The sequence below is a fragment of the Labrus mixtus genome, chromosome 21 (genome assembly GCF_963584025.1).
Source record: "Labrus mixtus chromosome 21, fLabMix1.1, whole genome shotgun sequence".
In the NCBI taxonomy this organism is placed as follows: Eukaryota; Metazoa; Chordata; class Actinopteri; order Labriformes; family Labridae; genus Labrus; species Labrus mixtus.
Window position 1 is genome coordinate 22,432,241 of NC_083632.1, and position 72,089 is coordinate 22,504,329.

At 40.9% G+C, this 72,089-nt stretch overlaps 3 protein-coding genes across 5 annotated transcripts in view; 1 reads left to right on the forward strand and 2 right to left on the reverse strand.

Moving 5' to 3' along the window:
• Nucleotides 1-38,317: 38,317 nt before the first annotated feature.
• On the reverse strand, nt 38,318-40,503 carry LOC132955668 (gap junction delta-3 protein-like). 2 transcript variants are annotated; one of them, XM_061028606.1, is made up of 2 exons: nt 40,194-40,503; nt 38,318-39,516 (listed from the first exon to the last, which is right to left on the reverse strand). In XM_061028606.1, the coding sequence occupies exon 2, from the start codon at nt 39,381-39,383 to the stop codon at nt 38,520-38,522; it is 864 nt and encodes a 287-aa protein (XP_060884589.1). In that variant the 5' UTR covers nt 39,384-39,516; nt 40,194-40,503; the 3' UTR covers nt 38,318-38,519. The 2 variants fall into 2 exon arrangements, with proteins under 2 accessions (XP_060884589.1, XP_060884590.1); XM_061028607.1 differs by having other exon boundaries at nt 40,108-40,503.
• A 346-nt stretch (nt 40,504-40,849) lies between these two features.
• Nucleotides 40,850-55,207, reverse strand: top2a (DNA topoisomerase II alpha). 2 transcript variants are annotated; one of them, XM_061027780.1, is made up of 35 exons: nt 55,041-55,207; nt 54,221-54,367; nt 53,890-53,983; nt 53,737-53,800; nt 53,447-53,592; nt 52,942-53,039; nt 52,632-52,844; nt 52,042-52,215; nt 51,584-51,685; nt 51,339-51,476; nt 51,105-51,243; nt 50,847-51,004; nt 50,555-50,680; nt 50,278-50,388; nt 49,834-49,939; nt 49,594-49,703; nt 48,883-48,975; nt 48,683-48,797; nt 48,467-48,588; nt 48,044-48,192; nt 47,675-47,906; nt 47,456-47,590; nt 47,130-47,330; nt 46,855-47,050; nt 46,533-46,624; nt 45,433-45,579; nt 45,230-45,313; nt 44,825-45,037; nt 44,578-44,707; nt 43,798-43,953; nt 43,320-43,497; nt 42,410-42,465; nt 42,195-42,308; nt 41,798-42,024; nt 40,850-41,375 (listed from the first exon to the last, which is right to left on the reverse strand). In XM_061027780.1, the coding sequence occupies exons 1-35, from the start codon at nt 55,056-55,058 to the stop codon at nt 41,229-41,231; spliced, it is 4,731 nt and encodes a 1,576-aa protein (XP_060883763.1). In that variant the 5' UTR covers nt 55,059-55,207; the 3' UTR covers nt 40,850-41,228. The 2 variants fall into 2 exon arrangements, with proteins under 2 accessions (XP_060883763.1, XP_060883762.1); XM_061027779.1 differs by having other exon boundaries at nt 43,798-43,956.
• An 11,361-nt stretch (nt 55,208-66,568) lies between these two features.
• lrrc3ca (leucine rich repeat containing 3Ca) overlaps nt 66,569-72,089 on the forward strand; it is a 6,109-nt gene continuing 588 nt past the window's right edge. The window contains exons 1-2 of the mRNA XM_061028669.1: nt 66,569-67,062; nt 70,426-72,089. The exon at nt 70,426-72,089 is cut by the window's right edge and continues 328 nt beyond it. Coding sequence (XP_060884652.1) covers nt 70,509-71,303 — 795 coding nt within the window. The 5' untranslated portion in view covers nt 66,569-67,062; nt 70,426-70,508 and the 3' untranslated portion in view covers nt 71,304-72,089. The remainder of the gene's footprint in view (nt 67,063-70,425) is intronic.

Consider the following 72,089-nt stretch of genomic DNA (forward strand, 5'->3'; position numbering starts at 1 on the left):
GTACATGTTACCTTCTCAGTTGCTTTTCATCTTTTCTTTCTCCTTGGAGCATTGACACTGTTACAGAGGGGAGTGCATCCTCCTTGTTTCCCCTGCTGCCTTCGAGGCTTTCTTAGACAAAAGCTATGAGTGGCACTAAGCAGTGTGAGTTGTCACACATCCCCACATGAGTGAGGAATGCAGTGCTGGGGGCATCTGTTGGTTGTGACATGGGACACACAGGCATGAGAGTAAGCATGGACTGAAAGAGTCATGTACTGGTGGTGGAAGAAGCTGCTGTCATAACAGAAATGGTCAAGACACGTAACTGCCTTATTTAACTGGAACCTGATAGTCAGCGTGTTTGTATGTAGACTGGATAGTCGCCCTCTTTTTCATGTGACAGGGTCATGTGTTAACACATAAAAATCACTTTTTTGGATGTGTGTGTGTGATGTGTAAAGTTTTAATTTGCAGTACATTTAGACCTTAATGTACATATGATTTTAGTCAATGGTTGATGCTTTGCCCATTGCCTTTATATATGACCCTAGAAAAATTAACATGGAGGTCCACAATAGGACTCACAATACTTTTTGTGAGTAAAAACAGTGGCCGACCATAAAGAGATGCTAGTGTCTCAGCGTCTTTCCTCTCAAACCAACACAAAGCAGAAGTCCACAAGTTACATTTACTCCACTGCAGAGTGAGGATTTGTATTGTGTTGCGTTGTGTTTCCTCTACATGTCTCTCAGTTGGATAGTGAGGCCTCTGGGGTGTCCTTAGCCCAGCTGCATCCTCCTTGTGTAGCCAGGTTTACACTGGGAGTTACTGGAGTTGAATCTTAATGGCATTCCGGCTCTGTTCTCCACTTATATGTGAATACAGACAGATTTTCAGCTTGTACTGTACAACCATGACTGTATGTCATGAATTAGTGAAAAGTCATGTGATGCCCATTCAATGTAATGCTTTACATAGCCTCCCTAGTATGTCAGACTTGACACAGTGACTTGTAAGTAACATGCATTAGTTGTGTGTGGCTACTAAACTGAGATCAAATCTGACACGCTACAAGGAACCAAGATTTCTAATTTCTTGCTAGACTGTAAAGAAGTGACAGGAAGTGACATAGACAAGCCTGACATTGACATAAAGGATTAAGTGCAATATACATACAGAATGTCTTTCAGTGCTCTTGTAAGTCTCGACTTACCACTAACCTAGATCTATACAGTGACTCTCAAGCTGTAAGGAGGAGTCCCCTAGTGCTAAGGACGCATGGAAATGAACATGCACAAAATTTGACTCTTTCTAGACCATCCCTTAATTTTATCTTTTTGTTGTAAAGTCAGATTATAGCTATAACCAATATAACCGTAAATATTAGAATGAGTGAGGCCAAAAAATCTAGTTGCTAGACATATGCAACCTTTATCAAAAGGGCAAAGATAGAAAAAAAGATGGTTACTGCTCACATTTCTCTAGAGCAAATATGAACCTACAACTAACAGCCTTTTAGCTTAGCTTATAACTCACAGCCTTTGCTTCCAGTTTTTAGCTTGACTTTAGATATATGTTAAGCATTAAGTTAAAGTCTGATTTTCTGCAATTGTAACAAATGGTGCAAAGGCTTACTATTTGATAAATATATGCACCCTTTATTGTGCTTGTTTCATCTAGAGAAAAAACGTATACTTTTGTTTTACAGGTGGTAACAACTTCCTGGATTCTCCATTGATGCTGCTAGCCAGAGCTCCACTAGTTTTTTTACCCTGTCATTCATTATAGTAGGATTCACTAGCTTGCTGCTTATGGAAGCTTTACAGTCTGGTAGAGACCAGGGAGCATCGTCTGTTGTTGTAAAATGCAGAAGTGCAAAAAACTGCAGTTCTTCAAGTGTCCACTTGAGGCTTGGTCCAAAAACTGAGGAATCCACAGTAAGCCCCAAGTTAAGAAGACAGGAGTAAACCTCTTTACAGCGTGGTACAAAAAATGTTTTCTGGTTATATAATACATCTATCTGTTTTGATACTATAGAGGCTAAATGTTTTGCATAATTAGGCATAAATAGGACCATGATTGATTTGACTGAATGGGCGCATTGAAGCTCCTTGCCATTAGTTAGCAGGAGTCAGCAGTTCATATGCAAACAAGTGACGCCCATCACTGAGACTACGCCCATGTTTATACAGTCTATAGTACAGAAATCTAAGTTTTGTCGAGTTAGAAAATAAAACCAATTGACAATACTTTTTGGTCCTTTAAGAGAAGAGGTCACCAAAAAAGGCCTGACAAACACTACATTTCTTAATAACCTAAACCCCAAATGTAAGGTGCTTAAAGAGGCACAATGGCCAATCCTATCCTATAATCCTATGGATCCCTTCTATGAAAACCGTAACATAATATAGTTCCTGTAGATGTTCACTGTGTTAGGACTGTGGTTACGTGTCTCTCTCATGTTTCATTGTACAAGGTGCCTGTGAGCCCTTTAGCAGGTGCTCAGTTTCCGCCTTTAAACGTCAGGTTTACTGTCCTGTTTGTAGTGCAGCGCTATTTCTAAAGTGTGGTAACATAAGCCAGCCTGATCAATGTTTTCACCCCCAGCGTGAGGCCACATACCATATGTATGGTCTGGTTCACAGAGAACAGGAGAGTGGCAGAGTAAAAGGGGTGTCCCTCCTCTTTAAGATGTCACCCACACCCAGGCGAAACATTTCCAACTCCCCAAATGTCAGTGGACAATTGCAGTGGGGCGCCTAATGCACAGGGGCAACATGAGAACCCAGGGTCCAGACATCAGAAGGCCAGCAGTCTAGCAGTTTCTAGGGTTTACATTCAAGTTGGAGATTTGAGCCCTGGTTTAAGAGAGAGAGAACCGTGAAGGTGCAGAGGCTTGGTGGTCAATCACCATGCACAGAGTCCCTTGACTTCTAATCCATCCAGCCTTTCTAAAACCCTATATTTTTTTGGAACTCCCAGCAGCTCAACCATTAATCACTCTGCGTCTCCCCTTTATTAGCTTGTCATCTGTAATGGTGTGTACTGGTGAAACCATCAAGCAGCCAGCATTTAATAGCATGGCTGAAAGCTGGACAACTGGGCTCAATACAATAACTCTTCTGGTTATATCATGATAAGATGAAGATATGAAATGCTCAAAAATACCCAGGTAGTAGCTGAGTGTGCCAGGCAGGTGTGCTTGAAAAGCTCCATAGCTTTACGAGTGGTCACTTCATGGTACAAGGTTGTGAAGAATGAAGATGAAAAAGTGAGCGAGGAGAGGAAAGAGAGAGCAGGAGAGATCTTATCAGCCGCATGGAAACAGTTAGCCGGGCCCTAAAGCCTCCTTTGAACTGCAGAAGGCTGTTAAGAAACAGCTTTCACTCCAGAGCACATTCGAATAACATGCCACCAACATGCAAGAGCTGCAGAAATACACTTTCACATCGCACACACTCACAGGGAGAACCCGCCCACCCACATCTCTACCTAATCTCACCTGCAAGAGAGAAAAGCCATTATACAGTTTAATTTTCTCTTGCTCTTTGCTCATTTTTTCCCCTCCTGGCAAAAAAAAAAAAAGAGATGATTTTTCAAACCTCTGACAGCCGAGCCTTTCGCAGGATTTAGTCCATCTGAAAACATGTGGTAAGCCTTGTGGAATGTTTCAAATGATTCCCAGATGTGGGCTGCAGACAGGTTTAACCCATTCTTTTCGCGCTCGGCAGCATGGGAGAAGGTAAAAGGAGAGGAGGCCTCGCCGGGAGACGAGAGTCTGCTCAGTATCAAAAAACTTTTATCCCTCTCTGTCGATTTTTTTCAAAGCATTAGGGCTCACTGAACTGTGGCTTAATGTAATTTGCCGTAAAGCTAAAAATGGAAGTCCTCTTATGCTGCATTACCCAAGAATAAAGAATGCGAGAGCGCTGCTTTTTCCAGATGACTCAGCAATCGCAGGGAACTTGGCAAAGTTAAGGAAAACACCTTTATTAGGGACATTTCATCCTCCCGACATGGTTAACTTCTCTTTGCATCGCTCAACAGATTGTTTTCTGGGCTGTTTTTTTTTTCTCCCGCAAGGCAACCTGCAGGAAAGCAAACCGTTTTTTGTGCATCAGCTCTGCAGAAAAAAACGCCTCTCAGGCATTAAATATAGTCTGCTGAGCTTTGCCAATGCCTTATGAAAGTAATGCAAGACTTAAGCTCACTTAATGCTTCACTTGAACTTCATCATCAAATGTTTACACGGTATGATTAAGGCAAGACTCGTAGCAAGGTTGCTGGATTGTCTTATGAAGGCCTCTGTTGTTGTACTTACACTCCCAAAGATGGCGGTTTTTGATGAGATAGGGAGGGAGGTAACAGGAGCCAAACTACTAAACGGGGTGGGGAGAGTGAGCCGCTCGATATCCTATGAGCAACAAACTCAAGTGACCCCATTCCTTGTTCTGCCTCTCTATCTTCAGCTCCGTCGTTCCCTCCCTCCGCCTCCTTTTCTCTCTCTCTCTTTCTCTCCTTCCCCCTCGCTCACAAGGCTAGCCAACTGTGAAGCAGTTGTCCAACACGCCCGTCAGCCTGCCAGCCAGCATGTTGGACCGAGTCCTATTATACACAATCATAACAGACAGAGAGGGTACATGCAGACAACTGATAGAATTGCGCTAAAAATTTGAGGGCGGAGAGTGGCAGGCAGTCACTCTGGCAACAAGTAAAGAAGAACAGAGGTGCAGTCAGAGACAAAAAGAGATACGAGGAATAGTCTTGTGCTGTGAGGCTCTTAGCAGGATACCATAGGCCATATGAGGCCAGAGCAGGCTGGGAAATATTGTTACTGCTTTAAGCTTCCACATGTGAATGCACCGCAAACCCCCTCTCCCCCTTTTTTTTCTGCCTCTCTCCCACAAGCCTCCCTAAGGAAAGACCAGTGTTTTAAAAGAAGCAACAACAACCGCCAACTCCAAATTTTGCTTTTTATTTCTGCAGGGGGATTCAGGCAAGCTATTGCTTCTTCAGCTGTGTTGCAAGCATGCAGTGTCACTAGAGTCAACCAATAAGAAGGAACCAGTTTTAAGGGATCAAATCTGAAGGCAACAAGGCTAAATGTGCAATCAGGTCATATTGTTGTACCCTTTAATCCCACCTTTTTACAATTACATCTTTTTCTGTTGCAATCATGCAAATAAGCTGAATTATCATGAGAAACATTCGCAGACAACAAGCACTGTGATTTATAGATCAGGAGTTATTTTAAAAGATAGTCTAACGTTTTAAAAATATGCTCAATTTGTGTCTTGCCTAATAATTCATAAGAATCAGACCACTTTCAAGTCTATGCATTATAAATACCTCAGCTTAGCAAAGCGTAGGACTGTTGGCAAGGAAGATAGCTTGCCTGACCAACGAATGTTTAAAAACATAAAAATCTCTCTAATCAATCATTTATGATCTTTCTCCTGATTGGTTTACTCTGTACACTTGACCTCAAGTGAGGTTACCAGGCAACCAGCAGAGACATCGGGAAGTCATTGCATCAAGCTACTGGTCATTGAATTCCAGTAGAAACACAAAATGCTGTTTTTATATGTGTATGATTAAATAAAACTATTAGCAGCCGATCGGGCCGCCTGTTTGGAGGACTATATCCTCCATACGGGCTATGCCATCAGCACCCCAAGACATCTAACTCACTGAGGTGAGGCTATCATTTTTAATTTACTTCTAGGCCTTCATGCTAAGATAGGCTGACTACATCTAGCCTCCAACTGCATATTAACTTTACAGTCATGAGCAACCAGGCAATCCTGCATATATCAATTCATTCAAAGTTGGCAGGGCTGTAATGAAAACAAATTCTTCAGAGTGTACAATCATTTTTTTTTTTAAATGTCGTTTCACACAACATGAGTAAGATATCTTTCCCAAACCAAACCACCTGGCAGCCCCTCTACACCCACACATATGGCTTTGTTACATCCACTCCCTCCTGCTATGTCTTCCATTTTGGATCATCAGGGTGCCAGTCGCCAACATGTTCCCTTTCCCAGCATCTCATCAGAGGAAACCCAGAGAGTATGTCCCTTTAATTAGACCGCCCGTGAAAATAATGGTGCATTAATGACATTTCTATGGGGGCCAATGAGCCGGAACAACAGAGGAAAGACTAAATCACAAATCAATTCCAACAAATGTAATTAAGGCTTAATTAGCCTCCAGGGTGTCACTGGAACGCCATGGAGGGGATGATGTGCAGGAAGAGAGAAAGAGAGAGGGGGAAGTGGAAATTTAGAGAAAGTGAGACCGTCATGGGTTGTGATGAACAACGTCTGCTCTTTAACCTACCTCATGTACAACAATCATAAATGACATGCAACATTTATTGTGTATCACACTGTTGTATCATGACTTCATGCTCATGATGTTTTGATTAAAGTCACAAGAAATGCTAGCTTCTGTATGCTAACTGTGGCTCTTGGCACGTGCCTGGGCGGTTTTAAAAGGCAGGGGGGTTGATTTAAAAGCAACACTTCCAGTGTGGAGCCACACAGCCAGCACTGGGTAGAGAAGTGCTAATTCTCTATAAAAACAGCAGCATGTACGGTTAAGCCCAGCAACATTCTGGTGTTAAAAGAAAAGAAGGGGGGGAAAGAAAAAAACAACAGAGATGGAGGGAGAAAAAAAAAAAAGAAAATGCAAAACCGCAGGGAGGCTTGGAGAGGACTGGCCTGCTGCGCTGGATGCCAGATCACACAAACACAGACTCTCGCGCCAATAAATGAGCTTCATAAACTGCAATTAAAACCCTGGGCACTAATTTAGTGGAAATGGCAGCCTGTAAAAAGGGAAGAGTGTTAGAGAAAGGTGGGGAGGAGGGAAAGAGGCAAAAAAAGGGGAGAAGTGGAATTTTCTGGACTGCAGCACTGGAGATTTTACTTGTCTTTCTCTTATGTTATTGCCTTTCATTAATGCAAAACATACCATGCTTGTACTTTTTCCTGGCCTGTGCCACACACATGCAAAACCAGACACAGGGAGGTATTGGCTGTAACGCAGGGAGGCGTAAACTTTACACACACTATAGGACACACATTGTTTGTGTATACTTATTCTAATCAGAGGTGAGGAGTAATTAAATGCAAATAGTTTGCTACTGAACAGAAGAAGAATATTTATTTATTTATTTTGGGAGAATCTCGGGAGAATTATCGATGATTTTAGTGCATCACTAATTTTATAGCATCCCTGCGCCGCCTTCCAAACCTCGATCAAGATCAAGAATGTTAGAGCAGATGTTTGAGTGGCAGAACACTGCCCATCCAACTGATTTGAAGTTTAGAACAAAGTTAACAATCACATTATCCAGCAGAATGTTTTTCATATAAAATATGAATGATTTAAGTTTGATAGTCTTCCAAAAGGAGCGTTAGTTACAACTTCTTTGCACAGAAACAGTCGGTAAAAATGTCCTACTGAGGGCTCCCCCTAACTTTTGAATCGAGTACATTTTCAGAGAAAGCTTTTGATTACGATTATGATACGATTATGAGAAAAAGAAACATCCTCTCTGTATTTTGCCTGCTCCACTTTTTAGAAAATGTGTGCTCAAACAGGCCGTTTGGAGGATTTACCTTCATGACATCACAAAGGGCGGTACCCCCACCCCCAACTGAGTTACACACAGCTAGGTGTTTGTTCTGCACCTCTGAGTGGGCATGGAGCAAGAAACCCAAGCCCTTGTAGAGGGGGCGTGGTCAGATACAGCTCATTTGCAATTAAAGCTACAGACACTGAAACAGCCTGTTCTGAGTAGGGCTGAAATAGAGGGTTGCATGCTACAATACAGACTGAGACTAACTTAAACTTGTTGAAAAGGAAGATAAAACTCTGCATTTGCTGCTACACTCAGAGAAGTTGACCAAATGATGCCAGAGGTTATATTTTTGTCCTACTGCCACATGCAAGACTTGGTTTTTATCATACAATACAAAATGCTCTCCCTTTCTCTCTCCGCCTTTACCACGCTTAAAAAACACACTCTTCACACACACCTCCACCCTCTGAGGCCATCCAGGAAAGCAGATCTGTCATTTGAAAGGTGTTGTTTGCAGACTGGACATGTTGATGGGAGACATCTGCCCCGGCTGCCTGTCAGTCAGGGTCAGAAGAATATAGAACGAGGTGTCAGAAACATGTGCACACTGCAGTTGTACAGACAAGATACACACAAGTCACTGGGATAAAAAGAAAACACTCCATAAGCATATCCCACCACCCGGCAGATAGCAGCGTCTTTAACTGTGGACTTGCTATGCGAGTCAGGTCTGTGTGTACATAACAGCGAGCGCGGCTGTAATTGGGGATGAGTGCTTGTGTCATGTAGGCCGACGCAGTGCAACTCTGTTAGATAATGTTGTACAGAGTGACAGTGGAGTAATAGAGGCTGGAAAAAAAGCACAGTGACTGCATGTGAATTCCTTTAAAATAAAAAAATAACAGCAGCAGCTAGTCCTCCACACAGGATGGGTGGTTTCAACATCTCTTCCTGGTTAAGATTACTGCCGGGTATCGTCTGACCTTGAGCTGGCTCGTCTTCCTTCTCCTTTATAAGGCCGATCGTATAAGCTGGGGCTTTGACTGTTATTCATGGAACTTGCATAGTCAACTTGTTTAAATGTCAGGAAAATACCACGGCAGAGTCAATAAAAAAAAAGCTCCCAAAGCATACCTGTAACCACAGATATAAAAAGCTAAAAGCAGATCAGCAAGCTTGATTAAATGTCATTTGAATGTCTGCAACACATCTAAACATACATGGAGCTAAAAGTATGCAATGCCTCATGCAGTTTTTGCCTTTTTTTGATTGCTTATTGATTACTATGTCAGGCTGTGACAAAAACAGGGGAAACAATGAAGGACAACCTGGAAGTGATGAGAGGTGAGGCGTGTGTTCAGGGCTGAGTGGGAGAGGGTGTCAGCAGGGGGGCTGAGCATGAAGTCTGCAGCAGAGTACGTAAAGAAGGATTTTATTTTGAACTGCACTGCCTCATAGGAAGGATTTTAGGTTTAATGAAAATAACTGGCATTGGGTTTTTTTTTAGTAAGAAACATAATAAAATGCAAAAAAAAAAAAATAGACAAAAATAGAGCAACTCAGATATATAGATTAATCTATGGTTACTCATCTAGGCATTAAGTACAATTTTCTTTGGAGAAAAAGCACAAGCTTGCTGACGGAAGTTTGAGGTTTTAGCTTTAGATTGCCACACAAATCCTCTGCTCTATCTCTTCTTCGGTTTCCTGTGTAAGTCACCCCTGAACTCATGTGCCCTCATTGACTCATTGACTCTTAGCATTCAAAGTCACACGCAGTTGACATTAAACATAACAGTGTCAGCTGACATTAAGGCAAAATTAAAAGATTTCCCAGGGTTATTAGGTGTATTGATAATATATTAAATAAGCAGCTCTCTCTGGTCTTTTCTTGTGATCACTTTTCAGATTAGTGTATTTGACATCAAAGGAGTTTCACAGCAGATCTTATCACATCACGTACTTCCAACGCCCTCTTTGAGAAATGACTTCTTCTAGTGGAAAACAACTCTCACTTTGAAGGCGTCAGACCACTGATATTAAAAAAATAGAGATCGGATTTAGTGCCAAAGTTATGAAGTGACTTTAACATGTGTAGTTCATTATATTAAAAGATAACTGTGCACTTTTAAGCGGATAGTTTTGGTCTCTATTTTGGAACTGTGTCTCACTCTCACTATGACTCATCGCATGCAGGCACGCTAGCAGATAATGATACCCAAATAAAATCATCAGTCGGGATCAGATGTTGCTCGTCTGTGACTCCTGCTACTTTTCCCAGCGTTGCAAGTGGCCGCACGGAGACTGACAGAAACAGGCCGCGAGGGCTGGCCATAATCTTCAATAAGTCTCGCTGTGATCCACCAGGAACCTGCTGCTGATCTGATCCAAATGAGGCGGAGAAGGCAAACCCTTTTTCTCTTGATGTTCAAGCAAGAGAAAAAAAACAAATAACAGATGGACAGTTAGAGAACAGCAGCAGTATGATGATAATCTCAAACAGCCATGGATCTGCGGTTAAAGGACACGGGTTGTGACATGATGAGATGAATAGATTTTCTCACAGGAGTCTTGACCCCAGGCTGGATATTGATACCGGACTCCTGTTCTGTAGGTTCGTCAAAACATGGGAAACATTGATAGAAGTAGCCAAAAAATTGTCAGCGTCAGACAACATTTGATTTAAGCACATGGATGTTTTAGTTCAGCAAATCTACTTCCTGTTTGAGAAATATTTATTACAACAAGCTGAAGGGTGTGACCACTATGTACATGTCCCCAAGCTAACCCCCGAGGACTCAGGGGAAGAGAAAGAACTACAGCTTACTTTCTAAAGTTACTATCGGTGTACTTTTTCAGTTAATTACAGGTACAGAATTCAAAATTTTAATACATGTTTTGGAAATGAAAACACACAGATATGCTGCATAAATACACATAAAGAAGGTTAATACAACAAAGAAAACAAAAATGATTATTCTGCAGCACAAAACTATCCATTTGAAATACTGAAACCAGGCAGCCGACCCTGAGGCTGTTCAGAAATCTAAATGATCTTCTGAATAAAACTTAAAGCTCCTATGACAAGTGTTCAGCTGGTTATGAAACAGAATGAATTTAATACTGATGTCTCTATATGACCTACAAAAGCAAACAACAGCATCAGTGAAAAGACTGACTATTCCTATGAAGTAAATGTTAATGTCTGCCTCTGCTGCCAGAAGAAGCCATTAATAGCACCCTGCCACAACAGCCTATGTTTCCATTTTCCACAGAGTGGTTTGTTTGAAAAAAAATATAACTTTTTTTTTTTGTTTAGCAAAGAGATTAGAGGTAACACTTTGTCGAAAGGTGTCACCAAACGCAACACAAAATAAAAGTTCCTTATTCACAAATACATGTATGTAAGTATTAAGAGGAAGATTTAGGTTTTCTTTCTATAGCTAATTGAAACATTTGGGGGTATTTTTACAGTGTCAAGAACACTATTTGATATCAAAGTTTGAAACAGATTCTTACATAAACACACACAGACACTGTATATGCTACATTCATTGTAAAAAAGTATTTACTTCAGGTCATGATGTCTCCTTATGCAGGACCGGTTCAACATATCACTGTGAAGTACTGAAAACTAGCAGCCATCACTTTAGAAAGTGGCTCTGCAAAAAGAAGACCAGGGGGTTAATTTAACACTAGTATACATTTTTTCTATAATATAACAAAAAGATGAAACAGATTCTGACTCTAACATTTATTTATACAGACACCGAGGGGAAATGGATGGCTTAAAGTTATGTTAGTGCTCGCAAGCTGAGAAAAAAAAGAGAAAAAAACAAGGTCGAACCAAAAGGTGAGATCAAACAAAGAGCAAGCGTATGAAAAAGGAACTTGCAAAGTCAAAGAGGAAGGAAAAGGACTGTATACAGTGAGGCAAATAAGGGATTGGTGAGACTAATCCGAGCAGGTGATCACAATAAGGGTGGAGCACAATTACAAAAGCAGGAACAAAGCAAGAAAGTAAAGAATCGCCCAGTTCACACCCAAACAGCCGAACTGTGGCATCATCTTGTCCTTTTTTCAACCAGAACTCTCCAGGAAGAAAAGACTTGTGGGTAAAAGGTGAAAGTATCACAGTCATGTTGGAACAGTGCCCTGAGTCCCTCATTATGCCCAAGCTTATTAGTGAGTGCTGTTTAATTAGGGCTAACCTATAGTATTGTTAAGGCTGTAAAAACACTCAGGGATTACCTCAGGACAGCAGCAGAGACGGCAGTGACAGATTCTTTTGGACATGGCCAGATGTACGAGGAGCTCAGCGGCAGGCAGGCAGATTAAGGTCGCACTGTCCTGGTTGGATTAGCGTCGGGCACTACACAATGCTAATGGTTTGGCAGTGCCAGGCAGGGTGAAGGCAAAGGTAGGTTGGCAGATGACGACACCAGGATTTTACGTTTGTACCCGGCCCTTCTGCAAGCCACTCAAACAGACTACCAATGATGTAATGGGCTTGGTGGCAGCTACTGGGCCAAAGGCTTTGGAGCTAACTGTGCAGAACATTTACCTAAATGTATCATCTGTTCTGTAAAAGTTCTCTCTCATTACCTCCATCAGTCACTGACACTTATTTGTCACATAACGTCGCCTGAAACTCAAAATAAAAGGTTTATCTTCAGACAAGATAAAAGACTGCTGGGTTAGTCTGTATTTTGTATATTCAAATATTTATTTTTTTAGTTATACATTATATTTCTTGGACTTGGGTGCTTTAAAAGGTGATTATGTCCGTCCTCTGCTATCTAAAGCACTGGGTATACTTGCTTTTAACTACGCATATGCAAAAGCATGACACCAGCCTTGTGCATCCTGCTGTGGTTTGGAGTGTTGGTTGTGTCAGTGAGATGCATATAACCGCTATAGGAGAAGTGTAGGGTTGTATGGTGACGAGACGTCAGAGGCACCGGAGAGCTGCTATATCAAATCCGCAACTATGCCATGTTTGTCTACATTACACCATGCAAATTTGGAATCTCTACTTCAGTGTTTTAAGGAGTCTGATTTATGTGGTGCTCCATCTAGAGGAATCCTCCAGTATCACGCATTGTACATAGGCATGAATGTGAACATTTGTCTTCAAATACATGGGATTCAAAAGCAATTTTTAGCCTCAATACAACCCAATGCAATGAAAGCTGGGCGATAAACACTTCGGTTTTGTTTTATAAAAGTTGTTCTAAAGAGTTACTATTGAATCTGTGAGATTGAGATTTTTAATGGGTTAGGTTTGGACACACTTTTTTTCTTAGGAATCATTTTTATGCCAGCTTTGGATATGGAGAGAGAGTCGGTCATGACATGCGAGAATGGAGCCGCAGGTCAGACTAGATCCAGGGGCCACCCGCCTGGAGTACCACAGCCTTCATACATGGGGCGCACAAACTAACCACTGGAACATTAGCACCCCCACACTGTGTATATGGAATATTTTCTGTCAGTCCCTGAGGAAAATGTGTGCAAGAAGGTGTAAAGGTATTAGCTACCTTGACTATTTCTCTACTAAAATTGTGCAATCTGTTGAAAACTGGACAATATTTATACATCAAACGTGCAATCTATACATGAACCGTGCAATATCTACGCTGTTGATCCAGCAGTGTATATTGATATTTGTAAATATTGTTTATATTCTCAATTACCTGTGCTTGAACATAGCTTATTACTTACTGTACTACTTGGTACTTGTTTATTATATTGTTATTACTATTTTTATTTTATTTTATATTGTGAAGTTATCTGTACTTCCTACTGATTTTTGGTGTTATGAGCAACTGTAGCAAACAAATTTCCCCCTGGGATTAATAAAGTATTTCTGATTATGATAATGTGTGAACACAGCAGGTAATCCCAACTGGGGTGATGACATTTATATCTTGCGCCCAGTGGGCGACCGGTGTGATCTTCTTGCATGTAATAAAGCTGCTTCATTGTCTTTCCTGCTTGCCAGTTTGGCTTTTCTATTCCCTCATCTATACCATGAATACATCCAGGCACATGAAGCATTGACAGAAAGGCAAAAACTGATATCGTAGTGCCGGAGAAAATCTTTTGCAGTAAGGGTCAAGTATGAAATTCTAACTCTGGAAGATTTCAGGGGCAGGCTGTCCTGATAATGTATACATGTGTGAAGAAGAGGGCTAATGTTTAGGGATAAATAATCTGTTTAAAAAACCCTTTCAGCTCTACATTGTATCAAATAACCAGAGGAGCAGGAAACCGATAACAGCAGAGGACAGTGAACGCAGCACAGCGGACAGTGAACTGGCCGAGTAGGCAGACTAGCTCCTCGGGGGGAAATGGTTGGAAACGGGAACATGAGTCCACATTTCTAGACAGTGACTGGCCTAGTTTCAGGAACACAGTCCATTCTCTCTGTCTCTCTTTCCTTCTCTCTTTCTCTTCTGTCTCCCTCTTCGGTTCCACCACAGCGGAGCAGCCAAACAAATCATGCAAAGTTAACATCAAAGTTTGCTCTCAAAGGTCACCGGATCTCTCGCAGAACAGCCGACCTCTCTGTCGCTGGAGTCGAGCCGATGAGGGCGGCGCTTTTTTGGAGGCTGGATGTCATTACTTTTTCTTTTTTTTCTGACCTACCATCCCTCCAACTACACATCTCATTATTTTTTTATATCCCCCTCTTTTCTCATCCCTCCCTCTTTGTCAGGCTTCCTCTCTCATCCCCTGTTCAAGGACCGCTTGTCGCTTGATATTATGGCCGACATTGTACCAGTGTAGTGACGCAAGGTGCAAAAGAAATCCCAGCCAAAACAGAAGAGACAACTGCATTAGCTTCTTTTTTTTCCCCCGCAGGACTAGAAAAAAAAAATACAAAAACGCTTATACCAAGATGGAGAAAAAGGAGGTGTGGAAGAGTGGTTAAGTGGAAATGGCGAGAGGATGGACAGAACGGGAGTGAAGGAGAGAGAGTCTGTGGAGTGGACTGTAATCCAATAACAGGTCTTGGGAAAAGTCATGCTGACCATAAAAACTCCACAGAGGTTATGTGGGGACTCAGCCGGATATATAGAGCACATCCGAAGAAGGGCAAAGACAGAATGTACAACAGGTTCGTTCATATTTTAATCCCCTAAAGCCCCCCTACCTTCGATATGTTCATCCAAATCTCTCGCTCCACTGAGAGCTCCCCCCCTCTACACAGTGATAAGATTTCCCTAGAGAGAGAGTCAGATGGTACCACTCCACCCCCACCTATCTCTACACCCTCCTTTTTTTGTCTGTTTTAACCTTCCTCCTTCCTCTCTTTGTCACTCTTCTCTTTCTTCACTTGCCATCATATCACTCATTCCCACGGCGCTGATGTGTGAAGAGCACCGGGGGAGAATCCTCCACCGAGTGGGCCTCTTAAGTATTCAAGGTCAACGCTCGACAAAGTGAACGCTGCGGCGCGTGGAGTGTTTCACAAGGCATGTGATGTTTGGTAATATTTGATGTGCTTCCCTGCAAAATCTGAAAGTGTGAGCCTGTGTGTGTGTGTTTGTCTGTGCCTGTGTGTGTGTTGGTACAGTTTGCGAAACAGGATGACCTGTGGACTTGGGTGTGTCCTGGCAATGAGAGTACACTATTACATTTTCTCTTACAGAATTGTGTGTCTTAGATGACATTCTGCTTGAGAAATGCAAAAGAAATTGTACTATATTTTGAAATAGTTTAATAAAAAAAAACACAGAAGATTCAAGAGTGTTTCTCCACTATAGAGGAGATACTGATTCTTTTTACTGTAGATACATCATGTGATGTCCTGCAAGGATTAGAAGGAACAATTTTCCTCCATAAGACTGGGAAGCTCATATGCTGTTGCAACATGTTAATGCTGTGTTCTACATTTTTCAAATCATGTAAGCGTATTGATTCTGACAGAACATTAAGATTTCCCATCATCCTGATTAATAAAAGCAACTGAAAAATTCACAAATATTAAAATCACACTTTGCCTTAAAGATCAAAACATCATTTTCATATCTCTGGCAAATTCACCTTGAGATGTTGCCTGATCTTCACAATTTATTTCCTTTCAGTAGCTCATCATCAAAAGCAGTCAAAAGAAACCAAATTATCAGATTCCCTATTTGTAAACCTTCAATTTAAGCCACGTTTGAGCTTCCCACACTCGGCAAAAAGTCAGAGAGAAATGGCAGTGGGTTGAACATGAAGAATGTCCCTGTTTGATTATATTTCATACTCATCACTCTCTCAGCCTCTATACCATCTGCAATCAGATAAACACCCTTAAAATATCTAAAAATGGAGTTACCACATGTAAAGCTCTCAAACCACCTACAATGAATTTAATCTACACTGCTTTAGGCTTAAGTTGTGTCTGAGTATAACGCAAGCCAAATATAAATGGATGCAATAAAAAACAACTGCTATCTATCAAACATGATGGAAGTGATAGAAGAGTCACTCGCGCTTATTTTCGACACACATTGTGAATGACAGTGATGAACGGTCTGCGGCCATCAGCCAAGCTAACATTGATCAGGACCGGCTGCCAGCTCACCACCAAATCAATCATGTCTATTGATCCTACAGCCAAGCAGGAATGTGTGTGTGTATATTGGGGAATACTTGTAGTTGAAGGCTATAAAGAAAGTTACATTACTGTGTTGAAATTGGGGGGAAATAGATGCAGATTGACAAGGAGTGCAGGAAAATAAATGCTGCATTTAGTTTACATTTTTCATTATTAGGGAAAATTACAAATATATTTAAGTCGTACGTTCTACACATGAAGTGTATACAGCGCTATCAGTTAATCATCAAGTCCCGCCTACAAAAGGTGCTGATAGCCAATCATAGTTTAGGATAATGGGGTGGCACCTGGGGTGGCCAGTGAGTTTACTGGGGGCCATATGAGTCTGCATTCTTCATCATAATATCAAAATAGTTTTACCCAAAAACTGTAAATCAAAGGCTCCTTTAAGGACCTGTAAAAGATCCAAATCATTTCTGCTCCTTCTCAGAAGAGGCGAGAGCAGAGGAGGAGTTACACATCCAAACGACAAACTCACAGCAAAGTTATGTGAAGAGTTTATAAGGGTTACTAGGGGAGGGGTTTGTGCGCCTTAGCTGATTTTGAATTCTAATGATCCCGCCTGGAAAACAGATCAGAGTGGATAAAGAGAGAGAGAGTGGGAAAGGCATGGCCCCACTTGCTGTGTGTGTTTAGACTCTGTACCTCAATATTTCTGTCTGTTTCGCCCCAGTCTGCCCGAGTAGATCGAAGCTCTTTAGCACAGACATGGTGATAAAAGACAGGCGACTAAAGAGAGAGAAATAAAGAGAAAGAAAAGAGTGAAGAAAATACAAATGATGGCAAGCTGCTGGAAAGAAACATCTCTTATCTATCATGGGAGGAGAGGAGACAAAAGACGAGGGAGCATCAGACTGGGACCAAAACATAAAAAATCAGATGCAGGGGAAGGGAAAAGGGGAAAGAGAAAAGGGAGGGAAGGAGGGGGCTTTATGGTTTAAGAACAATGTCTTGCATTCTTTTCTTAACCTCAAAACTGCACAGCACTTACCCTCCTGCATTCACACACACACACACACACGAAAAGGAATTTGCACACACCTCTTGCAATACTCATGTTCACACACACACACACACACACACACGTGTACAGACTTTCAAAAAAAAGAAAAGGCACATTACACATGAAAGGATGTTGAGGTGGGGGCGCGGGGCGGCTGTTCAGAGTGTGTGTCTTTTTATCAGGTGAAGGAGTGGCAGGGAGTGAGGGGTTGGTGGTGTAAGATTTATCTGCTGCCGTCGGAAAACTTTGACCCCGGCGTTGTAAATCTGTCAAAGCAGTCTAGCCAGCTCAACAGGAAACACCAAGAGGAAAAGGGGGGGGGGAGGTTGGAGGGGTGAGGATGTTTGGGGAGGGGGTCGTATAGCCACAAGCTCAACCGTTTCAAAAGAGGCACTTTTTCAGAGTAGGGAGGGGGTGTCCCCAACATGTTTACAATCCAATAACTGATACCTCACAGCTGGCGAATCTCTGCTCCAGCTCTAACCCCCCCACCCCCCCCACCCCCATCATCTGCCTGACATAAAGAAATAAAAAATAAAAAAAAGCCACAGCAGGAAATGACTGTTTTGATATATGAATGTTTCAAATATCTGTTAGTGCTTGTAGCAGATGTCATTTGAGAAGCAGCTTCCAGTGATTATGTCGAGCTCGTTCCACTTTGTAATGAAACGCTGGGAGAATACAGGGAGAGCTTCAGCAGTCCACAAATCCATGAAATACAAGTCGTGTCTTATTTCTCTCAGCTTGTGGCTTCTATCCAAAAAATCACAAAAGGAACATTGAAAAAAAGACTTTCAACGTTTTTTCATTGTAGTCTGCTCAGAGCTGTGGTTAATAGCTTTTTCGACCCATTTGAGTAATCCAGTTCTGGTGTTCTTCATTGTAGGGACACTTGTAAAAGTCGTGCTTTGAGTTCAATGCTAACAGTGACATGCTAACATGCTTACAGGGCTATCAAATGAAGACTACAGGAAGACGTTACTAACGCTAACCTGCAGTGTGGCTAAAGCCCCAATGTTCCCACATTTCTATCCATGAGCCATGACGCCTCCAGAGGGCTGGAAAGTGACTCCAAGCATCCCAGGAGCACCCCCTCTCTATGCCAACCCGACTTTCCAGAGGTATTGATGAACTGCAAACTCTGGTTTGTGTCCAGTAGCTGTGCTTCATTCAACTGATCTGACAGGAAGCTGGTCGATGTGAGGCCTCTGTGCTACTTAGTTTAGTTTGTTTAAAAGGACAATGTGCACTTACATTAAATGTTTGTAATAAACAAAGAGATGGGAGCACCAGATTTAGCTAAAAGCTACATTCCATCTGTAGTCCATTGCTACTGGATAATAGGTTGGTGTAATTGGCTACCAAATTGGGAGAAAGGGGGATAAAATCTGATACAAATTTATGAAAAAGGAAATGTGGGATGTGCCTAATTTTGAAAAAAATCTTAGAAATGTGGGAACATAAGCACGCTCCCCATTCATTGATTAAATCAGGTCACGAAAACCTGCTTACAAAGACAACAACTCAAAAGTTTAATTCATCATCATCTCTTGCTAGTTTTGTGAAGCAGTGCTATGGCGTTTTTTCTCCCCTTTTGGAAACAGAATTTCATGGCTATCCATCCATTAGGTGTCAAGAAATGATACTCAAAGATATAAATAGTTACCTCTTGGGGTCACAAGGGAAAAAATCAGGACCACCAAAAGTAACCTAACATGAACTCTTTGAACCAAAAAGCATTGTAAAAATTTGACAAGGACCAAAGGGCCAACTTTCACTTCCATATAGAGTTAGATGAAAAGATTAGCTCTAATTGTTTCTGTCGTTTCAGAAAGAGGAGGGACCTCTGGGGAAATATCTTTAACCTGCCAATGAAAGGTGTCTGATCCAACCTTCACAACAGGGTCCTAAGTCTCTGACTAGACTCTTCTCCTCTGTCGCCCCCCGGTGGTGGAATGAACTTCCAAACTCCATTTGATCTGCAGAGTCCCTCTGCACTTTAAGAAAAAGCTAAAGACCCAGCTCTTTCATGAATACCTACTAACTTAATGATGCTGGTCTCCATATTATTGATGATGATGATGGTAGTGACGATGGTTTTTGTTTGATAAGGACGACTTATAAGATGGTTTCTGTACTGATTAGAGCTCTCAAGAACTGCCCTCAATGTTGTGCTTTGCCTCTGGTCACTTCCTGTCAGCACCTGTGTGTCCAATCAGACTCAAAGCTGATCGTTTGCACTTCCTGACATTGTTTCCTTTTTTCTAGATCCTTGCTTGTGTTGTTCTTACTCTCTGATGTATGTCGCTTTGGATAAAAGCGTCTGCTAAGTGAATTGTAGAATTGAAGAACCTCTGATAGTCTGAGAGTAACTCTGTTGAGCATGCAAATAGCAATTTCACATTGTCACCACGTTGCATCAACAAATCTTTGCAACTAAAAGAAAACATTGGATTTATAGATGGTTAAAGTCAAACATACAAGTTTAAGTTTAGAGCTGAATATTAAGCAAACTGAAAACTAATGTACCTAGAGACACTTCCTTCATTGCAGGAAATGCAGACCTTGTAAACCATTGTTTCCTGAACTATATGACTTTATCAATCAAACAGCTGTATATATGTCATGAAAGGAGATCATACCTCTTACCATGTGGCAAACACAAAACTGACACCTTTTACATTCAAGCTCAGTATAATTACAGTCAAGCAAAGTGTTTTTCAACGATGGCCAGGGGTTTGAGTCCACATCCAGCTCATTTGACCAAACATCTCTCTGTTGTGTTTAGTGTGACCGGTCTGTCCTGTGTGTCCAATACTCTGTGCCCTCTCTTTGCCAGTGGGGCAGGGCGATTGGACACACTTAACGGAGACTCAAAATCATCTATTACTGAGCCCTGGGAAAGCCCGGCACCTTGGCACAGGGTGGCACGCTGTCACAGGCTGGCCTGGGAACAGCTCAATTAGCCACCTGGCCACTGCCGCGCCATCACAAGACCGAAGCTTTTCAGGCTGCAGGCAAGGGAGCAATGAATCAAGAGGATGGGAAGAGTTTTGGCAGCCAGCTGCTCACATGGGCTAGAGGCAACATCTTAGCATTTTATACTTTCCTGATTGTCCATAAACCACCTCTATGACAGGAGTTGCTTGGTAAATGAATGAGATCATCCAAGATCTGTTGTTCCCCATCAGCAGCCCACACCTTCACGTTGCGTCAGTTTGACCGAAAATCCCAAGAGAAAACTATGAAAGACAATGAAGGCTGAGCTATTGTGTCAAAGAGTTCATTCACAGATTACAAGAATATACTTTTGAGGCTACATTGTAAAATGTGTAGGTGCATATCTGTAAAGTCTGACTGAAAAGCAATATGCTTCAGAACTGTGTTAGCGCTTGTTCTTTTTTTGCATGCGAGTGCATTTACAGTGAAGGAAGTGTGCAAATCATAAAGAACCCAACTAGGGCATAGTCAGTCGGTGCCCCAGACAGACACACATGCCGTCACACACACACTTCTCACATTTCTGTGGGTGAGGGATTTTTTTTCATGCTTTCGTTGAGCGAAAGAGAGAAAGAGAGGTGTGAAGCCTCAGTCACGCAATGTCGCCCTGTTCGCCTCTGTGTGTGTGTGTGTGTGTGTGTGTGTGTGTGTGTGTGTGTGTGTGTGTGTGTGTGTGTGTGTGTGTGTGTGTGTGTGTGTGTGTGTGTGTGTGTGTGTGTTTTCGGGTGCTATGGCACCGATAGTATGCCATATAAGGTATGTATGTTGTGGTTAGTCAGGGAGTGCATCTTTCCATACAAAGGTGACAATCTGATGAACTCAGGAAGTCATTGTTTCTGACAACACCCTGAAATGCTCAAAAACACATTTTCACCTTCATAAATGATTCTTCAAGCTGCTGCTTGTTTGCTCGCAGGTTTGGAAATTTCATCACTTTACAGCGATGGACTCAAGGGATAATCTTTTGAATAACTAACACACTGACCTGCCTTAAACTTGGCGGCAGCAGTGTCTATATATACGTGTGAGCATGCCTGCGAGCACATGTGTGCATGTGCTGGCACGGGGGAGGAGAGGGCATTAGAGGCCACGTTTACGGAACTTGTTGTGGTATCAGATACATGTGTGGCTTCACAGAAGGGGAAGTGAAAGCTGAGGTTGGCAGCTGTTCATGTCTAGAAGGCCTTGTCTATGCTTACAATAAGAGAAGGAATTGAGGAGCAGAAATTGGCCGCGTGCCATGGTAATCTGAGTGTTACAACCTGCATGTGACGCGGACTGTGCGTATTATTGGCATCAGTATCATCAAGAGTCAAACTTCCGTTTTTCAGCCCTTTCCTCTTCCTTGGTTACCGTTGTTGAGATACACATCAAGATACACAAGCTGAAATGGAGAAATAGAGTAGAGCGGATATTCTTTATTCTACTGTAATTGACAGATTCTGACTATTTGATCCACACAAACAAGAAGAAAAGGTCAAGGTGACACCACACAGAAACTGGCCCTGAAACCTCCTATAGACTGTTTCCTCAATCAGACCATGTGTCATCTGTGCCCACAAAGCTCTTGGCTTCATAAGGTCATGCTGACTGGTAAAGTTTTTGAGGGCTTTAGTTTTCACAAAGATTTAATCAATGCATTGTATTCTTTTGGTTGCTCGTCCACTTGAAGTGAAACCACACAGTGTTTGACAAAAGAACTACTCACAATTTAAGAAATTGGCTTCCTTTACAACATCTAACATCTAGAAGGACCTAGCATGTAAGCAAGTGGGTATTTAACTTCAAACATGGAGCTATCAAGCTAAGTTACCTAGTGTAGTTTAAATTCATAACGTGGATATCTTGTTAACTTGATTAAGTTAACCATGAATCTCACTGGTTACTTTTACATTTTAGTCATTATTTATGACAGTGCTTCCCAAAGTGTGGGCCGTGCCCCCCTGGTGGGCCGTGTGGGTACTACAGGTGGGCCGCGAAAAGGCCTCCACCAGGTATAAAAATAAAAGAAATATCACAATATTTACCATGAGCCAACCCCTCAAACAGAGTGGTTAGTAAGGCTTGTCATGACTATTCATGGACATAATATCACATAATATTTTACTATCTGTTTAGTAAACTTTTGTGTCTCTCTTCGCATAAGATCATGTTGTCATGTCCAATATTTTACCCTAACTGAAAGTGGGAGCTGTAGTCATAACTTTTATTTTATAACGGGCCCCGGAGTAATTTTGTATTTCAATGTGGGCTGCGACAGTCTTAAGTTTGGGAAAGGCTGATTTATGATATTAACATTGTTATCCAAATTCATGCAGCTCGTGAATCCTGAAATATCTACAGTGCTTTGTGTAAAAGAGCATTTATAGATTAGCTGGTTTTGTCATACAGTCAACTGGTGACAGGTGACTTGTAGCCTTGAATACAAATCTTCAAGGCGGGGCTGAACTGCGCTCTGCTCTCCGTAAAAAAAAACTGTTTAGGTGGTCAAGAGGAAGATGGTCCCAAAGGAACATGTTCTTGACTGATATAGGACTGTAGTTGAACTCTGGTCTCTCCACGGTGTTGAGGTGTGTGTGATTTTTTGTGTGACTAAAAAACACCTCCACCAGCATGCTCACATTTTTGAAATAGCACACAGCACAGAGCGGTTGAGAGAAGTGGAGGTGAAGGTTGTTTTTGGCCTGAACTCAAATACCAGAGCACTTCACCTCCCCCATGTCCCCCCTCCCTCACCCATCTTACAGACTCCCAGCCTAAGCCCTGAGCTCCAGTATGAAATCAACATTGGGCCTGCAGGAAATGAGAGATCTCCACAGGAGATAGAGGAGGGAGGGAGGGAGGGAGGAGGAGACAAAAAAAAAAACAGTAGATAGAACCATAGATCTGACTTTTGGCATCCAAACGTCCACCCTCCATGTCATGGTCCCGTTCAACTAGTCCTATATCTCCTCCTTTACTTGTCTCTCCATCTTTCTGTCTCTGTCTCAGTGAACATCTGCTTGCTGTGTGTGTTCGTGCATGCAGCTGCGCCTGCGTCTCTACAGCCAGCTTGAAGGGCTCGCCTTATGAAAGGCTTCGGGGCTTGTTGTTTTTTCCTGGCACAGTAATTCGCTGGCTAAGCCAAGAAAGTGGACAAGCAGCGAGCTATTTCAGCTAGGCCTTGTTTTTGTTGTTCCACGCTCAAAGACAACATGACCTCATGTGACCCCCCCACGGTTACTCACAGCTGGAATAAAGCAGAGTGTTCAAGGTGCGGGAGACAGATCACAGGAACACCGTGCAGAGCACCAAAACAGTGATGAGTCTGCGTCTTGCTCCAAATGTTTTACTTACAAGTGGAGATTAGAGAAGAGAGGTCGCTGTCTTGAATGCAGAACACAGGGGCCGAGGGGGTATTCTGACTTTCAACATGAACACACAACAAGCGTGTGTACAAATGTGTATGTTTCTCTGTGTGCAGATGCAGATAAGCGAGACATACACACTCTCATGCACACAAAGGGGTGGGGTAGCAATGAGGGGCTCGGTTAATGGCTTTTAAATTTCCACTGAGTGAGTGACTTACAACTGTGGAGGAGCACAGCTGTTCCTGATTTGGGGAACAAAGAGGGGGGAACGGCAGCGATCTAAGAGACTGGACCAGGCTGCTCGCATTTAATGGGCTAAAATCTCCCAGGAATGACACAGATGTGTGTGTGTGTGTGTCCATACTTTCCTGTAAGTATCTGTGGTCATCCTTCATGTACTTACTCTGCAGCATGGAGTCTCTTTTTGGGTACATGTTAGTGTATGTGTGCGTGGGAGAGTGAGAGGGCAACAGGATACGTCGGCGTCTACAGCCGTAGATTATGGTGTGATAGTGGAGGTCAAGTCTTTTGGGAGTAAACTACAGTCGGAGCGAGGGAGAGGAGGCTCAGATCTGTGAGATTTAATGCTGGGAGAGAGGAAGAGAGAGAACGAATGAGAGCGGAGATTAAGGCCAGAGCTCATCTAAGCATGTCAATAAGAAAAAAATCTAACGTCAGCCAGGTGGAAAAACTCCAATGTGCTTTGATCAAAAACCTTCAGACAACGACGCAGCACGTTTGAACACGGCCTAGCTTGAAAACCCCATGCTTCTTTATGTCAAACTTTTTTATATGTGGGGTTCCAGCGGTTTGAAATACTGCTTCCTGACCCCCCTCTACCCAACACACACACACACACACACACACACACACACACACACACACACACACACTAAAACTTCTCGCCTCCAAGCTGTGCTTTGTTTCCTGCCGCTGGTGAACGCAGCCCTTTTCCTCAGAGACCCCCTCTCTGCTCTGCAGCCTTGTAAAACATAACAGGTCAGCGTCACATGACTGGGGTCTAGGACACTGAAGGCTGGGGCTGGCCCTTTGCCGCGGCAAGCAGGGGTTGGGTGTCAAAGTACACATGGGTGGGGCAGTGGAGAGGGAGACTGACAGCAGAGTGAAAAAAAGAGAAATATGGAGAGGAAGAAAAGAAAAAAAAGAAATAAAGTAAGGTTGGGAGGAATGACTTTTAGCAGTAAACCAATAATTCTCTTGAGAAGCTGAAAATATAAAAGAATATTATTTCCATCCATCCATCCCTCCCTCCCTAAAGAACACCTCTCTCCACTCTCATCTATCACCTCCTCCCTAAAAACAGTGTAACTCTTTTTTTTTTCTCACCTCAGGTCTGAGATGCTCAGTCATCCATAGACTGATGCAGACGTGAATGGGAGTCTCTGCCGCATTCCCCTTCCTCTTCCTCTTCCCTCAATGTTTCACTGAGTGATCGGAGCTGACATACATATGGAGCACACTCATCCTGGTAGCACTAGAAATAGAGGGGGGAGGGGGAGTACATGTACATACAAATCCATGGTTGCACATGTACATGCAGGGATATCAATATCCACTCACAGGGTATCATACTCTATTTGCAAACATACACTTTCCCTTTTTGTTGTCAATTTTCTTCTTCTACTCCCTTAAATTTCACTCTCTTGTCCCATCTCTTATGTCTCTTCCTTCCCGTCCATCCTTCTTGTTTTTGCATTGAGCACTTGGAGTGTTTCCCCAGAGATCTCAGGCTTTATGGGAGGCCGCTGTCACATTAATAGATTTCCCCTTCTCTCATTTTCTCTCTCTTGCTGTCATTCCCCCTCTCGCCCTCTTTCTCATCTGCTGCCCATTACGGGGCACGAGTGCCTGCTAACCACAAGTTACAGTAGCTGAACATTCTGGGGGAATTACATTTCTGTTGCTTTTTTTTATTTGTTTATTCCAGATATAAACATGTCTGTTTAGCTTTTTTCATTTTTCTAAAACTGCTTCAAGCATTAGCACAGTAAATGTCACAAATCTCTCTGTTACTGCGCTAGCAAAGATTCTAAAAAGCCAATATAAACTGACAATACTGCGAGTTAGTCTGATATTAAAACAAGACACAAAGCTAGGAGCTATATAATGCTTTACTTTCTCACAGCAGTAGCGGGAGCGTGCCTATGTTCCAAAAACCCTATGTTCCCACATTTCTAAGATTTTTTCACAAATTTGTATCAGTTAGTGTTATGGTAACTTACCCTAACCCTACCCTGTGGGAACATAGGGCCTAATTTGGAGAAAATTCTTAGAAATGTTGGACATAGGGCTGCGGGAACATAGGGCCGACCCCGCAGTAGCGACCTAGCGACAGACCTAAGATCGCTAACATTCTCACAATGACTGCCGACAAGCCATCTTTTGGTATGTAAGCTAGCAGGTAAAATGTTTACCAAATTACTGTCTTAGCTTGGCATGATAGCACGCTAACATTTGATATAAAAGCATAATGAATGCAAAAAATGAATGCTGACATGCTTATGTGTTTATATGTAAGCTAACAGGTTTAATCCTAAAACAAGAGCAAATAGGGCTAATGTATGGATGAGCATTTTTTTAGGCTATATGCAGATTTTTAGACAAAATAAAAATAACCTGTTGAAGTATAATACTAAGAGTAAGTATTACCAAAGTTTTAACACTTTTACAAAATGTTTTTATTTCAGTTTCTCTTAAATTATCTCACATTTTAGTTGTGGTGTAGTCTGACTGAAAAGACATTGTGTTTCTGAGTCATAGCCGTTTGAATGGCTAACAATGCATTCACAATTGTGGAATTGGGTAGTTCTTGAAATGGGATCACTTCCTTTTTTGTGCTTAATAGCAACCAAGCAATTTTCAGTTCCAGCTATAATCCTCTGCACTAAATCAAGATTGTTTAATGAAGTTAAGAGCCAGCCAGTCTTCAATGCACTTCTTATCTTGTAGCACAACTGTTATATAATTATTACACAGGGGTTTGACAGTGTGCATCCTCTCTGTGTCTTTATTTTTCAGTCCGACTTTGTGTACTATACCAGACTTGCGTATCAAAGCGTCCTCTGGAATCCACCTACAACAACCTCACTTATCCCTCTCCTTACCCACCCCCCCTGTCCTCCCCCTTCGCTCTGTCTTGCTCATCCCACATGTCACATCACATTTCCCAGGCAGCCCCAGGAAAAGGGCAGAGGCCTTATGAATTGATGTGGGTCGCTTACAGGAGGAGCATGGCCAGGACAAGGACGCATGGACATACACACACACACACACACACACACACACACACACACACACACAGGCCCTCACACAAGGGTGAACCATTAAGGGTGAGGTGGCACTGTGTACACACGGTGTCCTTCATATGTCACCCTTCTTTCATCTGCTGTATGTTCATGCTTTCTTTGAACCAAATGTGGCTTTATTCCTAAATCTATGCACAAAAAACACACACATACAAAGACCTCCTTTGATTTGGCAACACTTTTTTTTGACACAGCTATGGCAACAACACACTGTTACACCACATTGTGCCCCTGTAGTTTTTGGAAAGTTAATCTCCTCCTGCATGCCTCAGCTCCTTCAGGACTATTTGTGCAATGACGACACCTATTGGTTGAAATGAGAAATGGCCCAGCTGGCGGGAGCTGTTGAGGAGAATATATGAGATGAATAACCAGCGATATTGAGTGCATTTATCATCCACTGACAGTAAATTCGCAGGAGAAAATTGACATTAGCTCATAAACATCTATCACAGACATGTGTATCCTGCAGCACACGTTTGAGTGTGGAATGCATGGTGGACGATTCAAACGCAATGGAGCAGAAAGAACAGTTACATTTTTATAATTTTTAGCACTGCACAGTTTACACACACACACACACACACACACATACACGCACGCACACACACACACACACACACACACACACACACACACACACTTACTTTCTCTGCATCATACACTCATGATTTATTCTTCTTCCTCTCAGCCTGCATTCGCTCTTTTATATGTCCAGTTAAGCAATGCTCTTCTCTAATTGGTAAATGGAGGGCAGAGGAGGTTTGATGTACAAAGGGGATTCCCTTGAGCCTTTGGGGCCTGCTTCATGCCCATTGGACTGGAAGGAAGCCAAAAATGTAGCCTCCATCAGGCTCTCCTGCCTATGCTGCAACTGGAATAGAGATGATCCAAGACGGATGCCTGCAGGCTGTTAACTGCTGAGAAACTTTTGGAGATAGATGAAGAGGAGCTCTTGCATCCATTCCAATTGAGATTTCTTTTATTAAAATATGATTTATGTTAAGAGGAATTCACATCATATGATTGAAAGAGCTCAACTTTAAAACTATTAAACCCAAAATGAAATAATAATCTTCGAGAAAAATCATATTACATCAATAATGCATCAAAATCTGATCCATCAGCTCACAGAACAGATTCCAAGACGTGAAACTACAGCATCATATCGAGCAGCCTGTCCCTCTCAGCGCTTCAGAAAAACGCCGGGTGGGAAAATGGAGCAATTTTTAGAGCCGGTGTCTTGAAGCTCAGTGATCCACGATGCTTCTGCATGCAGACGTCTCCCTGAGGAGAAAGAAAAACACAGGATGGAGAGCAGGGAGGAGAGAAGGCGGAGGTGGGGGGGGGGGGGGGGGTGCAAACAGAAAGGAGGAGAGGTGAGAGAGGGAGAGTGATGCAGAAAGAAAATATAGACAGGGTGTTCAGTCTTAATATAGAGCGTTCTGTATAAAAGGTCAAAGAGACGGAGAGAGGGGGTAATGCTGTCCCTTCTCTGGCCTTCATCTCCTTTTATCTCTCCCAGATTTCATCCCAACCCTCAGAGGTGGAAGTTTACTAAAGTACAACTCAAAGGTTCAAAAACAAGTACAAATACTTCAAAATCAAACAGAGAAATGGGCTTTACATGTACTAGCATCAAATTTCAAAAAAGAATAACTGGTTTGAAAATAATCTCCCTGTAAGTGAATAAGAAAGTACATTTTGCTGCTTTAGGGTTAAATAAGTTATATTTTGCCATTTTAGTTGACAAATAATGATCTCAGAGGAATGGGACATTTTAATTTGTAGATCTACAATATGCAGTGATTTGACATGATACACAAAGCAAGGGATTTACACACTAAAGTTGTTGGAAATAAACTTTAATATATAATATATTGTTTATTTTTATTATCTGGAAAACAAAATCTAGAAAATTGGCCAAATTCCTTTAGTGTGATTTAAAGAAGCACATTTTGCTCTGTGCAATGTAGTAGTGCGGTACAGCACTGTATGGAAATTATATGACAATAAATTTGCAGAATCAAGCGAGCCGCCTTATTGTTTGGAGGATGTTATATATATATATATATATATATATATATATATATATATATAATATGTTATGTATATCATACATTACAAGAAAGAAAATGCCTTGTGTCTCGAGTATGCAACTTCTGAATAATCGCTCTGCAAAGTTCAACGTGGTTGCAATTAGTAATGTTACAGGTTTGACAGCCAAAAATAGTTGCTGTCCACATGAAGTGACCTCCTCCTTTGTTATGCAGAAGAGGGGATTGAGGGGTGGTATGCCTTTATTACAGAGCTAGGACAGTCGATAGAGTCAGAAATCAAAGAGCGAGAGAGTGGGCAATTACATGCAGCAAAGTGGCCACAAGTTGGATTCGAACCAGGGTCACCTGCTCTGAGGGATCCAGCCTCTTTTGGAAGCACTAGTCCATCGATCCCCCGAAAGAGTGAAAGTTTGACCTTGTTGATTAAATATATATTATGATATATGCTGATGTGTAAAAACAGAATAGGTTTAAAGTCAGAGGTGTATGTGTGTATTGTGTAGAGTGTGCTTGAATAGACTGACAACATGACATCCAAAGAGCCAAAAGTGAAGATAAAAGTTTTAGAGCTCCCCTTATTGACATGCAACATTAAAGGTCACCTTCTTCATGTTGACAGAAGGGACAAGGGTATTTCTAATACGTTTTTTATTAGTTAGTTTTCTTAGTTATTTTATGCTATAAAAAGCTCTGTTGAAAAATGTGGCACCAAATAAGCGGGGTGGGGGTATTTAGGCTTCCATCTTTACGCACAGTCAATGTTTTGAGGTCTACATTTGGTTAACAGGAGGAGAGGTAAGCAACAATGTCCTTGAGCGAGGCACTGAAACCTGAAATACTTTGAGTGGAGCTGCCTGCTGGCAAAAATCTAAGTTCATATCCAGCAGCATTCAACCGAGAGAACCTTTAATGATTTGAATATGGAACAAGGTGTTGCGAGAAGTTGACCCCAGATATGTTAGCTGAAGGTAAAAGGATGGTGTTCTCTTTTTTTTTTTTTTGTGGGGGGGGGGGGGGGGGGGGGGGGGGTGATGAGAAGGTGATGTGGTATTTTAATTCGGCCTTGTCCTATCAGATGTATCCCGCCAGCTGCGAAAGAAACAGGGGTCAGGGTTCAAACTGTGTCAGCGGCAAATGTCAAATGACTTGTCCCCTACTGCGAATGTCACCTTGGTTCATCGTTTCAGAAGCCGACCAACCAGTAGGAAGGTATCGAAAGAACAGAGAAGAAGAAGAAGAAGAAGAAGAAGAAGAGGGGAAGAACATGTCTCGGGAGGTTGGGTGTGTGCACAGATGAAAATGTAATGTTGCGTAATGGGATATTGCATAATATGTCCCATTTAATAGCATGTCCCTCACTGGTACACTACTGGTTAACTAAAACACAAAGGGGGAGAGGACTTTTTTAGGGCTGAGGGGAGTAGGGGGAGGAACAAGGAGGGCTTCTGGTTCTGTCTCTGAGCAGAAGATGTGGAGTGATGGAAGCAGACAGCCAATGGGATGAGGGCACTGTGGAGTGGCAAGGGAGTGGGGAAGGGAAGGGGTGATGGTGGCTGTGGCGGGTGGATTTGGTGTGTGTGTGTGTGTGTGTGTGTGTGTGTGTGTGTGTGTGTGTGTGTGTGCGTGTGTGCGTGTGTGCGTGTGTGCGTGTGTGTGTGTGTGTGTGTGACAGTGGGTGGGCGAGAGAGCATGGTCGGTACTGGTATTTCTACCCTGTCACATCGCGTTAGTGTGCAGCCGAGCACGACTGCTGAGCACACCACTCTGGACAGCTCGCTCTCTCTCTACACACACACACTGGTTTAAATTCACAAGGACACACAGAGCCTACACACACACACACACACACACACACACACACACATGCTGTAATGTCCCACGAGGACCACAAGGACGTCTAAAACAAGTGAGCGCTGATGGAGGTTTGACAGAAACCAGGGGAGAGTAGCTCAACCTCCCAACTTTACCTCCATCCATCTATTAATTTATCCATCGTTATAGAGCTCCATCCATCCATTCCTTCATAAGTGGGTACAGTCATTATACAGAGAATATTAGTTTCCCATAAAAATAGGCATCGTAAATGGAAAAATATGATTGAAGAGGATAAATTAGAACAGAATGAGGTTTTCCCAAAATTGAGTGCATTGGGGAAATATAGCAACCTGGTTTTTCTTATGAATTTAACTTCTTATTTTGCTAAGGAGCTCTTTAAACACAGATGTGCAAAAAGCTACAAATGAACCATAACAATTTGCTTTGCCCCTGTTAAGCACATTGCAGCAACAGGCTAAAAGAGCAGCCCAGAAACTATCATGTTGTGTAAGAGTTTGTGTGTCAGCGAGAGGCAGATCAGCAACTGTCTGGTTACTAAACGCAACACGACTTCTCGCCCCCTAGCCCAGAGGCTTATAAACAATATTTTCCTGGAGATAGCAGGAACGGGGGGGGGGGGGGGGGGGGGGGTTAAAAGGGTGAGAGAAAGAGCTAGGATGTCGGTTCCCCATTCACATCAGGGCTCCCTTCAAAACATGGGAAAACAAGCAGAAAAAAAAGATAAAGAGAAAAGGTAATACAAGGGGAAAAGAATATTTCATTTGTAAATGCTGCATTCACACCCAGCACCCGAGGGGGGAAAGAGAAAGGAGGAGGGGTATACAGATGGGTGAAAAGGTGGAAGAGATAGAGTGGTGAGGTGTGATGTTCGGTGACACGAGCTCTTCGGTCATGTCATAAAGTTGGAGGTACGCTCCAGCGGCTTCGATGGAGAAGAGAGATATAAGCTGTCGTTGGTCACCAGCTCTGTGCGTCAGGCTACAGAGAGGCAGAGGGCACCGTCAGCAATACACAGGGTCAGAAAGGTCATGGTTACATCACTGAGGCTGAATATCCAACACAGAGACACACGTCTGTTAATATACAAAACACTAGTACAAGGTCATGCTGTGCATTCTAGTGAAGTGTAAGGACTTAGATCAAAACTTCATTTATGAAATCGACTTTTATTCTTATATGCAGATGAATCCCTCTTGTATGTTCATACAGTAAATATAAGGCCAGCAGTCAGTTAGCTCATTAGCATAATAACCAGAAAGAGCTAACCTTTTGCTATTAAAACCAGCAAAACAATCTGCACACACAGGTTTCTTAATTTAACTACACATATAAAAATAAGATATGATAAAGTAATTTGTGCTTTTTTTTTAAGCTAAGCTAAATGACAGTTAGCAGTAGGCTATATTCATATTTAGAGTGTGTTTTTACCACAACGAAATATATACTCTTTTAACCTTCTCAGAGCTTGATTAACAACAATGATCCATTCGGTATCCCATAAACCCCCTCAGTGTAGCTACTGTGTGGCAATCCACTTCAGGTTATAACTGGTTCGTTCAGTGTTTTTTGTCGTGTGCACAACTAAAGCACAATGAAACTATTATGTTTTAGGCCTGAAACCTGCAATGTCTGATTTTATTTGGCCACCATTTAACTAACTTTGTCTTTTCTGCACAACAGGAAGCTTAAACTGGATAAAAAGCTGTTTTAAGCTGTTAAGTTTTGTGCAGCACTGTTTTTAAGTTAAAGCCTTTATTTGTGATTTTTCACACTTAAATGTAATATAAATCAAGTATCTCCTCTGAAAATAACTCTGTGAGTCATGACTGTCTACAATGGGTGTAACACCCGAGTCCCACTGTCTGTGATGTTTTCAGAGTTTTCAGAGTCCTATCTTCACTTTGTTTACATCGTCAGGACGGCCGGCTGACTCCTCCCCTCACGTATAAAAGTTGTTTAATTGAGGGACTAGAGAAAAGAAGAATAACATACTGTACTCACTGCTTAACTGTGTTTCTAGATCACGCTCATTTCAGGTAAATTTACATGCAGTGTGAAGATACGAGCATAATAAAGATCGCTAGCATTAGCATGCTAACACAACATTGTGCTGGTGCTCAAGAACGACATCTGCTGGATCAGAAAATCGCATATAAAGCCTTTAATAACTCGTAATTGTTCACATCACAAATGTACAAGTTGGCCCATGCATTTAACTGATGTGAATTTAGAACTTGTGTTATTATTAGAAGCCCAGGAGGCCTTGGTGATCTACTACTACCACCCGACATCCCCGATGCCCAGCCTCCACCATCAGACTGTGTCGTCCCCTCAACCACCGCCGTCCTCATTCATGCACGGCCTGCTCCGACCTCCACCTCAGCAGACAGGAAGTGTGGACAACAGGAACGTTAGGAATACAAAGGAGAAATCCTTCCTGCATCTTATCCCATCTCCCCTTATCCCATTTTTCTTAACAATGAGTATGATAGATTGATTATGCTTTATGGTACATTTTCCTAAATAAATTAGTGTTCAAGCACATCACATTAAACCATTTGAAACAGTGCAAAGCTAGGGCAGAAAAAACTGTAAAACAAAATCATTGGTTTGTTTCTATAGGTCTTTATGAAGAATATACCGTATAGCTGCTGTGTATTGTTAGCTGTATGCACCTGATGGTTGCTTGAAGGTAAAAAAAAAAAAAAAACGTAAGCAATGCAAAAAGTTTTGGAAAAAGAGGGAGGTCAGCGGAGGGCACACAGCTCAGATTTGCCCCTGGGCCCCCCGCTGGATTCATCTAACCCCCTGAATCCATGAAAAAAATACAAACACATTGAGGGAAAAAAACAGGGCAGGGTTTGGATGTTGACAGTTGATAGTCAGCAGGTACTCATAATGCAAAGCACGGAACAATATTGTTTTTTAATATTTCTTATTTGGGGGGAGGGGGGTTAACCTATTTTTTTAAATGCCCTCATATATATATTTTTTAATGTGTACTCAAAATGTCATAACAGTGATTTGTACCTACAGTAAAAGATTTGGAACATTATTTGGTCACAAGTTCTCCAAACGCTCCGTAAACAAGCAGCTTGATGTGTGTAGAGCCGGGCACTGAGCCGTACACAAACCAAATCAACGACAGAGTGAGCTGTTACAACTGTGTGGAGCAAAGGAAGAAAACTGAAGGAAAAGATGTTTACTGTGTTTTCCCGTTGAAAAAACAAAAAAAGCATCTTATCGAGCGACGAGCCCTGCATGACTTGGCAGAATGTGAGAGAAGCTGTCAGTCAGCCAGGTGTGTACTGAGAGAGCCTCCATGGGGGGGCCGCAGTGAGGACACAGGTAGAGCACAGGGAGCCCCTTAAGTGTCTTATTCAAGGTGGAGGGAGAATGGAGGAAGAGGAGGAGAGGAGGAGAGAGGATGAGGGGGATGTTATCACTTCCATCTCCTCCTGCGTGTTGCTGTTGAAGGGAGTCGCTGAAAACAGATGACCTACATTTTCTTTGAGACAGACTCCTGCAGTGAGGCCTCCCCGGATTCAGAAGAAGACACAGTGAAGTATGGAGAGGCACAGAAAAAAAAACAGAGTCTGAAGAGGGAGGAGGTTTAGATAGACAGAAACAGACACTCTTCCAGTTTGACAAGGCAGACTTGAAAAGGTAAGAGACGCAGGCAGACAAAAGGGAAAGCAGGAAAGTTTTGACAGTAATCCTCTTCGACTCTGCCTTCCTTCCCTCTCCAGTGGTTATATAAAACACATCTAGAATTCTGTTCGGTGCACATCAAAGAGCCTGCACCGCTTTGCAATCTGCATATATGATGCGTCCAGGGAACAGCAGCAGGGGAGTGTGTGTGAGTGTGTGTGTGTGTGTGTGTGTGTGTGTGTGTGTGTGTGTGTGTACAGGAGGGATGTTTGAGTCAAAATGAAGCTTCTTTGGAGAGTCTTCAGATTACTTTGTGTTTAGATGAGCCACATAGATCGATGACTAAGACTTCAAACAACATTTATCTCATGTGGATGTGAAAGTAGAGCTGTAATCAAAAACAAAGAGCTATTTAGTTCAATTGACGTTGAACTGAACGCATTTTTAAGGTAGAATAGCTGAGAGATGCCTTGTAATGTGTCAGTGTGACCTGAGGTTAAATAGAAGTAAGAGAAAATCTGCTCCTGACTCAGAAGTGTGGCTGCTGTCATTGAAATAATGTGGCTTCAAATAGAGTCATCTCACTGAAGATGAAGGCTTCATAAGACAAGGTTTGCCGTTTCACTTCCGCCACCTAGTGGTGACAAGAGTGCACAAAAAAAGAGGAGGCTGCTTTTTATATTCATATGATGATGTTGAATCAAAGCCTTCATTTTCTCAATATATGTATGGAGCATATTCTGGACAGTAAGATGTAGATTAGATGTACTTTGTGTGTATGTTCATGTCTTTAGCAGGCCTTAAAGTCGGCTTCACTGACAGCTGGAAGATCAGATTCCTCATCATAAAGTTGCTTTTAAATTTTGCATTTAAAAAGGACTTAAACAAATGATCACATTTAGTTTTAGGCTATCAAACTAATAGTCATCTCCTGAATGTTAAATGTTCTACTAAAAAGAAGGTTTGATAGAACATTTAATAAGATGTCATGATTTGATTCAGACAGATTTACACAACATATATGACATAGGCCTATATAAAACAATAAAACAAAAATACTAGCTTCTTTGAGGAAGTGGAAAACAGCCCTCACCCCCCATCCCCCCCAAAAAGCAGAGGATACAAAAATACTTTTATTTCAAGTTTTTTTTTAATGACTCCTGAACATGAAGATTTGTTAGTCGAAGAAATTGTGTTGGGACAAGTTGTGATGTCACAAATCCCTCTTATATAAATGTCTTAGACTGAGATTTAATGTGATCAAAGACGACGTTTCTCTTCAGCAGATGAGCGTCACAAACATCTGAGAGAGCAGTGACTCACAGTGAAACACTTATTTGATGGTTTAAGGGGAGCTTTAATGTCGATGTTCTGCAGGTGAAGCAGGAGAAACCAGGCAGGTGTGATAAGAGTCCCTTGCACCAAACACCAACATTTCAACAATTCATGCGATTTCTTGTTGGCAGTTGAATTTTAAAGTAAACCTCGGGGGGGGGGGGGGGGGGGGGGGGGGGGGGGGTGGTTTAGGAACTTCTAAAGGCTGGGCCCTAAAAAACATGTTCAGAAGGGTTGTGGGTGTTTAGAGAAATCATGTCCCGTTGAATAGTTTTAATACAAAAAATTATCTTTTTCATTCAGGACGAACAAATCAACAAGTAGTTTCATGCTCAACAGCCTACACAAGGACAAAAAAATGCCACTCAGCTTGTTTGAGATGCTGTGTGACAGATTACAATTTGTGGCAAAAAAAAAAGTAAACAAACAAACTGTGGGAAATGAAGCTGATCACATAACTTGTGACTTTGAACTCATTCACAGTGCACGACACTGAGGCAGAACTATCTATCACGCGTGACATGTGTACACCGCAAAATAAAGTGAAATGTGTGAACACAAAAATCGTCTATTTCGCAAAAGGTCAACAAGTTCACATAATTTTCATTCATTCAGGATGGTGTGAGAGATACAAAACCAGAGCAACCAGTCCAGCTGCCACATAGTCTTAGTGCAGAGGTATGAGAAACAGTTTAGGTCACATGATCTCATTCAAAAATGACAGATTTTCACAAAACGAGGGTCTGTCCTTTATAACCAGTAACTTTCTTTATGGATAAGTAATCATTTAAAAAGCCTGTAAGGATCCGTTATACTATCAGATTATAACAGGATCAACTTTAAGGTTGCAAAATTGAGAAAAACGCTTCAGCAAGTGTAACGTCTTTCTGGTGATAATAGTACAGTCGATAAAATCTTTAAAAGAGAGGCTTTTATAAGTGGAGTTTGGTCGATATGCTCTGCAACTGTTTTACAGGCATTGAGGTAATTTATAAGGCTTCAGTTACAACATATGAACTCTTTATAAAGGCAGACTTATTAATGGGAGGCACTGAAGGGACAAACTAGATATTAGTAGCTCTTTCTATCTATGCTAATATTCTGCAAATATTTTATATTTTAAAAGAGCTACAACAATAAATGTATTAGTTTTCATGTATCATATAACTATTTATTAATGCAGAATCATTTTGAGTTTGAGATTTTTTTAAATGACATTATTCTAATGGCAGCTTATTGAATGTAAATATGTTCTTTCATTACTGCTGTACGACAGATAAAACAAATATATTTCAGTTTGAATAAAACTTAGGAGTCTTGTTCTTGGAGAATCAACACTTTCTTTTTTAACTTTTTTTTTAAACATTTCTGGTATTTTGTAAAAACTAAATCACCTTTTCATGTAGAAAATGAAAATGACAGATTTATTGAAAATACAAAGAAGCTGCAGCCTCCAACTATCTTCGATAGAATCTAAGCTACTGACTTAAAGGCTTTATATGCGATTTTCTGATCCAGCAGATGTCGCCCTTGAGCACCAGCATGAAACCAAAACAACTTGCGCTGCATTGTTGTGTTAGCATGCTAATGCTAGTGATCTTTATTATGCTCGTATCTTCACACTGCATGTAAATTTACCTGAAATGAGCGTGATCTAGAAACACAGTTAAGCAGTGAGTACAGTATGTTATTCTTCTTTTCTCTAGTCCCTCAATTAAACAACTTTTATACGAGAGGGGAGGAGTCAGCCGGCCGTCCGGGCGATGTAAACAAAGTGAAGATAGGACTCTGAAAACTCTGAAAACATCACAGACAGTGGGACTCGGGTGTTACACCCATTGTAGACAGTCATGACTCACAGAGTTATTTTCAGAGGATATACTTGATTTATATTACATTTAAGTGTGAAATATAAAGCATATAAAGCCTTTAAAATAAAAAATTAAATGTAATGTAAAGGGACTTACCCGATTTGCTTAAAGTAAGATGTCCATCAATGTGTAATGGTTGACTAAATGTGAAGCTAAAATCTGCAGCAGATTAGCTCAGTTTAGCTGAAAAATAGCTAGCTAGCCTAGCTATCGCAACAAAGTCTAATTTCTCGACCAAAAAAAAGTGTTTGAGTAATAAAATGTTATTTAACGTAATATTGTTTTCAACATGGGAAATAACTTCAACATCTCTATGTCCTTTTAAGACGACTCATTTAGCATTTGATAAAGCATGCTAGCTTTTCCCTCAGTTTACAGTCTGTGTGCTTAGCTAAGCCAAACGGTTCTAGCCAGATCTTCATATTAACCGTACAGACCTGAGAGAAGTCAAGAGCTTCACTCATTTCAGAGTAAAACTCAAAAAGTTATCAATAAAGACTTTCCAGAAACACTGGATTATTACCATGTTCCTTCAGTGCCTTGTTTTAAGGTGGATTGTTTTTCTCTTCTCAAGTGTGTGGAACAGTTCTTTCAGAAACAAAGAGGCAATTAGCGTATCAAGTGCAACCCAAAGTCTTTTTCCCTCCTGAACTGATTGTGGACTGTTATGATGTACCAGACCAAACATGTCACCACTACATCCGCAGTATCAAAGCCTTTATTCTTGTCTTGTCTTTGCCTATTTCCTGATCCCACTTCCCCTTCAAATAATGTCTTTCATTCAAATAAATGCTCAATCACAACAAACGAGGACTTGGTTAAAAGTCATTAATTACACTAAGTTTGAATCAATCTCGCTAACACCATGAGGGTCTTGGCGCTCACACCATGAGGGTCTTGGCGCTCAAACCATAAGGGTCTTGGTGCTCACATATTTGCCTCTGGGCTTGTGTCCGATGCTGGAGACTTTCCTGCTGGCGCTGCTCCTCAGCGACCCCGCCTTCAGCCTCACACTGTTGGGCAAACTCGCAGTCATTGCCTTCCCGTGTGGTTTCTCGACTGCCCTCGCTTCACAATGCTTTGAGTTTTGTTGGTTCTCACAAACACAGTAGCTCTCCCGGTCATGGGCTGGATGGTTTGAGCAGAACCACTTCATGGAGCCATAGAGGAGCTCTGCACAGCTGGAAATCGCTGCTATCACCCCAACGATGAAGTAGAAGCAGAGGAAGACGGTTTTCTCTGCGGGGCGGGAGGTGAAGCAGTCCACCGTGTAGGGGCAGGGGAAGCGGTTGCAGGGGAACTGGGCCTCCACCTTGAAGCCGTACAGATACCACTGCCCTACTAGAAACCCAACTTCGGCCAGTATTCTGAAGGCCACATTGACGACGTAAAACCTCCTGAAATGAAGGTCTGCTCTGGAGTCGCTGCTGTCACTCTGATGGACTTTAGACCTGTTGTTCCTCTTGTTGTCGTGATGCATGGCGTACATGAGGAACACTAGAGACGGCGTGGCGATCAGGACAATGTGAAACACCCAAAACCTGTACTGGGAGATGGGGAAAGCCATGTCATAGCACACCTGTTTGCAGCCCGGCTGGAGGGTGTTGCAGGCAAACTCTTCTTGCTCGTCATCAAACAGATCGCTGGCTACAGTTCCCAGGATTAAAATCCGAAAAACAAGCATGATTAAGAGCCAGAAACGTCCAAGCATGGGGGAGTGGGCCTGGAGGCTGTCAAAGAGCCCCCCGAGGAAGCCCCATTCACCCATGATTGAAAGTTGGGAGGTTTATCCACCTGTCCGTCTCAGAGCAAGAGCTGTCTTTGGTTAGAAATGTGTCTTATGATCTCCAACTCATGACAGATCAATCTACATGTCACAGGCTGGTCCAGGGTGCAATGACCTAAAATCAGATAATAAAAACTGGATTGTAAAATCATCAACAAAACGTTTGCAACTTCATGAGATGTTGAAAGGAAAACTTTGCACAGCTCCTACATTGCACCTTTAGTACATTTTGGGTTTTTTATATTTTATACTTTTAAATTCTATTTTATATATTGTAATATCTTCTTACACTGTATTATTTAAGTTGTCTCACTGGCAGCAGCTTCAGGTTAAAATCTGACTAAAGATCTTCAGTTTATAAAGTTTCTGTACTTTTTAAAACAGAAGGCATCCAAAAAAATTGAGAATATACAGTAGCCTATATAACCAACATTTAAGAGATTACATGAAAGGAATTGTAAGAAAAACAAACAATTGAAGAATTACACAATGGGGAGAAAAAAAATGCTTTGAAGCCAAGTCATTTCTAGGTTCATTTCTAGGTTTTCCAAGAACTTTTAACATTCTGAGAAATACATTCAGGCATGTATATTATGTGCCACTTGCAAATTATTCTCCACACATTTAACTTTATTTTAAAAGCATGACACTCATGAAAACTGATTCACCTAGTCATAAGCTTTTTTACTTGTGGAAGTATACTGACCGGCTGGTTGAACTTGTCACTCAGATTCAGCATTTCAAACAAGCTAGTTGCAACAGAACAGGTTGAGCTTGAGAGATTTCATTTACCTGATGCAGAGACGTGCACAGCACAGGAGCTGTTCTCCTAAAGCCTTAAAAAATGCCCTATCCCCTCTCAGGTACTTCCAAAGAAAAATTTAAACCGAGTGTGTCCACACCAGTTTATAATCCTCTCTCTGTCGGTCTGAGTGGTTTGGGGTTGAAGTTTGCCGTTACTTATAATTGTAAGGGCGGCACCAGTTTCAGGAAGTTCCTGTGGAGTCCTAATCTGCAGCCATCAAGAGTCCCAGACAAGAGAGATGTTTACCAAACTCTTGATGAGCATTTCAAGGAACTTCCTGTACCACCAGTTAACCCGCTCAAACGGGACATTGAGAGCATGCATAGAGCAACCTCTGTCCCAGTGACTCAATCAGTTAAGCTTTACAATACATACTTTTATTGACCTTGGAAGTCTTCTGCTGGCTGGCACTAAAACTCTTGCCCCACTATAACATTCTGAGTTAATATTTATGAAAAATGAATTTCACCTCTCCATTTATGTCTCCAGACAACCCTTAGAGTGTCTCTTCCACATGTGCTGCTGATGCTCCGCCCACTCCGTCACATTATATGAATATTCTGAGAAAACTTCCAAAATGAGTCAAAACCATCTACAGATTTTACGAGCCCTAATAGAAGCAAAACATGAAACTGGAAACACATTTTACAATGAATGCAAACAAGGTAGCTTTATTTCCAACAATAAAAAAAGAACAGCCATTGAAATATTTACAGGACAAGACAAAACACGTACAGGAAAATGGATTAGAAAAGGTGGTAAAAGTAGATCTCCAGAAAGGTAACATGAGGTCCAAGCAGTCAATAAATCAGAACATTTCTGTCTCTTCTGCCCTTGGACAGGACAGGGACCCTTTCTGGGATCAATGAATCACAACGAGGTCTATATAAGACACAACTTCTTCTAGAGAAAAAAGCACAGCTAATGTTAACAGACGGCACTAACTATGTGTAGCTTCTTAAAGAATTGGTCTTTAATACAAAATAGGTAGAAAACTATCGCATAAATGAATTTACTGAAATTTAAAAGTCGGAGTCGGAGTCCAAGTCCACGTTGTAGGTCACAGGTTTGCGGCCACGTGCGGGCTTATCACGCGGTGCCACGGCAACAGGAGCTTCTGCTTCCAGGTCTGAAACGTCAAAGCTGTCATCGTCCCACCTCTTAGTTTTCTACAAGAACAGAGAATAAATAAGTTGAAAAAAAAAACAACCTTCATAGTGATTCATGTTTAATTAGAGACATCAATCAATTTTTATTTGTATAGCGTCAACTCATAACAAGTGTTATCTCAAGACACTTTACAAAAAGCAGGTAAAAGACCTTACTCATTGTTATGTTACAAAAAGCAGGTAAAAGACCTTACTCATTGTTATGTTACAAAGATCCGGCCTATCCATCATGAGGACTTTAGCAAAGCAGCAAAAGTTGAAGTGGTTAGAAAAAACTGTCTTATTAAAAAGGCAGAAATCTTCAGCTGGATCCCCGGCTCATGACGAAACAGCCTTCACAGGCCTAGACTGCATCGGGCTTGGAAAGGGATAGGGGGAGAGATGGGATAAAATGCATGTCTGAAATCAGTGTCAAAACCGACCTTGCCAGCTGCAGTTGTTTTGGCCTTGAGGCGAGACATGAGGTCGTCGGAGCTGCTGTCGGAGTCATCACTGACGTTTTGTTTGCGTTTGAGGGCGGGCTTTGCCTTTGTTACTTTGATTTCCTCCTCCGAGTCACTGGAGCCAAATGACGGTATCTTCTTGGTGGATGTGTTGGAAGAAGGTTTGGGCTTTGACAGAGCATCTAGGATGGATGGCTGCTTCACATCTATGAGAAATGATCAGGAAACAACAGTAGTTATGCAGAGTATGGGCCGGATGCTGTGATTGATGTAGTACAATTATTGTTACATTTTAACTGAAGTCATTGGTACTTCTTAATCTGAGCAACACAACTCTCACTGCGCTCACTCCCTCATATGCAGGAGGAGTCATTACCTGCAGCCTTCTTCTTGGATGCAGCTGGTTTCTTGGCAGCAGGAGCTTTCTTGGGTGCAGTCTCTTTGGTTTTACGTTGAACTGGAGCCTTGGGTGCAGGCTCATCCGACTGAGCTGCGGATTAAAACAAATAGAAAAAAGTTCAACATTAGAAATTAGACTAACATTTTCCAAAGCTCATGATAAGACAGTACCAAGAAGAAGAAAAAACTTACAGCTTGACTTGGTTTCAGATTTTTTTACAGTCGATTTACTTTTCGTAACCTTTTTCCTGCAAAGAAGGGACACACGATCAGTTTAGAGGTAAATATGAAGCTGACCGAAAAAAAAAGTTTGATGTAAAAGCAGCCTGAGGCCGTGTTCACACTGGACTTCAGCCCCTTTGGAGAGCTTATGTGCGAGTGTTCTGTAACCTTGACAACAGGATCTAGCCTACGGTGCAACCGTGCCGGTGCCGTCCGGAGAACAACGCATCAATTTAGCACAGAAAAGAACAAACAGGACGGGAAGTCAGACACTGATACAACATTAAAATATCGGTTTATTTTCAGAATAACACCCTCCGTTTTGACGGTTCAGAAAAACGACCGTTTGTGTATTTGTTTACGTGTTTATAAGGTTTTTATTGAGTTTTATACAACGTACATCGTATTATCTCGTGCTGTCATGAGCGAATCTGTAAAATTACCACGGAAATTCCTTTGTCTCCGTACTCCAGCTGTCCAGCTGTGCTCTCCGTGCTGCAGACTGAGAACACAGCCGGTGGGTGTTGACGGATGAGGATGTACGGACCCGTAACAGACCGGAGCAGACACGCAATGCACACATATCTGGTGGAAGTTCACAGTTTTTGAGTGCATGACATCTTTTTGGGCACCGGTAGCTAGGGACGTAGGTTACTACTCGTCCTGATTGGTCAGCTGTCAGAAAAGCGCTTGATGTCACCCAGCGCTTTTCTGAAAAGTTGAAATAATTCAACTGAAAAAGGCGTCGGGCACAGCGCTTTTTGAAAAGGCATCATACTTTTTCTATAGGCTTGTAAAATCAGTATGTAAAAAAGGCGCTGGCAGTTGAAAAAAGTAGTCAAGTGTGAACACGGCCTTATGCAATAAATGTAATACTCACGCAGGTTCTGTTTTTTTTGGAGGTGGGGCAGGAGAGTCCACATCACTGTCAGCCATGGCGCTGGGGTCTGGAGAGAAGTCGTCATCATCACTGGTTAAAACGTTCCGTTTCGGAGCTTTATTCTTCACCAAGTCATCAAATTCATCCTCACTGCCAGACAGGCTGTACTTCACCGCAGCTTAACAAAAGGAAATAAAGAAACAAGAATGTTTAAGTGGAGTTCTCCTGAAATAGATGATAAGTAATCAAACAGCTTAATTGGCATAATGGAGCTAATTAGCCTCAGGAAATGAGCTGTACGAGTGTTGTTATTACATCATCACAAACTTTTCTGGACAGATAACATCTTGTTTAGCAGTTTGAAGAGTTTTAAAACAGTCTCTCTTAGTGTAAGCAAACAGTCAAATCAGAGGATCAAATCAGATAGCACAGAAGTAATATGGATTCAGAGAGTTGTCGGGGACATCTTCGGGCGTACCTTTAGATTTGCGATCAACCCGTGCTCTGGGGGCAACCACTTCTTCTGTCTGCAGTCCACTGTCTGACATAACGTCCATCTCGTCATCATCTGACCATGGATTTGTCTTGATAACGGGCTTGAACTGCAGAGTGCTCTGCCTGTTTGTCTTAGAAGCTGCTGCAGAGGAGCAAGTTAAAGAGATCTTTATCAAAAACGGAGCATTCTTACAGAAGTTTTAGAGGCACGGGGTGCAACCTGTAATAATCCATCGACATGAATCATGATGGCCGCGTTTATTGGGAATGCTATGTGCTAAAAGGATTATTATAAAAAAAAAAAAAAAAAACTTTACAGCTAGCTAAAATGGACAAACAACCTCATTCTCTTCCTGCGTCATTGCAGTCTATTAATTATCTACACACCTAGCAGTAGGGTGGAATTATCCCCGTGTTAACCAAAACAGAAATTATTTTATCTTTTTTTGCTAGCTCAAGCACTTTCACAAGTCAAAGAAGCAGATTCTTATCTGATATGCTGGGATGATCTTATTCCTGCTAGGTATAATTAACAGTTACACAATCTCATCTAATCTCTGAATCACAATGTCCTCATGTAACGGGTGTGGTTAGCTTTTTTACTTCTGCTTTCTCAGTGCAGGGTGATGAAACAAGATCATTTGCAGATGATTTTCTAGGGTCATTGTTAGAAATAACTACATGTTCATTTTTTTCAGACGTTGATAAGGACAATTTGTTTTTCACACAGAATTCCATTTGTTGGTACAGCTGCCACTCTCACCTTTTTCCTTTGCCTGAGTTTTAGTCTTCTTGCTGAGTCGTGCAGCCAAACTGATCTTCTCACTCGGCATGCCGTTCTCTTCATTCTCTGCATTTTCTCCAAACTCCATCTTCATCACCACGTCTTCACTCTGCAATTACAGTAAGAGGTTAGGCGTACTGTAATGTTATGTACTGGAGCACATACAAGAACTTCAACCAACAAATCAGTTTTTGAGAGCAATTTGTACTAATTTCAAAGGGCACACCTTGAGTCTCTTGCCTCCTCCTTTCTTCAGTTCAGCTTTCTTGTTAGCTTCAGCTTTCATGGTGCTGGTGATGCGTGGGACAACACGCCGACCCTGCGGCGTTGGCAGAGTCTCGTTCTTCACCTTCACCTTCACTGCCCTTCCTTTTCCTTTTCCACTCACCACTTTTGTAACAGCCATGTTGTCAACATCCTTTTCTTTTTGCTCCAACCTCTGAAGACAGGGAGGAAACGTTTCACAACAAGATTCAGGAGGGAATACGATTTAGAGACAACTAACTCGGATGCAAACAGAGGGTTGGATTGTCATGTAGGCAGGTTACACTGCACATTATTATATAATGACCAAGGAGCACTATGGACTGGATTTAGAGAGTAAACAAATGCAGGCAGAAAGAGGCAGTACCTCCAGTTCCTCAGAGAAAGCAGCAAGGTCCTCCTTCCACAGGTCTGCTGGAGTCTTCTGCTTCAGGGTGTTCAGCTCCGTCATCTACAGATCAGATATCATTTAAAAAGAAAACAAAGAGAGAGAGAGAGTCTATTTTTAATGCCATTGTTAAAGTTGGAACCATATTTCAGAATATATACAATAATGGCAGAATATCACACCTTAGCATCCCTCTGTTTGCAAAGCTCCTCCTTCTTCTCTTTGGTGAGGAACCACATGGGCATGCTCAGCAGGTAGTTGTAGTCTGGCCCGCTGGTGTCCTCCTGCCCTGCTTCTTCCTCTTCGTCATTGTCCATCTCCTCAACATACTAAGAACATGAATACAAAAACATATTATTTCCTTAGATGAAGGCCCTTAATTAGTATTACTCATTATTGAAGTGATAAAAAAACACTTAGGCAACGATTACACAATAACAATCCTCTGAAAAACTGAATAATTTCTCATGTTCTTTTTAAATAAAATGTAAAAACATTTTTTTTAAAATATATTGCGTTTAGACAACAACATCTCGATAACAACCACCGTGCACACGTATCTGCAAAAACAACTAAAATTACGGTGTTATACATGCCAAGCCAGAGGTTGGCGTTTATTTGTAATGAAAGATGACATGCATCTGCACTCCTTGCAGAGCGGCGACCTGTAAGAAATACTAACACACACACACACACACGTTTGTGTGGACGGACAATGAGGTGGGGTTACTACTCCAGTGACCCTAAACCACAAAGAGTAGATTTTGGCACGCTGGTGGGGCAGTGGTTAGAGCGCCTGCCCCATGTACGGAGGCTGTGGTCCTCTAAGCGGGCGGCCCAGGTTCAAATCCAACCAATAGCTCATTTTCCACATGTCATTCCCCACTCTCTCCCTGATTTCAGACTCTATGCCATTAAATCAATTCTGATATGATCGTGACATGTCTGTCACTTCGAAGTGCGTAACAATAAAAATAAAAATTAAATTAAAAAAAAACCACCTCGGAGCCATCATGTTCTCAAAGTTTATAAAATTAATGAATTGTAAAGTATAAATGTAGCCTAATTCTATCGTTGCAAAGTACTACATAGTACATTATTACATAGTATTAATAGCTTATCAACGATATGATGATGAGGGGGTCCTTGAAAAAATTTCTCACCTGAAAGGGGTCCATGGTCTAAGAAAGTTTGAGAACCCCTGATGTAAAGGACCAGCCAAAGCAAAAGGTAATCGTTTTGACTAAAATCTTTGTTGTGGCCTTAGTTTGAAGTGATTTACCTTCTCTTGAGCCTGTTTCCAAGATTTGACTGGATCGGAGTCGTAGCCCATCTCCTGCAGCATGCGGATCAGTTCCTTCTTCGCCTTGTTCTCTACAAGTGGATCGAAAGCATTAGAACTTATGGTGGAAAATCAAGACACTTTCTAGATTCCCTTAGATATGAAAGAAATGATAATCAAAGGGTGATCATCATTATAAACCTTTTAAACATTTGAGAGGTGTTCTGAATAATAAAGTCATAAAAAACCTTGGTTAGTTGTAATGTACATGTTCAAATGTGTTATGGCTTTATGCAGCAAAACATGTTAACAAGCTACTAACCGATAACCAAGGTGCCCTCGATTTTCTCCAGGATGAAGCGGGCCTGGTTGCTGAGTTTTGCATTCTCAGCTCCCAGCATGCCCGCCAGCCAGTCCTTCCTCAGCACATAGTACTTCAGCCTCAACTCAAAGAAGTCCTTGAGGATATCCTGCACAGACTCAAATTTGTTCAGGCTGCCCACATGGTCGAACAGAACCTAAAAAGAAAAGAAAAACATACTAAGTACTGCAGAAACGCTTTCTGAAATGCTGTGTTTTTGGTATTGCAGTATTTACCATCGAGTTACAGGTGAGCGTGGTCTGAAGTTTGAAAACTTTATGGAGACCTGCAGCCTCGGCCTCCATTAGCTTCTCCTCTGACATCTTGACCACAAAGCGAACAGTGGTATCGGTGTGGTACTCCTTGTAGTCTGTGATCAGAGCGGGGACTTTGTCTGTGCCGTTCAACATCGGCTCCAGCACATTCTCCTTGTAGGCCTACAAAAAAGACAATAATGTGGAGAGTACTTTAAATATTTATATATATAAATATATATTATTATTACAATCATATCTAGAGAAAGGAGCAAGGAAGAGGATGGACAAAGCAGTTATAGACTGACCTGTGTCCAGGATTTGACAGGCAACTCTGAGATCTCGATTGTTGTGGAATCGATTATAGACACCTCTCCGCTGATCAAATTCTGGTTGTACGCCAGCTGCTCAATTGTACCTTTGAAGCCCTTGTAGCTTGGAAGCTATGGTAGAAAAAAAAACACATTACATGAATACTAGAAGACAAAAAAGTCTCAGAGACTTAAAACAGTTATTTCCTTCCTTACCATGGGCAGAGGCTCTTCTCCATTTAGCATGCGGTGAATGTTGATTACGATCTCCCGGATGTTGAAGTTGGGGATCTTGCTGGCCCAGCCTGTTCCGATTCCTTCAGCACCGTTCACCAGCACCATGGGGATGATGGGCATGTACCACTCAGGCTCTACACGCTGGTTGTCGTCATAGTTGTACTTGAGCAGGTTGTCGTCCAATGATGGAAAAACAAGGCGAGCAAGGGGGCTGGAAGAACGAAACATTGAGATTTTTTTTTTTTAGTTCAATGGCAGCATAAACCACAAAATGACCTGCTTTATTTATTTTGTCAAACTGCATGCAGGAGGCATCTGGTTGTTTGAGTCAGTGATCAGGCTGCTGACCTGAGCATGGTGAAGATGTATCGAGGGCTGGCCGAGTCCTTGCCACCGTGCAGCCTGGTTCCAAACTGACCCATAGGCTGCAGCAGATTCAAGTTGTTGCTTCCCACAAAGTTCTGGGCCAAACCGACAATGGTCGCCATCAGAGAGACCTGAAGAAGGAAAGGAGATGGCAGGATTAAATTATCAGTATTAGAATTACAAAATGTTAGGTATCAGCACTGTAAAAATATAGCTAACACTTCTCACGGGTAGCATTAGCTGCATGTTTCCTATCAGAGGCTGCTTTGTATTTTTGGAATTCCAAGAATACAATATACATTTTTTTTTACCAGAAAAACATTGTAAATCTAACCAGACCTTGCAACCAATTTCAAAGAGGGCAGAATTTGAAAACATGTTTGGAAATGTGTATTAGCATCTCACCTCTCCATGGTGGTAGGCGGACATCTCAGCCACAGAGCCGGCCAGCTGGGCAACCTTCACCTCCCGCTTGTCCTTCCTCTTAAAGCAGCACATCAGAACCTTCCTCTGGCCTGGTTTCAGACCTAACACACACAAACACAGACACACATCAGACCACTTTCACACCCCACAGGGTTGCTCCAGGGTTAAAGATGTTTCTTTGATTATTTCACACACCATCCACCAGGCAGGGGATTGACCTCTCATTGTCCGAGTTGGAGAAAAGGACGAGCTCTTTGTTGACAAAGTCGTTGTAGGAGAGAGAGTTAGTGGACTGGCCATACAGGTAGTCCTGTGAAGAGATGGCAAAACAAAGAATTTAACAGAAAGCAGCGATAAGGTATTAACACAAAGTGAACTCATTGTTGGGACGTTACCTCCGGCAGGTTGTGCTCCCTGCGCTGGCGCCTGTTTACCATGAAGTTCGTCAGCCACTCCTTTCTCTCGTCCACTTTCTTCCTGCTAAAGGCCTTCGTAAAGAAAAAGAAAAAAAAAAAATCACTTACCTAACCTATAATAATAATAATCTTTATTTATAGAGCACTTTTCAAAAACAAGTTACAAAGTGCTTTACAAGGACAGCAAATATAAAAACAGGCAGGTCATAGAATAATAAACAAGGCAAGATTAAGGAATTAAAATCACTTAAAGATGTAAAATCCCTTTTAAAAGAACTGTAAAATACATATAATTCTTTTAAAGGAAAATAGTAACAATTTAAAATCAACAAAAATCAGGAAAGGCTCACCGGAAAAAGTGTGTCTTAAGAAGTGACTTAAAAGAGATGAGTGATTCTGTCAACCTGATCTCCTCGGGCAGGTTGTTCCAGAGTCTTGGAGCCCTCACAAAAAATGCTCTATCCCCTTTTGTTTTTAATTTTGCATTTGGAACCACCAGGAGACCTCTGCCCGAGGATCTCAATGTGTGTGTAGGTTTGTAAGGTAGTAAAAGGTCTGATATACTAATAGATGAATTCTGATTTTTGATACAACATATGGTTATAAAAGGGTTAACATGACAGCACAATGTCTGATACATTTCATTTTAAATTTGACATGATCGAGCCAAACTGAGGGGTCAAATCTTACAAGGGTGATAGCCTCATCGTCTTCAGGGCCGCCGTACTTGAATGGGATTCGGTGTCTCTCCATATCAGAGAAGTACTCCTTGGCTTCCTGCGATGTGCTGGTTCCCAAACCTGGAAACAAAGGGAAGAAACTCTGTTAGATATAGCACTAAAATAAACCTTGACACTACCGTGACATTAACCACGTATGAAGGGCTGCTTACTTGTCAGTCTTACTACCACACAGGGGTTTAAAACAAACCTTTGTAGTATTTTATTTTCCAAGATTTGATGTTGGACACTGTAGCCTTCCATTCATCGAATTCGGGGATACTGTAGAAGGACATGTGAGTTTTCTTGAAAGTCACCTAAAGAGCAGGAAAATAATAAGAAAATGTTGAATCAATATTAACAAAGGTGAGAAATTTAAGTTTAGAATATGACAACCATCAGATTGGGATCATGAAAAGTGTTATTTGTATATAAATTGCAGAAATATTGTAAAAACAAGAAACCACCAGCACTACTTGGGTTTTGACAGCAGATGGTAGTGTTGTTGTTGTTGTTGATTACTCATCAGCTGGAAAACACATTTATTCCACATTTGTCGCTCTTTCCCCAAATCATTTCACCACTCTCCATACTTTTTCCACCAATCACTTGTCAACCACAGCTTAACTACCTACCAAGTCCTTTAAAGACATACCTTGATGATGGGAGTGATGAACTCTTCCAGGAAGTTGTGGCGCAGCAAAGAGGGCCAGTTATGGTGGATGAAGTTGATCAGCAGGCCTTTAATGTGGGAGCCATCTTGATCCTGAGGTAATAATATATAAATAAAGTCAAATGGATTCAAAGTCATCTGTTTATGATTGATATCACTTCAATATAATATGGAATACAAAATGACTTGGAAATGTGAAGTAAATTAATGACAAGAAGTCCAAGATGAAATAAAAGATCAGATGGAACTGCTGGCACACCTGATCTGTCATGATCATGAGCTTGCCATAACGCAGAGACTTAAGGGATTCGGGGTCGCTGTAGTTCTTCTTGTATTGAAGGCCAAGGATTTTAATGACGTTGTTGATTTCAGCATTCTCCATGATCTAATGAGGAAGATAAACATGTTTCAATCTGATGATGCTTAGCACGGTTTCTCATATTCAACCCATTGTTATGTTTATTCATCTTTTTTTTTTTTTTTTACAAAACTACAAATGTATCCATGAAACGTCTACAGGTCTAATGCTTGAACATACAGCTGGGTCTAACCTGTTTGAGTGAGGCCTCCCTCACGTTCAGCATTTTTCCTCTGAGAGGGAAGACACCATAGCGGTCCCTTCCCACCACTCCCAAGCCAGACACAGCGAGTGTCTTGGCTGAGTCTCCCTCAGTGAGGATCAGTGTGCAGCCGATGGAATTCTTCCCACCTGCCAGAATACATATTAACTTCAGGATTAGGGAAACTAATTTGCATTCTTATAAGGCTTTAAAATAAAAATAAATAAAAAAGAGGTTTGTACACAGTACCTGCTTCATTGGCATCATCCAATTTAGGCACCCCTTTGACTCTTGTGTGTTTAACAGCTGAGCATTTCTTGTTGAGCTGGGACTGTGCCTTGAACTTTACCCAGTTCATGATGCTTTCCACAATCCCACAGGAAGTAGCCTTAAGGAAGTAGAAAATGCAGATTTATAAGTGGAATCCGAGTGATGACACTTTTGAACATAAAGAAGCAATGCCAGTGTCATTTTGATTAGCACCTGTTTCATGAACTTTTCACCGAGAGGACAAGTGGAGCCAAAGGTCTTCTGCTGCAGAGTCATGTTCTCTTTGGTCTGAGAGTCAAAGGTTGGGTTCTCAATCAGGCAGTTGACAAACAGCCACATGTGGTTCTTTACCTGGAGGCAGATGAGTGGAGCATACTCAGATATGCAATAATGACAACAACGTTGTCACATATTTGTATCACACACTCAGGTATGAGGTTACGATAGGATGACTGTACCTGGAAAGGCTTGACGGCCACTCCAGCTTTGTTCTTCTTCTTCACTATTTCAACGATCTTGCTGACCACCTGGTCACACACATAGTCAACGTGCCTCCCTCCCTGAGGACAAACACAAGATCCCATTTACAGAATAAACGTCATAAGTCTTAATCACAGTGACACAAAGTGGCCGGGAGAGCAGCCAAACTTGTACTTAGCTGACAAAGGACCCTGGGCTACAAGCTTCATCTAGTCTTAAAAAATACATAGCTGCTCCAAGATTTAATTTTAAACATGGCTGACAACACAAGATAAATGGAAATTGGCGCTCAGTATTCCAGCACTTCTACAATTAAATAATTGGTTGAGCAGAACATCCAATCAACCAATACAATCCAAGCTCAATCAATCACTCTCTTACACACATATATACACATTAAATGCATTATAAACTATGTGATACACCTCAACATTACCTTGGTCGTGGCAATACTGTTGACAAAGCTGACTTGATGGAAACCTTTCTCACTCATGGTGAGGCAGACTTCCCAGCGCTCGTTGACAACCTCATGGACCACAGTGAGGGGATTGCCAACCTCATCCACTTTGTCCTTCAAATACATGTCCACGTAGTTACGGAAACCTGTGATCTAGAATACAAGACGAGCGGTATTAATGATAGCATGATCGCACCCCTGCAGACTTTTAAATGGTAAACGTTAATGAGTGGGCAAATAAAAGACTGAAGAAAATCACATTATGTGGTTATGCCATCCTGTATGTAACATTTAAATTCCCAAATACCAAATCAACACTTTGTAAAATCTAAACTGTGAGAATATCATTATTTATATGTAGCTGCTCAAAAGCTTTAAAATATATTTTTATAAAGACTTTTTATAGAGACTGAAATCCTCAAGACATCTCTTTTAAAACTGACTCATAATGTTTAAAAGAGAAATTCAACATGTTCTTATTTGGTAAGGGATAACTGATGGAAAGGTGTCTGACAGACAGAAACAGACCAAAAAGGGGGAAACAAGGAAGTGAAACAACAGTAACTTACTGGCAGCTTCTTGCCATTGAAGAACACACGGACACCCTTAGAGGCTCCGGCAATGTCGTAAGCTCTCCTGGTCATCAGAGCCACCGTGTCTTTGTCCAGGATGGTCATTTTAAATTTGGGCAGGTCAGGCTTGAAGGTGATGCAAGTAAATTCCTCTTTGCCAAAGGGAGTGATTTTAGGCTCCTCTGTCCTAGCCATGTTGTCATACCAGGTCTGGGAAAAACAAGGATGTGCTTTAAAAGGACATTTCTCCATTTACATATTACAATGATAAACACAAGAACTAAATTGGGTTTTACATCCTTCATACCTGCTTGAAGTTTCTCTTTGACTCTTTACAGGCGGTCTCTACAGTGAACTTTGTGCTAAAGATGTTGCACAGCTTAGCACCGTATCCATTGCGACCACCTGAAGAACAAGTTTTTGAGTTAAACACGGCTGCTACTTCTTTATACAAACCACTAAATGTTCATAGTTTGCAAAACTTGCATTATGTGTTTTTATTGTGGAGTCTAGATTGCGATATGTTTTTATTCATTATATAATTATTAATCCATACTAAATATATTTCAGTTTAATTTGTAATATTTTAACTTCCCATTTTAGTCCCCCTGTTGGACTCTTAAGGAGATTTATTTTATGCGATTCATTGGTGAGATACTGAAAGTTACCAAAACTAGAGAAATAAAACATTGATGGTAAAAAAAAACCAAAAAAAACATTTTCATTCAAAGTCATTAATTGATATAATGGTATAAAAAAAAAGGTATAAAACAAAATAGGTGTCAGATTTTCTAGAATCATTCCAGTCTCACCAGTGACTTTCTTCTGGTCATCATCGTAGTTACTGGAGGTGAGCAGCTGTCCAAAGATGAGAGCAGGCACAAACACCTTCTCCACCTGGTGCAAAACCACAGGAATACCCTTCCCGTTGTTCCACACACTGATGGTGTTGTTTTCACTGAAAGGAAAAACACACACACATTTAATGATGTGCCACTGTGATACTAAAGAGAGCAGTTGACCTTGAAATGAGATGGGGCTATGAGTTGAGACATTTCTAAGAATGGAGATGTTAGATTAGTTCATATTTGACATTACTCACACATCAATGTTGATCTTAATGCAGGACATGCTTTTATCCCTCTGCTTGTTGTCAGCTGCATTTACTGTAAAGATAAAAGAAAAATTGAAATTAGTTGATGTCAATAGTAATGAGGACCAAAAATGTCTCATCACATTAAGATTATTTACTCACCTAGGATCTCATCAAAAATCTTGTAAAGCCCAGGAACAAATGTCACATCACGGCAGTTCAGTTCAGCCTCCTCTTCATCATACACCCACATTTGCTGAGGAGAGAGAACTAGTTACTTCCAAGGCCTAGCATAAATGTGTTACGTTCAAACCATTAATGTGTTGTTTGTCAATTTAACATCTTGCACCTGCGCAGTAGGTTCAATATTCATACCTCATATGGTCCACCCACATGAAGTGCTTTGAGATGAACCCAAGGATGTAAATCAATAAAGGTTTATGATAGAGACCATCGGTTACAAAGGCTCAGACATTGCTCAGTGACTTCCTACCTGGGTGACAGGCTCAACAGAGCCGATGTAGGAGTCCGGCCGGAGCAGAATGTGCTCCAACTGCGTCTTCTTTTGATAGATCCTTTCCACTGACAACCTTTTCGGATCTTTCTTCGTCTTTTCCACAGGCTTGTTTTCAAAGAAGGACTGTTGACAGTGACAGAGGATTTTCTTTTAGGTGAATTTCCATGTGTTGCAGTCATCACTAAAGAAGGTTTCCCTTTTGTGTTTTATTGATCTTGTTTAGACTGACCGACAAAATCTGCAAATATCACTGGCTGAATAAATGTAATATGTGCATGTGGTACCCAAAAGTGATTAAGAAAACATTTTATTGTATTGCTACGGGATTTAAAACACAGACATTATACATTTTAACAATAAATAGAAATATCAAAATTGTCACAATGAGTGAAATCCCTCAATCGACGTTACCGTTTGTCCCAAATGCATGTAAAGTTTTTTTGTTATAGGAAGAGATTTTTAAACACTGTTGAGGGAGATTGTTAGCAAACTGGCTAATGGTTATAGATCATAACATCGACATGGTTTCTGATGATGCGCCGTGTGCCCTGAAGGGAAGTTATTTCGTACAATATTTACAGACTATGCTTCAACACCGTTTTATCGACTAATGTGTGTATCTGCATTTTAACATCACATGCAGAGATGTCATTAAAGTAGATATAGGTGACTGGAATCAGCTCAATGTTGTACTTAACTATGTAAGCTAACTAATTTTAGCCATTGCTAAGTCTCATTGTATAAATAGCAGGGAAAAACTTTCTGGAGATAACGGATATCGAAGTAACAACTTTACCTTCAGTGGTTCGGCCATTTTTCTTCTATTTACTGCAAAAACCCGCAGTTACTTATTAAAAGTTTATTGCTAACGCTAGCTAAACAACTCCCTCCTCGCTCTTAATAATACGCGCTGCACTGAAACGTTTCGTGGTCCAAAATTCAAAACTTGGAGGAAACCGCTCCCGCCAGCTTCACCGACCAATCAAGCGGGGGGTTTTCTTCTTCGCTTTCTTTTGTGTCATGGTGGGTGGCATTCAAGGAATTGACGAGGCTTACAGCCACCTACTGTACCGGAGTAATAAGACATATTTGTCACACTTAAAACAGTCAACATTTTTTTTTACAAATATACTATTAAAATAAGATGGTTTCCTAAATACTTAATAGAACATTGTTACGGAGTATCTTCTAAAAAAGGCTGATCCTTGAATCGTTATTTTGCTAATTTAGAGATGAGTAGGCCTATTACTTATTTAATTTTTAAAAGATAAGATAAGATAAGATAATCCTTTATTTATCCCACAACGGGGAAATTTACATTGTTACAGCAGCAAAGTGCAAAGATTGCAAACAAAAAGTGAACACGGTACAATTTAAATAAAAAATAAAAATTAAGAATGTATAAAAAATAGATACAAAAAATAGATTTAAAAAATAAAAAATAAAATAAAATAAAAATAGAAATAAAATTTCAAACTCATAAACTAAACCTTTTCTCATAATAACAGCTGCTGTTAATTACTGAATTTGAACACATGCAAATCTATATATCTACATAGTAGGCCTACTTGTTTAATATATGGTGTTATGAGAGAGTAAAAGTGTATTTTTTGCCATACTGCAGCACATAGAAAACAAAGAGTTGTGCTGACTTTCAGCTTTGAGGATTATTGGGTGAGAAATGTTGGAATCTTAGCCCCCCCTGGGGGCCATGCATAAAAAGGATTCACTTTCCTCAGTTCAGTGGATATTGATGTTAACACCTTTTAGCCTGAGAGTCAGCACAATAACCTTAGAGCCATTGTTTCATTTACTGCACTGTATACTGTACATGCACACTGTTACATAGCCTAGGTTGAAAGTCTGCACACAAAAAACACTTTTCAGAAGTTTAAGCTCTAATACACTTTCCTTCAAGAGCATCTTAAGCTCAAAATGTAGCTGTTTCCGTAAAGACCTTATCACATTGATGATTAGATTGTGCCTCACATAATGATAAGCCCCCCCCCCCCCCCATTCACTTTTTGCATCATTAGACAATCAGCAATGAAATTGATATAGTTCAAAATACAGTTTACAGAAAACATGTAACAGAAATACACTGACTGTATGTAGGATGCTTCTGGTTTAACATGAGATCTGTTCAGTTGGCCCCGCCCCTTAAAAAAATGTATTGGAGATTGTGTCCAAGAGAATTGGGAATGGGGGGGGGGCCAGTGATTCTAAATTAGAAGGGATCTTTTGAATCTAATAAATGCACAAAAGATGACTTTTAGAAAATGGTCTTTGGAAAATGTGTTTTTGGGGAGTGTATTTTCCCTAAAGTGTTCACTTCAATTATCCCTCATTCATCAATATTCTCTCTCCCCCTCATTTCCTCCAATCTCTCTGTCACACATGCACACACTCTGCACTGTATGATAACAGCCTGAAAGCGTTTTAGTGGTTAATGGGCTTATCTCCCCAGAAGTGTGCTGTTATAATTTCATGATAGCCCTCAGCCGATGTGTATTTGGAGCTTTGTATTATTATGCAGAGCTTTGCTATGTGTCGCAGAAGACTCAGAAGAACAGGATTTATCAAAGCACTTCAGAGAAAAAGAGATCTGATTCAATACTGAACACAAGCCCTAACATTTCCAGTGTGGTGGTTATCAGTCAATGGAAATGCAGTAACCTGATTTGTCCGGCCGCTTCAGCATTCTTATCTGTCTTCCTCTGCTATGCTGCCCACTCTCCTGACCTTGGCATGATAATAATAGGGCTGAGAAGCTCGAGCTGCAGTCCAGCAAATGTAGTGGAGTGAATGCACACAAATACACCCACAGCTGCACACATGAATGAAGGTGAAACTGTTTGTTTTTGCACTTGGCATCTTCGGCAGGAAAGAATGATTGATCTCTTTTCAGAAAAATAAAAAAATGAAAAAATATATTTTTCACACATACTGTAAGGGATTGGCTTGGCTAGCTTGGAACATTTTTGAGTCCTCTGTACCTGACAAAGAAAACCATTTAAGCTCAAAATGTACTTTGAGTCATGATCCCGAGCAGTGTTGAGAGTTTATAAGATATGCACCTTTTTTTCTGAAAAAGACAAAAACAAACAAACTTTCATTATAGATTATATCTAATATATTTTGAAATATACAAAGCTGCAAGGCTAAACATGATCTAAAAGAATGAGCAAAGTCAGATGTGAAACTATCAAACTATTTTAAAAACGTAACCAAATATAAGTTCGGCTACATGATATTTTCGGGAAATACATTTTGGGAACTTATAGTCTCGGCAAGGAGATCAGTAGGCCCATTTGAATTCAAAGAACAAGCTAACTTTCAGTTTAGCTAAACATAAAGATAGAAGGGAGGACTAAGCTATCTTAGCTCTGTCCAAAGGATACAAACTCACCCTTTTAGAGTTTCAAAAGCTATTCTAGCATTTTGTGTGTCCTTTGTTTAATTTCTACAACAACTCATGTGAAACCAACAATTTAAGGTATTATTTAACTTCTGAAGGGGTCTCAACCTTTGCTGCTTTATCTACAAGCTGTCAGTCAGTATTCTAAGCAAGCTAGCTTTATCCTATACATGGCTTAATATTTAACAGACAGATATGAGAGTTAAATGCCTTTAAATATGATTTCATTTTTTAAAATGTAGTTCTGTAATATTAAAAAGGTGAACTTAAGAAAGACTGATGTTATTAGTTTGGTGTAGCCCTGGGGTTCCCAAACTATGCGATGCCATATAGCTTTAGCCTCTGGCAGGACCCCCCTCTTGTGAAATGTCTTTAACTCCTTGTGCATTACTATGGCAAATTAAAAAAATTAACGTACAATTTCTTAATTTATTTCTTAATACTGTAATACATTTTATTCAATGACCTAATTGTAAACAGTCTTCTATGATTTCTGTTTTAACAATAACCAACAGCAATAGTATCCTAAAAGTAAACATGTTTTTTTTTTTAATCTCTCTTTTTATTCATTAATTCAGTATGTCTTTCTTCTGTTAACAGTCTTTGTGATTCCTTCTTAACAATACTAGTTCACTTTCCAGTTTAAGATAATGAAGCTAGCAAGTTTTCAATACAGCAACTTTCTGATGTCAGAGTCATTGATAGTGGTTGTTGGGTTCTGATTGGCTACAGTGGGCTGTGTTATATTTTTAAACCGAAAGATTGGCATAGAAAAAAAAAACACAAAGATGTCTACACACAATGATTAATTACATCTAAAAAGAAATGTATAAATACTGTTATCAAATCATATTATTAGCTGGTTTATAATTTTTTCTAATCCTCCCTTCCCTCCAAGTTTCTGAAGACCCCGTGTCAACCCCGGGGTCGATACCCCCACTTTAAAAATAATGGTTTAGCTGATATAATGTGGATGTGGAGAAATTAACAGGGGAGTAATTAAAGGTTTTCTACATGTTGTGTGTTTTTATTTTTTTCTAATATATTTAGGCCTACTTAGTAGATAATTTACATTTTTGGTTGTATGCCATTTCCATTGGAATTGCTATTTTAACCGTGTGATGCAAACACACACAGAGATGTCCTCTTATAGAGGGCAGTTTGAAACAGGGAATACTAAGTACTTAGCATCCAAAAATAGTAACCCATCTAAAACTATTGAGAGATGTTGGCATAGTAGATGGACACCCTCGCTCCAACTACCACCTGCCTTCCTGTTTATTTATTGATGAGCCTGTGTTTTCTGTCTGTTAGGGAAGTGGGGAAGAAGAGACTCGATGTGTCGTCAAAATATTATTTGGCAGACTACATAGATAAAGATTATTGTAACTTTTGTCTCTCTTTGCAACAAATACTGCCAAAATATAGAACTATATGGGTTGATTATCAAAGCTCTTGAAGGTAAATGTTAAAATATTGTAAAGCAGAAATAGCGGGTTATTAGAAGTATAAATTCAAAATTCCATATATGTAGCTCTAATGTAGGATTACCCTTAATGAAATCATTAAACATTTTGGGGAAACATTAATTTTAGGAGACGCGTGAAAACATGACTGTATGAAGCTACATGCAGAGGACAGTTATATTAATAGGAAGACTTGAACCTTCAATTTGTTCTGAACTGTGTCATAATTCAAAGTGGGGCTTTAACAAAACAAAACATATATAAAGCTTTTCTTTGAGTAAATTCACTATTTATAGTGTGTTTGCTTAAGTGAATTCCCCTGAGTTCACCTCAGGATTTCTGAGTAATTAATTCAGAGAAACAATCAGCCCAATTTCTCTCCGTGGGTGTTTTGATGATTGACTGAAAGAAGAGGATGAGGAGTGTAATGTTGGTTCTGATAATAAAACATTCAACTATTGAAAAGAAAATAGAGAAGAGGAACCTTTAAATGCTGGAATTACAACATTGTGTTCATTGGTGGTATTCTAGCTCTGGCTATTTCCTGCGGTGTGATGGATGAAATAAATGTTGAAGATTGAAAATATCTCAGATGCTTGAACAGTAAAGTGAGGGAGTTCATAACTGGTACAGTTCATCTTTAACACTTAAAGCACTGAAATATGTTTTTATTCCCTCAGCTCGCAGGGTCATGTTTAGAGCATCACATTTCAAGCAGAGTCGTCGGGGTTTCATAGATTGACCTTTAAGGTAAACACCCCTCCCTGGCTGTCATTGTGAATGTGTCTGAGAAACACAATGAAGGACTAAGAATTATTAATTACTTGTAAAGGTTAGTGGAAAACAGCTTCTACAACCTTTGTCCTGTGTTGGCAGGCAACTACAGCAACTTAACATTTAAGATGCCTTACATCACAGACAGCAGTGCCGCTTAATTGGTTGAATGTTTTTACCTCTTTGAGGAAGCGTTTCAATAAGATGATTCCCACTCAAAGCAGCTTTACATTAGCAGATAATATTTCATTCAGAGTACATACTGTATTTTGACTTTAAAGGCTTTATATGTGATGTTTTGATCCAGTAGATGTCGCCCTTGAGCACCAGCATGAAACCAAAACAACTCGCGCTGCATTGTTGTGTTAGCATGCTAATGCTAGCTATCTTTATTATGCTCGTATCTTCACACTGCATGTAAATTTACCTGAAATGAGCGTGATCTAGAAACACAGTTAAGCAGTGAGTACAGTATGTTATTCTTCTTTTCTCTAGTCCCTCAATTAAACAACTTTTATACGTGAGGGGAGGAGTCAGCCGGCTGTCCGGGCGATGTAAACAAAGTGAAGATAGGACTCTGAAAACTCTGAAAACATCACAGACAGTGGGACTCGGGTGTTACACCCATTGTAGACAGTCATGACTCACAGAGTTATTTTCAGAGGATATACTTGATTTATATTACATTTAAGTGTAAAAAAATCACATATGAAGCCTTTAAAAAATACTTTTCTTAAGAAGGATTAGTTCTCATATGGATTCAACAAGGGAAGCAGATTGGATTAACGGCTTCATCATCTGGCAGAGTGAAATATAGAGTACAATGGCATCATCGGTATTGACTCAGTAGGGAGTTGATGTAGGCATAAATCGTTGTTCTGTGCATGTACAAGTCAGCATCAGACACCATTAGCTTCCCTATGGCCCAGTCAGCTCTGAACAAATTAATACAGGACCGACTTGTGAGCTGTTCAGCCTCGTATTGATTTCTTGCTATGCTGTGGATCTCGGTGTCTGTCTTTTGGTTGGTTCTCCAAATAGCTCAATCTTTGTTGGCAGATATAATATTTTTGAAGACACATTCATTGTAGAATAAAAACAACTTAATTGTGATGGTTCTGGGATCTTTTAGAGTAAAATATCTCCAGATGTGTTTGAGTCTCATCCAACTGCAAAGAAGACATTGGTATAGCTAATAACACACAGACCTAAAACATATATATAATATATCATTTGGGGCATCGGGTAGCCTAGCGGTCAGATCCTGCATCCAATGCACAGAGGCCATAGTCCTCTAAGCAGGTGGCTCAGGTGTGACTCCAACCCTCAGCGCTTTGCTGAATGTAAAACGTACTTTTACAGACTTGCTTTTATATGATGTTGTCTTCTTAATATCTTTTCTTACTGGTTTTTTATCTTCTTTTACTTCTTACTGTCTTTTTATTTATGCTCTTATCTTAACTCCTCTTATGTTTTAACTTGGTCATTTTTTAGACTTACTTTGTCTATTTATGTTTTATATTTATATATACTTTTTATTTTTCTTAATATTATTGTTTTTTTGATAATTGATTCACTTGTTTCTATTTCTTTGACTGCTCTTACCTTCTTATTGCTGTTCTCTTTTTATTTGCTTTTAGTTCTTTTAGTTTCTTACATCTTTTTAAATATTTGGTCCTCTTGGTCTCAGCTCGTGTTGTTGGGTTCTTGTGTTGCCTGGGTTCTTATGATGGTTCTTATGATGGTTCTTGTGTTGCCTGGGTTCTTATGATGGTTCTTATGATGGTTCTTGTGTTGCCTGGGTTCTTATGATGGTTCTTATGATGGTTCTTGTGTTGCCTGGGTTCTTATGATGGTTCTTATGATGGTTCTTATGATGGTTCTTGTGTTGCCTGGGTTCTTATGATGTTCTTATGATGGTTCTTATGATGGTTCTTGTGTTGCCTGGGTTCTTATGATGGTTCTTGTGTTTCCTGGGTTCTTATGATTGTTCTTATGATGGTTCTTGTGTTGCCTGGGTTCTTATGATGGTTCTTGTGTTGCCTGGGTTCTTATGATTGTTCTTATGATGGTTCTTATGATTGTTCTTATGATGGTTCTTGTGTTTCCTGGGTTCTTATGATGGTTCTTGTGTTGCCTGGGTTCTTATGATGGTTCTTGTGTTGCCTGGGTTCTTATGATGGTTCTTATGATGGTTCTTGTGTTGCCTGGGTTCTTATGATGGTTATTGTGTTGCCTGGGTTCTTATGATGGTTCTCATGTTGTCTGGGTTCTTGTGATGGTTCTTATGATGGTTCTTATGTTGTCTGGGTTCTTGTGATGGTTCTTATGATGGTTCTTATGATGGTTCTTGTGATGGTTCTTATGATGGTTCTTGTGATGGTTCTTGTGATGGTTCTTATGATGGTTCTTATGATGGTTATTGTGTTGCCTGGGTTCTTGTGATGGTTCTTATGATGGTTCTTGTGATGGTCGGGTTATATATGTCTGTTGGGTATCGGTTCTTTTCTGTTGAATTGTATTTATTTATTTTTAGTATTTTGCATTTGTTATATTCTTGCTGTTGTTAATATTCTTCTGTGTTTGGTTTACTTTGTTTTTGTTTTTGCTGTTTGTCAAAGCACTTTGTAAACCTGTGTTTACAGGTGCTATATAAATAAAGTTATTATTATGTCATTCCCCACTCTCTTATCCCTGTTTTAGACTCTGTCCACTATCCTTCTGTATATCTAAAGGCATTTTTTAAATCAATATTTGTTTCCCATTTGTGTTAATACCCAAAAAGAGTTGCAAGTTAAAAACCACTTCAACTACTTTGAACAGTAGACAGTTGAGCATATCCATTTCTATTTGCTTTTGCTAAGGATTCAAGACTCTGGGCTATAGCTGTTTCTCTGTCAACAGGGATTTCAACAAGGATCAATGAATATCTACAACTATTTTATATTGCCACTATGTTTTTTTCCTTAATGTCATGGATGCCAAACTTCAAAGAGAAGGCTCTTCACAGGGAAGATGAGGTGCTGTGACTCTTTCTGTTCCAAGAAGCAAAGAGAATCCTTTTTTACGCCTTTCTCCCAGTTTCTGATTAAAAGCTTCATGCAGTTAAGGGAAAAATAAAGCCAGGTAATTTTGTACAAGACAAGACAAGGCAGGACTTTGATCTTACTCAGGAGAGAGGAGTTGGCTGGGAGCTAGAAAAAGAAGATATGTGTGTGTGTGTGTGTGTGTGTGTGTGTGTGTGATGAAGTACACAGACAGTGTGTGTTTTTGTGAGCAGGCCAGACAAAGAATATACAGTAAAATGAGAATAAAAAGGGTAAGATCTCAATTATAAGAGTCCATTTGTTCCAATCCAGATGTAATGCTAAGAACCTTCCCATGTTGCTTAGGTGACATTGTAGAGACTATGCTGGTATTTTCTCAGCCAGATTCCTCCTAGCACTTACGCTTCAGTCAACATAATAGCAGCATTTCTCTTTTGACATCATGCCCTGGGTTTGGAGTTCAAACACTGTTATTAAGTTGTAGACAACTGCTATTTCCAGGTTTAAAAAAACGAGTAGGCTGCTTGACAAATTAGGCCTACTTTAATTTGACTCCATTTTGAGTAGCCAGCAGCTGAAAAGACATTTTCTATATATTTAAATATTTTAAGATTTAAGATCATTGTCAAAAAGGGGTTAGCCCTATGTTCCCACAGCCATATGTTCCCACAGTTCCCATATTTCTAAGATTTTTCTCAATATTAAACCCTACGTTCCCACATTTCTAGGACATTTTCAAAATTAGGTCTTGTGTTCCTACATTTCCCTTCAATTTAAGCCTTCCTTAATGTTTCCTCCATGAGCCATGACGCCTCCAGAGGGCTGGAAAGTGACTCCAAGCATCCCAGGAGCACCCCCTCTCTATGCCAACCTGACTTTCCAGAGGTATTGATGCACTGCAAACTCTGGTTTGTGTCCAGTTGCTGTGCTTCATTCGACTGATCTGACAGGAAGCTAGTCGATGTGAGGCCTCTGTGCTACTTAGTTTAGTTTGTTTAAAAGGACAATGTGCACTTACATTAAATGTTTGTAATAAACAAAGAGATGGGAGCACCAGATTTAGCTAAAAGCTACATTCCATCTGTAGTCCATTGCTACTGGATAATAGGTTGGTGTAATTGGCTACCAAATTGGGAGAGAGGGGGATAAAATCTGATACAAATTTATGAAAAAGGAAATGTGGGAACATAGGCACGCTCCCGTCAAAAAGGGACAGACAGTTAGGCCCAGTAACAAAAGCTTACTATAGCACTCAACAAATTCCTGCTAGCATACAAATGTTGCTGTTATTTCCTGTACGTTAGCTGCGGAAACTTAACCAAACCAGACCGCTTGGTGGAAACGTGGCTTCAGTATCAGCTATTGTTGCTGTTAGCTAGCGAATGTTACTGTTAGCTAGCAAACATTTCCGTTAGCTAGAAATTTGTCTTTCCTGTATTTTCAAACAATATTAAAATGAATGTTAGCTAGAAAGTAGTTAAACACTAATGTAAGCTGCAGTCTATAGGCTAGCTAATATATGAAATATAGTGTTGACAGGGAATGTAGCCCAATGTCCCTCTGGCTTTCCCTATGATGAATCAATAGAGAAGCAGTGAATTATGACTGTTTGATAGATTTCATAAACCTGCCGTGTTTGAGTTTCCCACCCTGAGCGCAAAATTTTGCAGCACGCAATTGTCTGTTTAAAAATGTTTAACACCACTGTTGAAAAGATGTTAAAAACCTTCGCTTAAAAGCAAAAACATTGATGCCACTAAAATCGACATTTTCGCCACCCTTTCAATGCTGTAAAGATGAAATTATCAAAATTATCACACACAAAAACACAATTAAAAAAAAAACTTTTGTTGGGTTGAAAATGATTGAAAGGTCTTGGACCAACACAATTTCAACCTTTCTTAATCCAAATTTCAATGTTGGTTGTTAGGGTAAAGTAAAATGGCCGCTGTGTGAATATTGTGAATGGGGGTTGCAGCTAACATGTGCACAGGTGTCATGGTAACAGAGAGGACACCTTAGCATGCTTTGACATACTTTCTGCTGGAAAGAAAATATAAGGAGGAAAAAACAGCTTAGATCCACTTGAAAGCATTGTCTATCAGGACTAATACTTGGTTGATAACACATATGAACCCATCTAGCTGCCAACCACAGCGGAGCATTCAAAGTAATCTGATAAAGCCATGGAAAAACTGACTGCCAGTGCACTCTCCTCTGTCGATGAGAACAGTAATCCTATTTTCCCCTGTCTCCCTGTCATACGCTATTTCACCTATCTGATCGTCTTCTAATTGACAAGAGCAGCCATGTAACCTCAGGGTTGTAAAAGGAGTGAATGTAGAGCAGCAACAGTTACACGAGCCTCCCATGGGCATTGAGTTACACAGATAGTCCTACAAAACGTTAGTTTTATCAATCAATCAATCAACCTACCCTATCTTAGCAAACTGAGACAAATGCTGCATGAAAACAGTAAAGGTTGTGTTGTGGTTTTGACTTCTATATGATTTTTTTTCCATTCCACAAAGTATATGGAAAATCTAAGAAAATACATATATGGTGTGCAAATATATTTACTTTATTTTCAGAAAAAGCTATTTGCTGGAAACATCTTTATGACAAAGACCAGAGAGGCCATTAAAAAAACAAAACTCAAGCATCTAACCAATCCACCTAAACTTAATCAGCAGTGTAACTATTTGGGAGGGAAAAAACAACTTTATAAAATGTAGCAGCCAAGTTACCCTTCCCCCGGCAAAAAATGAGCTCTTGAACCTAACACACATCTGTTTCCCAACCCAATTTTCATAAGAAATAACTTGATGGTTTCAAATGTGTTTAAGAATATTGACCATTTTGGCATGAATTCAACTCAAATATAAAATATATTAAAACGGAAATGACATTCTGTTTTTTGTGTTTGACTGTAATTGTACGAAAAATGGAATAAAATCAGATCACTTCAACATATATTGCAAAGAGCTAAAGCTTGGGTCTTTGGGCTGCTGATGGTCTATAGGTCATGGGTCATTGCTCCAGACTTTTATGCAGTCTATATGCCCTCCTAAACTGAAACAAAATGACCAACAGTTTTCCTTTCATTACACAGAGACATATAACACTCTGATAGAGAGCCATAATAAAGCCCTCTTACTGGTCACATTAAAGAGTGTATGAAACAGCAGGAAGAAGGAAAGGCCTATAGCTGCAGTAAATCATTCACAGTCTGTCATTCCAGGGAACCAGTGAGGGAGTTTGGGTGGAGTGTCCCACTTTATTGATTTTAATTCCATTAATACCTTATGACCGACTTACTTGGCAGACTCTCCCAGGCCTGAGCCCACACACGCCTGTTTTCTTGTTGGATTTGACCAGTCGGTCTTATCAGCTGGCAGCAGGCAGGAAAAGGCGCAGGAGAAGGCCAGAGATCCATGTTAGACACAACAAGCTTAGATGAAGAATGATTAGTGAGGGCTGCCAACCAAACCCCCCTGTATGAGTTCACTTCTATTCGGTGTCTGGGAGAGAGAGAGAGAGAGAGAGTGGGTGTGTATGTGAGGAAGGGAGGGGTACTGCTTACTTTCCTGGCACCTGATGCATCAAATGTACTCCACTCGCAGCAATCAGCAGATGCATATGAATGAATGTCATCAGTCACTGTATTAGGCTACATATGTGCTCAGGGTTTCCACTGGAAGTCCTATATCTGGACATTCAGGCTATGCGTAAAACGAGTGTGCGCCACGTCCCTGCCATTTTCAACTTTACATTTGTCTTTTATGTCACAGGCAGGATCAGTGTCAGCATGATGCCGCCGTCAGAGACCGTCTTGCCCTCAGTTTTGTGGTTGCGTGGAAACTAAAAAAAGGCAGCAGTGAGCGAGCCCTGCCTGAACTGTGGGAGCATTTCCAGTGGCGCTTCGTGGTTGCCAGAGCGGCTCTCAGCACAAGTTTAACGAGCAGCAAAAACAAAGAACCTGATGGACGCTGACCAGAACATTCACCAAGCCCTGCTTGTGTGGATCTCTCTGATCTGATCTACCGGGCGGTTTCATTGTGAAGCACATGCTGGGAAACGCACGATGAAAAGGAGAGGGAAAGCAGCAAAAACGTGAGTGTTGCTTTGTGTTTGTTGCATGCATTTACGCGTTGTTAAACCATGAAAGAGTGACTGTTTTCCGGTTTTAAGCTAGTTTTTGAAATATGATTGGAGCTGGGAAGAAAAACTGGATGGTGCGGACTAAAACAGGATGGAAGACAAACTTAACGGGGGTATCAGTTTTCATGAGGAATCGCCTTGTCTCATTTTTCCTTGAGTTCATTTCAGATGCTTGTTGCGTATGAGCGTAATTTAAATTTAAGCAGAAACTGACACAAAATGTGTGTTTCCATTAATATAAATTAAATGTATTGCATGAGTTTTGCTTTATCATTGAAGTTACCTTAAGAGTCTGATTATTGAAGTATAAACTCAACATAGGTGCAAACCTTCTACAATGAAAATGAGATCAAACCCTTAGTGATTAAGGATTATTCACATTTATTCCCATTACACTATTGAAAGTCATACTGTTACTGTGTTTTTGTGCATACTGCTTTAAGTGTCTTTTGGTACAACTGAAATCTGCCAAATGCTGTGTTGTGCACTAAGGAGCAAAAAATAAACCTTTCAAGTTACTGATGGAAATTGATTAATGAGATTGGCTGTGGATGGAGCTAAAAGCACTGAAATATAATTATAGTTGCATTTAAAATGCTGCTTTTGAAGTGAAGATGTCAGACAGTGTTTATTCCCCTGCTTCCCTTTCTGTCATCCACACCCCCCATTGATAAACCAGCAGCCTATTTGCCATTCATGCAATGCTTACAGCTGTGATCGGATGCCAGGAAGAGGTCAGATTCATGCATGAAAAACAAAATGTCATCAAGTTTAACGATGTAATAAATTTTAAATGCCTGTCATGTTTGGGTTTGGGTCCAAATGACTGCTCTCTGATTGGTTCTAGAGACATGCCTATACAGCCCTGACAGCATGAATTTACGGGTGAGAGACTGACCTTTGCTTGCATGAGTGCTGTTTATTACAGAAATAGGCATTGGCTTTAGGAACATTGACAAAGGCTTTAGCTGATTTAGAGACCAATTTTTTTTTTGTATTATGTTGTGGAATGGGCTAAATTGAGTTGTTTGCGTGTAAACGATTCATGAAATCACAATTTTATTGGCAATAGAGTCTAAAAAAAAAAGCATAATTTGAATTTAACACTGATAATGAAAATCATTTTTATATTGATGGGGCTCATTGCACCCTCTCTTGAGGGTTTATCTCACTCATCTTCATCAACTGTGTCTTACTAACATTTGCCCCTTTCCTCGATATCTCATTAGTGTCACGCACTGTTCTATCCGTTGTTATCGTAATGTTACCCCTCTCCTTAAACCCTCCTGATATCTTTCTTTCTCTCACAACCCTGTGCTCCTCATGTGTCCAATTACCCTCCTTGCCAAAATGCTTTCTCCTCCTCCTCCATTACCAGCCTTCTACCACGCTTCCCACATTATCTCTCAGCAAAACACCATGGCTGGCATGACACGTGAAGGGGAAAGTATGGCCTTTACAAGACCATAATGTTACCCGTTTAGTTAGGGGCTGTTTTACTTCCAGCCCGCTGACATGTAGGGGTGGATGTTGCCTTGTCCAAAAAAAGATATGTCTATAATACTTCATGTGTTGCCCAGCTTCAATCTTCTCCAATGGTTCATAATTGGGGCTGCCTGACATGCAGCTCTTAAATGGGCGTAACACAATGAGTGTTATTAGCCGTGTCTCTTAGACAAATCATCTGTCCCCTTTACACACACATACACACCAACATTACCACAACACCCTGTCCTCCACCCCCCCATCGTCATGTGATACTTAGAGGTACTTAGAGATCGATTTCATTTTTTAATCTTGGTAAGTGGATCTTGCCCAGTCTCCAGCCATTTTGAAGAAAAGTCCGGCTGAACTCTGCAGTTCATTTTTGTTTCAAAGAAGACAGGCCTTCACATTGTCTAATAATGGTGCAGTTTATAGCATTAGCGTTTATCCCCGACAAAAGGATTGGGTGGCCAACAACACTGATGCTACACTGACTTAAGGAGTTTTTCCTTAAGAGGATTAGTAACAGGAGAGGAGTTCGCCGTGATCAGCTATTAATGAAGTGTGTTAGGGAGGGTAGACCTGGTATTTTCAAAGACATACACACAAAAAAGAGTGAAATCTACAGGGCACACAGACAAGCCTTTACCTCTGTGTTACTTGCACTTTTGACTACCAGAAGCACTAGCAATTGGGAAGCTTAAAGAGGACATATTATCCCCCATTTTCCAGCTTTTCAAACAGTCCCCCTGTGGTCTAAATGAAACATCTGTGCTGTGCTTTGGTTAAAAAATATAACATGAATCAAGCACCAGAGGAGGTTTGTGACTCTGTATAAACCAGCTCTCTCAGAACGCTCTGTTTTGGTGTGTGTGTCTCTTTAAATGCAACAAGCCCCCCCTGAGTTTTCCTGGTAGACATCACTCCTTTGTAGCGAGAATAAAAATGGCAGACCTACCCAAAAATGTTGCTCTAGGCTGGGGGTGGAGTCCATGGGTGGAGATACCAGAGGAGGGGAGTTTTTTTTTTTTTTACCAGAATCCCACTGTGACAGCAAATTTGAAACAGAGAATTTTTCTCTGTGTTGTAAGACTTATGCAGACCACAAACAAATGACGGGATGGTCTGTAGAGACTCAGGTTACCGAAATATTTTTAAAAACACTGTCAAAGTGTATTTTTCACAATTTGTCCCCTTTAAGAGACATAAAGCAAGGGGAGTTTACAAAGTAAATTCTTCATAATCCATTGCACTTGAATGGCAGCTAGAGTTTTTTGATTTGATAGCATGATGATACATAAACACAACCCTGTATAAAATCTAGTTTGTTCAGAACATTTCTTTCCTCAGTGTCTCATGGCTATGTAAAAACTGGTCTCTGTGTGCTGAAATAGTCCTGCATCGCGGGGATTTCAATTATAAAAAGAGATACAGTGACACCAAAGGGTTTTGAGCTTGTTTATTGTGTTGGCATGAAGGGATTGTTTGATCCTTAGACTTTCCTGGAAATACATCAGAAGTGCAGTCGTTTCTGGCCAGCAACATGCTGAAATGAGCACAGAGCATTCCTGCTGCCTCCTCACTGCAATTAGACGAGCTACTGTAACCCCCCCCCCCCCCCCCCCCCACACACACACACACACACACACACACACACACACACACACACCACCACCACCTCTGTGTTAAATAACACAATGTTCTCTGCAGAAAATTGTTTATCACTGATGTTAACATGAAAGAAAGTATTTTGTAAATATGTTCTTTTCCTTTTTAAAGGTTAGTCCATCTACAGTCCTAAAGTAAAATTTTGTTGTTCTTATGTCATAGGCTCAACAGCTACTGGGGAGGTTGATGTGGACATCATCCCTTGTGCCCAGGTGGTCTGTCCTGGAGCATGCCAATATCCCACCATGCCCCTACTTTCAGACTGGCTCCTGCGCCACTCTGTGGTCATGTGTTTGCTGCTGCACAGCCTGGTGCTGATGACCTTCTGCTTCCACCACGCTGCCACCAGTTGTTCCAAGAGCTGCTACTGCTCTGAAAGCGACAGTGGTGGCAAGACTGTGCGCTGCAGCAACCTGCAGCTCACAGAGATCCCCATGGATATCCCCAACGACACACGACGTATCTACCTGGACTTCAACCTGTTCACTACAGTCCCAACCAATGCTTTTGCAGGGTTACATCAGCTTGTTGAACTGGATCTATCACACAACGAGTTAAGCCAGTTACAGCCGGGAGCATTCAGAGGCCTGGGATCCTCACTGCAGTTCCTGGACCTTTCTTCTAACAAGCTGGTTTACTTTAACCCAGATGCTTTTGAGGGCCTGCGGGCTCGCGCCAACCTGACAAACAATCCGTGGCATTGTGACTGCAACTTGCAGATGGCGATGCCTCGTGTGGACTTGGAGCCTGTGTCCTTAACGGGCATTGTGTGCCAGACTTCAGATCCTGAAGAGATAGGAGTACAAGGACTTGCCTTTCTGTTGGCACCAGACATAGACCTCTGTGTGGTGATGAAGAGGACTACAGACGTGGCCATGCTGGTCATCATGTTCGGCTGGTTCTCCATGGTCATCTCCTATCTTGTCTACTATGTCAGGGCTAATCAGGAGGACGCTCGCAGACATCTTGAGTATCTTAAGTCATTGCCCAGCAGACAGGGCAAGTCTGAGGAATCCTCCACCATTAGTACTGTGGTATAGGGCTGATGGAGCTACACATTGATCTTTAGCAGTACCCCAAACCAAACAGAACGGATCTACAACCTGCAACTACACAAGTTGTTATAAGTCTCAGATGCTTTACAGTACAAGCTGTTGTCATGGAATCAAGGTGGGCAACAAGACATGAGCTGCACAAGAAACCAGGCTAATGCAACCTAGCCCAGATAAATAATTCATCATACAGTGGCCCATAACGAGTTTTGTAGGTTGAGATGATGGCCCAGCCTGCGCACTGAGGGAGTTAAAGCAGCAATGTTTTTTTTGGCCAACTCCAAATATGGGATACAAATGGGATTTATCCAGTCATGCATGCACCTTGTTGCACCTTGCACAAACAGATACAAGTAAGGATGCAACATCAGACAGTTATAGCAACTGGGAAAAACCCAGTAAGAATGACGAAACTCACCTTTCAACTGTTTTCCATTAGATACCAATATATTAAATTAAGTTTCCCAATGAAGTTGTTCTTTTTGGGTGTTTCTCTTGTCTTAACTTCGACAATCACTCAAGAAAGTATTTAGAATCTGAATCACTCTTTAGCGATCGCATATTCAACTCGCTGATGCTGATGAATCAGTTTGCTGTGGGATGAAGGACGCATACGTTTTTCTGTGATGTTTGACAGAAGCTACTGAGAGAGAGAGCCATACTGATGAGATCGGCCGTCCTCCAAGCTGCCCGTTTTTGTTAAGAGTGTTTGACAGGAAACTTATGCTAGCCCCAATACACGGTAGAATCTCTAAATGACCTATAGAGCACACA

What these genes read in the sequence shown, in the direction of transcription:
- LOC132955668 (XM_061028606.1), bottom strand. Translation starts at nt 39,383, where the DNA reads ATGGGTGAATGGGGCTTCCTCGGGGGGCTCTTTGACAGCCTCCAGGCC.
- top2a (XM_061027779.1), bottom strand. An exon ending in CTTTCTCTGAGGAACTGGAG is followed by an intron (nt 45,038 to 45,229) that starts GTACTGCCTCTT and finishes CCCTGTCTTCAG; the next exon opens with AGGTTGGAGCAAAAAGAAAA. An exon ending in GAGGAGGCAAGAGACTCAAG is followed by an intron (nt 44,708 to 44,824) that starts GTGTGCCCTTTG and finishes CTGTAATTGCAG; the next exon opens with AGTGAAGACGTGGTGATGAA.